General features: G+C 48.9%; 3 protein-coding genes and 1 pseudogene across 3 annotated transcripts; 3 read left to right on the top strand and 1 right to left on the bottom strand.

Moving 5' to 3' along the window:
• Positions 1-22048: 22048 nt before the first annotated feature.
• Positions 22049-36527, top strand: ARMC12 (armadillo repeat containing 12). The gene is made up of 6 exons (XM_028510207.2): positions 22049-24413; positions 24926-25071; positions 25291-25425; positions 34251-34424; positions 34540-34611; positions 36162-36527. Exons 1-6 carry the CDS (start codon positions 24170-24172, stop codon positions 36492-36494), a joined length of 1104 nt encoding a protein of 367 aa, XP_028366008.1. The 5' UTR covers positions 22049-24169; the 3' UTR covers positions 36495-36527.
• Positions 36528-36600: 73 nt separating this feature from the next.
• On the top strand, positions 36601-37801 carry LOC118500177 (annotated as a pseudogene).
• A 9868-nt stretch (positions 37802-47669) lies between these two features.
• Positions 47670-50225, top strand: CLPSL2 (colipase like 2). The gene is made up of 3 exons (XM_028510177.2): positions 47670-47998; positions 48731-48853; positions 50015-50225. Exons 1-3 carry the CDS (start codon positions 47915-47917, stop codon positions 50108-50110), a joined length of 303 nt encoding a protein of 100 aa, XP_028365978.1. The 5' UTR covers positions 47670-47914; the 3' UTR covers positions 50111-50225.
• Positions 50226-65164: 14939 nt separating this feature from the next.
• Positions 65165-67479, bottom strand: CLPS (colipase). The gene is made up of 3 exons (XM_028511079.2): positions 67044-67479; positions 65891-66013; positions 65165-65424 (listed from the first exon to the last, which is right to left on the bottom strand). Exons 1-3 carry the CDS (start codon positions 67125-67127, stop codon positions 65293-65295), a joined length of 339 nt encoding a protein of 112 aa, XP_028366880.1. The 5' UTR covers positions 67128-67479; the 3' UTR covers positions 65165-65292.
• Positions 67480-70051: the final 2572 nt, after the last annotated feature.

Consider the following 70051-nt stretch of genomic DNA (forward strand, 5'->3'; position numbering starts at 1 on the left):
ACAACTTACTGGCTCCCCACAGAGAATGAATGATGAGGCAGAGAAAGGATACTTGCAGGCACATAGCAGTCACAGGTCCACAGGAATTCTGAAATTCAGCTGGACACATGTCATCAATTCCTTGGTTACGTCCCAGGTCTTAAAGTAGTTGAATTTCTTACACAGCAACTAGCTTCCCCCAGAGACAAAATATGGAAGGAAGCTGCTTCTCAAGCCTTGAACTAGACCTAGCACAACATCACTTCCAGCACATTCTGTAGGGTAAAGTGGATCACAGAGCCAGCCCAGAGTCAAGAGTACATAGGACAAAACAGCCATAGCTGTGGTTGATGGGGTGAGAGGGGGATCATCAAAGTGTAGTCCACCACAGGGGTGGTTTATCAGAGTCTCTAACTTTGGTGGCCATGAACTCCAGTTTTGTACTCCTCATCCCAAAAAGCTTTCAAAAAGCACAGCTCAGACTCTCCAATAACTCAGATTGGCAAAAGCCCTCAGGCAAATCTGCCCCAAGTACTAGATTCGCTTCCCTGGTAGGGCTGCCAGATTGAATAAATAAAAAATACAGGATATCCAGTTAAATTTGAATTTCAAATAAACAACAAATTATTTTTTAGTATCAGTACATCTTAAGTATTGCATGGGTAACCTTATGCTAAAAAACAGTGTGTTGTTGATCTGAAATTCCAATTTGACTGGGAGTCCTGTATTTGACTAATCTCTCTGGACTCTTACCTTTTCCTGTATCATGGTCCAGTAATTACTATCTTGTTAGATTTTTGATGCTTTTAAGATTTAAAAATATTTGTCTAGGGCCCTGGCCGATGTGGCTTAGTTGGTTGGGTGTCATCCTGCAAACTGAAAGGTCACAGGTTGGATTCCTGGTCAGGGCACATGCCTGGGTTGCAGGTCCAGTCCCTGGTCAAGGTGACTGCAAGAGGCAACTGATCAATGTTTCTCTCTCACATCAATGTTTCTCTCTCTCTTTTTCCCTCCCTCCCCCTCTCTCTGGAATCAACAAAAGAAAAAAATTTAAAAATATATAGATGTGTGTGTATATATATACATAATATGTATATATAATACATATGTGTGTGTTATATATACACAAATATGTGTATATATAATACATAGGTGTGTGTACACACACACACATACACACACACATACATATGGGATTTTTCTGGAAAAAGTCCAACCATTGTTGACATAGCGAGAACAGTTTATATGACATTAATATAACATGGCAGTCAAGGGGAGTGGACTGGAATGTGCATGAGTGAACAGTGACAACTTCACTGTACTAGTCAGTGAGGGTGGTAGATACCACTGAATGACATGTGTACTGTGTGACTGTCATGTTCAAAATGACTGAACAAGTAGAGCAATGAATCTGCATTAAATTTTTCGTTAAGCTTGAACATTCTGCCACAGAAACTATTCAGATGATTTAGAAGGTCACAGCTATGGGCAACTGGTGATTGGCAGCTTCATCACAACATGCCCACTCATGCACCACATCTTGTGCAGAGTTTTTTGGTGAAACATCAAATCACCCAGGTGACTCAGTCCCCCTACAGTCCAGATTTGGTGCCCTGTGACTTCTGGTTTTTCCCAAAACTAATATCACCTTTGAAAGGGAGGAGATTTCAGACTATAGATGAGATTCAGGAAAATACAACAGGGTAGCTGATGGCAATCGGGAGAACAGTGTGAGGTCCCAAGGTGCCTGCCTACTTTGAAGGGGACTGAGGTGTCATTGTCCTATGTACAGTGTTTCTTGTGTCTTGTATCTTCTTCAATAAATGTTTCTGTTTTTCATAATACATGACTGATACCTTCTGGACAGACCTTTTATATTTGTCTCTAACAGGAAGATTGGTCAAAATTCTAAATGGCCTTTTTATGCTGAGGAAATTCCCTTATTATGAGTCTTGTCCCTCAACCTGGAAGTCAGAAGTCAAATTCTCAGCCTCTCTTGCAGCTATAACACAGACATGTAACCTAGCTTTACCAATCGCACACCCAAAGGAGACTTCAATTTGGAAGTGCAGGATGTGAGGCTTGGTGAGAGACTCCCACTTTTCACTGGACAAGTGGCTATAAATAATTCCATTTTTAAAATGAGGCAAATCTATGTATTAGTCATCCCCTAATATCCATTCTCCTCTCCTACTCTGATTTTTGAGTTGGGTATATGGTTACCTGAAATAAAGAATGCTTCCCAGCCTCCTTTACAGCCAGATGTGTCCCTGTGTTCTGGTCAATAGGAGCTCAGCAAAAATGTCATAGAAAATGTCCTTAATAGGAGGAAGAATGTTCCTCATTTTCCTTCCCTCTTTCTGTTGGCTAGATGCAGATGTAATGGTTGGTGCTCAGAAAGTCATATCGCACTATGAGGTTGACGCCCCATGTTGAGGACAGCATAGTAAAACATAGAAGGAATCTGGGTCCCTGTCAATTGTAGAGTCTTAGTTTCACCTGGCTATTTACCTCTGGACTTCATTAATGAAAGAGAAACCAATATCTAATTTTGCAAGACACTGATATTTTGAATTTTCTGTCACTCACAGCTGAACCTAATCTTAACAGATACACATAATGATGTGGAATGATTTCTAAAGATTAATTGTTAAATTTTTTAAAAAAAGGAAGATACAGCCTTGGCTGGTGTGGCTCAGTGGATTGAATACCAGCCTGTGAACCAAAAGGTCACAGGTTCAATTCCCAGTCAGGTCATATACCTGGGTTGTGGGCTAGGTCCCCAGTTGGAGGTATGCGAGAGGCAACCAATAGATGTTCTTCTCTCTCTCTTTCTCCCTTCCTTCCCCTCTTTCTAAAAATATATAAATAAAATCTATTTTAAAAAGTAAGTACAGAGCAATGTATACAGTCTGGTACTATTTGGGGGGAAATGCAGATAGGTATATATCTATGTTTGTATATGAGCAGCCTTGTCTGGAAGAACATAATGTTTGAAATTTTCCCATGTACAAATATTACTTACTCAAAAGCTAAATTTAAAAATAATCAAAAATTGCCCTGGCCAGTGTGGCTCAGTCAGTTAGAGTGTCGTCCCATAACTGAAAGGTTGCAGGTTCAACTCCCAGTTGGAGCACATGCCTGGGTTGCAGCCAGGCCCCTGGTTGGGGGCATGTGAAAGGCAACTGATTGATGTTTCTCTCCCTCTTTTTCTCCCTCCCTTCTGCTCTGCCTAAAAATAAATAGATAGATAGATAGATAGATAAATAAAATATTTTTAAAAATAAATAAAGTAACAGCAGATTAGGGACAGTTCACACCAGGTGGGTACTGATTGCAAAAAAGGAACATGGAAACTTCTAGAGTGAAGGAAATGATGCATACCGTGTTAGAGATTACACAGGCAAACACAGTTGTCAAAACTCATCAAACTGTAAAAATAATCCTTTCTTAACTGCACACTTGGTTTTTTCCCTCCATCCCTAAGCCCCAGAGTGAATTAAACCTGTAACCCAGAACTTCCAGCTTTTGAAGCTCACTCCATCCCCTCAGCCCCCACACAGAAACGTTTGTCTCCGTTTTAGAGAAAACAGAGGTCCGGCATGGCCACGTCAGCAGGACAGCTCCCCCTGAGGTCTCAGAGGATTTCTGAGCACCGCTCAGAGCCCCAGTGAGTTTCTTTCCTCTGCGGACCAATGCCTGAAATTCACGAGACCTAGTAGCACCCTTTTAGCTTTGGGAGCCTGGGAAGGGCGATGGCACCAACCTTGCTGGCTCGAAGAATGAGGAGTAACCCTTGCAGGGCGAGCGTTCCATTCCACAAATGGCCTCGGTGGGGTCTGGGCCACCGAGCTGAGTGACACCCAGGCCCTGATGCCACTGAAGCATTCACAGTCTCAGTTCAGTAGGTCTAAGACCAAGCCTGGAACTTGTTCAAAACACAGACTCCCGAGCTCCCAGGAGATTCTTAAATGGGTGGGGTGTTGTTAACAAACTCCCAGGTGCCTCATGCAAACCATCTTTGAGTAACAGCGGTTGGGCCAGAAGGAATAGTGAAGCCGTTTAGAATAAGTAAAGGCCGAAATTGTTCCACATTTGATGAATGAACCCCAAACAGGATGAACACAAGGGAGATCTCGCCATGGCACATCATAATCAAATTGTTAACTCAGGTTTAAGCAATCTAAGAGCAGACAGGGTCAGGGGACCTTAGAAGAAAGCCCCAGAAGTGGGTAAGAAGGGCAGGAAAGGGGGAAAGTGAACCTGATAGTTCAAAGTGAATCCTCAAGGCCCTCGAGGTTTGCTGAGGAGCAGCCAGTTGGGCCTGCCACTGGGCAAGGGCCCAGGCTCTGTTTTGTAAGCTAATCCCCTCTCCACCTGCCCCTTTGCTGTGAGGAGCCAGATTTGTATCTCACTCCACAGTTCTCGGAGATCTTTGGGCTCTCTTTGCATAGCTGGATGGTGCTGTCACCCTGTCGTGCAAACAACCAACAGGTACAGTATTTCCCAAGCCTGGCTTCATGCAGGACTGTGTGCTGACCGCCCCCGGGGAGACAAGGGCCACCAGCACAGCACCTACTCTCTGGGGACTAAGCTCTGGTGTCAGGAACCCGGCTGACCCCGGAGAACTGAAGTTGGCTGTGTGCCCCATGCGCTCCCAGAAGGATTTACTTGGGTTTCACTGCAGCTTTGCTTTCCTGTCCAGGCCCCATGGGCTCAAAGCAAAATTAATCTTATCCCAAGAAACTGGTATATCAGCCTACAGAAGGGGCAGAGGCAAAAAGGTCTGGGGGAGGGGGACTGACTGGGGACATCTGGCAGCTGCGGAGGATATTGCTCAGGTCAACAGGAGCCACACTAGTGAGGAGAACCTGGGACTTGAGAGAGATGGCGGCAAAGGCCAAATCCAGTGGCCTAGACTGGAGATAACCCAGTGAAATTTTGTATCATTTCAAAGACTTTGACTGTATCAGCTGATTTCTACAGGGCACTTATTGGAAGCTGGGTCTTGTTCTAAATGCTTTAAGTGCCTTAACTAATTTAATCTTCAACAACAACCCCAGGAAATTGTGCCAGTGACCTGCCAGTCCCACAAGTGGCAGAGCCGTGGCTTGTCCTGTAAGCCGCACCACCTTTCGGAAGTGAGCGTAGGAAGATTGAAGCTGTTGGCTGGTTGGGTGACAAGTCAAACGTGTTGACTGGAGGGTCAGTAAACTCTCCTGCCCTGGGGATTCTCGTTTGAGCTTTCCCCAGATTTAAATGATCAATTTGCATATAGGATAGCAGAAAATGAAAAATCAGCCCCTTGTCCAAAAACATGCAGCCACCTAGGGTGGAAGTGCAGGTGATTTCCAGCCGTTCCACTCTACTGTGTGGTGGCTACCTGCCCGGCCTCACCACCCATCACATCCTCTCTTTCTTTCCTGCCTAGTCTGCCCTTTCTGCTACCAAACCTTGGGGGCAAGTTCTCTGGACTTTCCTCCCTTCTCCCATCTCTCCAGTTACCAAATCTTTCAAGGCTCATCCCAAACCTCACCTTTTCCAGAAAGCCCTCACAGACACCCGTTTGGAACGACTCTGCCCCTGGCCTGTGCGCTGAGATGGGGTGTTCTTTCAGCATCAGCAACAATTTATCCTGCATAGGTCACTTCTTAGTGGGTCTTTCTCCCTGGTGGCACACCCACAGGGATGACTCAGTACATAGCTGACACCTGCCCCAGCCCTGGTCATGGAAACCAAGCCATTAGAGGATCCTGAACACCTCTGGTCATTGATGTGAAAAACTTAAGCTTGGAGAGCCATATACATCCCAAGTAAAAAACAATAGGGTAAAAGGAAAATGTTATGTATGGGAGTTTAGTCTCAAAATCTATTTTCTTTAAAATTTTCTATGTGGTATATATTTATGATATGATCATATATATATATTGCATATATATACATATACATATGGAATGTGTGTATACACACACACACACACACGCACACACACTGCCGTCAGAATGGTGCCCAGAATAGTGCCTGGTACGTGCAAGTCAAAATGTTGGCTTTGTCAGCATTATTATAAATGTCTTCTAACAGAGACCAAGAAGAACCCCCTCAATCTGGAAAGATGAGGAGGTCCTTCATAGGTCAAGGAGGAGATGGACACTACAGGCAACAGAAACAGCGTGCACGAAGGCTCAGAGGTGTATGCCAACATGGCCGTGGGGGACCAGAGAGCGGGGACATCATGTGCAGCCGGGGCGGCAGAGAGGGGCAGGGGCTGTGCCTGCAGTGCACAGGGGGTGGCTGTGCCATGTCAGGCACCTGGACTTTCTCCTGATGGAGAGGGGAGCAGCGAAGACTTCTAAGTTACACATCAGCTGTGTGTTGGAGGCAGATGGCTCTGGCGGCAGTGTGAGGGATGGTATCCACTAGGAGGTAGGACCCCCCCATTTAAAAGCCCTGGGAGGGAGGTGGTGAGCCCTGAAAGGAGAGAATGGATGGGAGGAATGGAACAATAATAGCCCATGGGATGGGGGACTGTTTGGACAGAGCAGGAGAGGGCAGATCTGGGGTGGCCCCCAGCTTTTTGCCCTGGGACTCCATGTGATGTTAGTAGCCAGTATAGGACATTCAGCCGGAGCACCAGGGAGGCGGTGGTGTCTGATGCTCTGGGAGGGGAGGGCAGAGCTGATCACTTCAGCGTGGGGCCTGTTGTTAAGTTCCAGCCCCGGGGGTTCTTCTGCCTGTGTGGTATTCCCCAGGCCCCCACCCGATACGCATGCACGCACACTCTTAGAAAACAGTTACTATGTCTTACTCATTTCTGTAGCCACCCCCTCAACCTTCCCACCCACCCCAGCACCACCCCAGGCACAGACACTGTGCGTGGGGCTGCAGCTGAACTGGGATAAAGGGAATCCAAGCTTGCGGTCAGCCCAACCCTGCAGATCAGATGCTTGTGTCACAAACACACCCGCTCCTCCTCACCTGTGCTACCCTGGAGGAATCCAAGAGAAGCCCCCCCTACATTTGAAGCCCAGCCGCCCAAGGCCCTGCTGTCTGCCCCAGAGCTGCCACATCAACCTGGGCACTAGGCCTTCTTTGCAGTCTTCCCCCTCCCTTCCCACAGGGATAGAACTGGGGCCTGAGGCCTCTGTAGGCAGGGAAGACGGAAGCAGTGAAGTGACGAGTATGGCAGTGAAAGCCAAGAGAAGTGCAGCCTCACATTTACTGGCCCCTCGAGCAAGTGATGGCTCTTTGGAGATGTTTGTTCCCACCCCCATTCCTATCAGCCCCTAAGCAAGGTGCTGCCTGGGAGTGAACTCATAGCCCTCAGAGTTCCCTCTGCTTCCCAAAGGCTGAGGGTGAGGAAAATTAATACAGAAGACCCCAGTTTGATATAAATGCAGAGGCAGCCAGACCCCAGCAGCAGAGCACTCTCCTCATCCCACGTGCCCTGGAGCTCCTCGGCTCAGCAGGTATGTGCTCGGCTCACCTGAGAAAGGAGGATGTATATATGTGAGTGCCTGTGTGTGTGTGTGCATTTGAGCATGTACACTCAAGCAAGTGTGGGTGTGACTGTATGTGTGCCCACGTGTGCATGTGTGATGCATTGTACATGTGCACAATGCTTGTGGGGGGAGGGGAGGACTAGGGTAGCATTAGGGCACACTTTTGCAAATTTGCCTGTCCCTTAGTGGGCTTGTAGGTAGGAGTGGATTTGCGTGTGGTTGAGGGAGCAGGAGACGTACGTTTGCTGTGAGAGGGGTTTCAGCTTAGGTGTTTGTGAATGAGGGTGGGACAGATGAGGTGGGGCAGCCAGCCCTCCGGCTGAGGCCCTGTCTGTTCATCTCATCCTTCCTGAGGTCACTGCCCAGCATGGCTGCCTTTTCCAAAAGTGCCCCAGTTTGATACCCTGGGCTGGTCGGGGCTGCCCAGCAGGAAGGCACAATCTCTTAGAGGCCCTAAAGAAGAGTGAGCCCCGTCTCTGAAAATCGGAAGGGGCACGTGCAAGTAGGCGGGAGCAAGAATTCAATTCTTCCAACAGTGGCTGACAGAACAGATACCTTCCCCATGGGAGGCCCTGCCCCAGCGTAGGAGGGTCACAAAATGAGGGAGGCTCCGTCGGTCCCGGTCATGGAGACTTATGTGACCACTCGGTGAATCCTCAGAACTGTGGGGGTCTCAGTGGGCAGCATTGGAATTAGGTCAGAAGTGACTGGGAGCATGTCAGAGGAAGGAAGTGGGAAGGAAAGGGCAGGGCACTCCAGGTGCAGGGATAATCAGAGCAAAGGCACTGAGGCAGGACACTGGGGAAAGTTAGAGCTAAAGGAGCCTTAACGCTCCTCTGGAGGTGGCCTTCCTCCCATACATAGGAGAGAACCAAGACCCAGAGAGAGGAAATGTTTCTAAGACCCAGAAGCAGAAATGAGGTCTGCTGACTTCCAGGTCAGCACTCCCTGTCTCTCCAGAAAGCCTGTGGGGGAGGCCAAGGAGTCAGGCTGCTGATTTTCCTTCCTCTGCTTTCTTATCTCCAGTCAGGGAGGGCTGAGTCAAGAGTCTCTGTTCTCGGCCTCCCTCTGCCAGCAGCTAGCTGTGTGATACTGAACAAGTCATCTCACCTCTCTGAGCCCCTCATCTCCAATGTGAAGGGGCTATATGGCCTGGCCTCACCCATGGGTGCCACCTTTGCCTCCACAGTGAGCTAAAACTTATCTTAATCACCCAGCTACCCGCAGCACCCAGTAGAAGCTACAACTCGACATGGTGCTCAAATAAGTGTTGTTAAATGAAGGGGAAAACGATGTGCTCTGTGACGACTCTGTCCGCCTCCCTACTTTGACAGCCTTAGCCTCTCCCCTGCCCAGAGAGGACAGGGGATGCAGAGGCCCAGAATTATAGACCCCGAAAGGGACGGTAGGAAAGAGAAATGACCTGACTACACAGAGCCCCTGACTTCTGCCTGTGTCGGGGTGGATGGCCCAGAGAGTGCTCTTCCCCACAGCCTTGGCCGTGACCGCTGGCTGCTGGGGTGCGGGGACTGGAGAAGGGGCACAAGCTGTAGCAGAACATGGGGGCAGCTGGACCCAGGAGGAGCCCTGGCGTGCCTCTCTCTGGCTCCTGTTCTCTCTCTGGCTTCTGTCTCTCTGTCCAAGAAGTGTCCCAAGCCTTCCGGCCTCAATCCTGAGGAATCAGGTGGGCTCTGGAACCTCCTGTTTCCTGAGCCTTCCTTAGTTTTTCTTGCATTCGAATAACTCCTTTTTCCATGTCTCCTTTTCATGTGAAAAATGTTATTGCCTGAAATGTTCAAAATCTTGATCTAGGTGATGGTTAACGTGGTTACAGATATGTGTAAAAATTCACTAAGCTGTACACTTAGGGTTTGCGCATTTTCCTGTGTATAGATTACCTCAATGAAGTACCGGTAGCATCTCAAAGACACACACACACAGAGCAATGTGTAGAACAGACCTGCTCAGCCTGTGCAAACTCAGGACACCTGGTGCCCCATAGTCCTCGGCGTGGCTGTAACCAACCCTTAGGCCCCGACCCCCACAGGCCAGGCATCTTGACTCTGGACACCATGCTCCTCTTTTTTATTTTTAAAAATATGTTTATTGATTTTAGAGAGAGAGGAAGGGAAAAGAGAGAGAAAAATGTGGATGTGAGAGAGAGACATCGATTGCCTCCCTTAAACACCCACTGGGGATCAAACTGGCCACCCATGCCTGTGCCCTGACCAGGGATCGAACTGCAATCTTTCGGTGTACAGGTGGATGCTCCAGTAAGGGCCACACCAGCAAGGGCCACCATGCTCCTCTTGCTCCCCAGATTTATGGGAACACAGAGACCAGGTATGGGGCGGAGCCCACAGAACCTGGAATTTCCCAGTAGTGCTTTACTGGAGCTCCCAGAGGTCTGGTGAGTTGAAGGAAGAAAATGTACCCGTTCCCCTTTCTGGGAGGGAGGTTTCTGTACCGGCCTCTCCAGGCCGGGTCTTGGCTGCGTAGGGAGTTGGGGGGTGTCCCCAGTGAAAGTCCAGGAGATAGGTGCCTTCCTTGCACCCCTGCTAAAAATACCCCCAGGCAGAGCTTCTGCCACTGAGCAGCAGGAAGGACAGAATGGTGCTTCCACTTTAAACCTAGAAGCAGCGCAGCAGTTGGGGTTGAGGTAAGGGTGGGAGAGGGAGGCTAGGGACCTCAGAACCCTGTTGGTACTCCCCCTGCCCGCCCGCAGCTGGCGGAGTGAGTGTGTGTGGTGACAGGGTGTCAGCAGGGAGCTGGGGAAGGCTGGGGACGAGTGGCGAGGAATCTCTGTCCTGCCAACTGGAGTGGACAGGCTTCGAGAACAGGAGTCCCATACTCCCTGTCCCACCTCCTCTGAGAAGTGCTCTGTCCCAGCAGTCCCTGCCAGGCTCCCTCTGTGGTCCCTGCCCTCCGGCAGTGTGGCCTCCTGCCCTTGGGGGTTCCTGGCACACACAGGGCTGAGGATTGTCACTTCGTAGTCTCTGGCTCCGGCTCTTCTGCTCTGCCCAGAGAAGGGGAGCAGTGCGGCCCAGTGGCAAGGCATTTCACTGGAGAGGAGGTGTGTCAGTGTGGGATCCCAGGGAGGAGAGGGGGCTGAGTGAAGGGAAGAGGCCCTCCTAGCTGCCCTCTCCAGCTCTCTGTCCCCCCACAGCTCCCTGGCCCCTCTCAGGCATTGGAGGCCTGGAGTGGGGGAGCACCAGTCAGCAGCTGCCCCTAACTTTCCGAGACCACAATAAAGAACCACCACAAACTCAGCGTGTGCCATGTTCCACCACTCTTCTGACCCTTATGTGGGTTATCTCATGCAATCCTCTCAGCAAGCAAGCCTGTGATGTTGGAGATACCACTCTCCCTGTGGTGATGAAGTGCTCACCCCAAGATCCCACCAGTATTCTATGTCAGAGACAGGGCCTGAAGTCATGATTTGGGACAAAGAATGTCCATGATGACTGTCCAGAGAACAATGAGACAGAATTTTGGAAACTGGACCTTCCTGAATAATTTAGAACACATGGTTGCTATCCTTGATACTTTGGTAGAAAAAAAGAGCAGTGGCTTTAGAGCCCAAATTTGTACGACCAGTTACTGTTTTGGCCAAGGACTTTAACCATTCTGAGCCTCAGTTTCCATCTCTATAAAATGGGTACAATGATCCTTGCACGGGATTGCTGAGAAGTAATGAATAACCCAGCATTTTTTTTCTAAACTTAGAAAACAGCAACCCCTTCCTGCCTCAGGGCCTTTGCATGTGCTGGAACCCCAAGCCCCCAGATGTTCACATAATGGTTTATTCTTGTTTAGGTTTCAGCTCTAACACAATTTTCCTGAGAGAAGCCTTCCCTGACTACCCAGCCCGCCCCAGTACTCTTAATTGTATCACTCTGTTTTATTTTCTTTGCACTTAGCACAATCTGAAATTGTCGTGCTAATTTATTTGTTTTGTTTCTTTATTTGTGGCCTATCTTGCCTCCCCAATTGCTAAGCATGTGGGTTTCTTGAGACCTGGGACCTCTGTGGAGTTCAATAGACTGTTCCCCATGCTCAGAACAGCTCCTGGCAAAATCAGAGCTGCTACATATTTATGAATGAGTAAATAAATGTGCCTTGGAAACAGCATTATATTTAAGTGTCTGACTCTCCCACAGGCCTCGTCGAGCCAAAGGGCAGTAAATATAGGTTAATGGGGGCTCAAGAGGAAGCTTTGGGCCTGGCCTACACCCAGCCCTGAAGCTCCCAAGCTGCGGGGAGCCATGAGGCTACTTGAGCTTCTGGCTGCTCCAGGATAAAGGTCAACCCTTTTGCTGGAACATGAGGTTCTGCACCATCTGGGCCTGCCTGCCTCTGGCCTCATCTCCCTGGGCTCCCCAACCTGTAGTCCGAGTCCAGGCCAGACCAAATAAGCCAAACCACCTGCCAGAGAACACGGGGCAGCTTCACGCCGGTGTGCCTTGAAGCACACTCTTCCTTCTACCCTGGGATGCCTTGCACCCTCCTCGGTCTGCCTGGCCAGCTCCTCAGTCAGACTTGAAGACTGGTCTCTTCAGAGGAGCCCTCCCTGACTCCTCTGGCCACACCCAGTCCCCAACTTCCCAGGACATTATAATGATCTGTCTTTGTACATCTTCCCAAGTAGCCCAGTGATCTCTTTAGAGCAACAACCAGCTTTTGTGCTCCTAGTTTGAAGCACAATGCTTAATGCATACAGTAGGTGCTTAATAGGTACTCTAGCAGAGCTGTTGGACTTTGGGTTCCCAGGTATTACTATAATTCCTGGAGCACAGAGTAGATGCTCTTTCAGAGCCCGCTGGACACATGAAGCTGAGCAATTTGTCACTGGCAGAAGCTGGAGGAGAGGTGACGAGCAGGGTTAGGGTAGGAATAGAAGATGCTTCTGGGGAAACAAGACAACGTCAGAGGGAAGAAGGCAGAGGGGACCTTAGGAAATGTCCCAGGAGAATGGACATACAAAAAGCAAAAATAAAGAGCAAACTCAGATGGATGGAGGCATATAAACAGGGCTCTCACTGAGCAAGGAGAGAGAAAGAGAAAAGGAAGAATAAAAGAGGAAGAAAGAACTGGGTTCGAGAGGACAAAATGTGCCCATGAGAGCCGCAGAGGACAGGAAGCCAGGGGACAGAACAGGCCAGCGACCCACGGGAGATCCTGTGCCCTTGCTTCAGCCCCTGGGGGTAGATAAGAGCGGCACAGACAATGTGGTGCTGTGGTTACTTCCCAGGGTAACAGCACTGGATGAAAGGCCACATGTCACCAGGTTTTGGGACTTCTTGGGAAACTGTTCCTCTTTTAGCTCAGGAGAGGCCCTGTGTTATGAAACAGAGCGCCCCAGGCATCACAGTCACAAACCTAGTTTCTTGCCTTTGGGTGATCAACTTTGCTGCTCTTGCCTCGGCCTTCCCATCCGGAGAGTAGGAAGCATTCTCCTTACTTCATAGGAACGTTAAGATCATACTGAGATAGGCATGTAAATAAAATGTGCACAAATGTCAAGGATTGACACACGGTGGTGATTTCTCCCAAAGCCCTGCTGTGAATGGGTCCTAAGAGAGGCCATGCCACCGAGTCACCGGTGCCACAGACAGATCTGAGTTCAGAGCCCTGGAACCCAGGCTCGGCCCCTGGTTTGGGATCCTAGTACCAGGTCAGTACACTCAGGCACAGTCTGTTCCCAGGTGAGGGGGTGAGCGGCGGCAGGCGGGACAGCCCGCTGCAAGACACCTGCAGCTGCCAGCAGGCCTGAACATCCAGCTGAACGACTGGGTGTTCTCTGAGGCCTTCACATTGCAGCCTGTTCGACAGGCTGATTACGCTTTTCTGCGTAATCACACTGCAAGTTATGCAAGCGCTCCAAGGAGACAGCGTTCCTGGAATTATTTGAAGGGAGAAGGGTATGAGGCTCTGACGCTTGAGACATGGAGGATTTACAACTCAGGTACCTGTTCTAAGCAATCTAGCAGCCCATTTAGAAGTGCTGGCTTTGATGTCACACACAGCTGAATGTGAACACTAGCTAGCTCTCACTTCTCTGAGCCTCAGTTTCCTTCTCTGTCAAAGGGCGCTAATGATAGAACCCACTTCCCAGGGCTGTTTCCATGCTTGTGTAAATAAAGCCCTGAGCTCAATGCTTGGTCCCTGGTGGGCAATCCATAGTAGCGATTATGTGAAAAATATCACACACTCCTGGGGGAGGAAGGCCAGATCATAAACAAATCAATCTGTGAATATCTAAGTCACTTTGAGTAGATTAAACTAGTCACAACTCAGAATGCCACCAAATGTCAAATCCCACTTTGCAGCATCTATTAGGAAGGTGTGGCTCCTGGGTTAGGGAGTGGGGTCCCCCTCAACCTCCCCATTCCCCTCCTCTGCTGTGTTCTCTGTCACTGATAGGGAGGATGGTGGATTAGTGGGTCTGACAAACTTTCGCGGGGAGCGGGACAACCTAAATAGAGCCTTCAGCTCACTAGCCAAGAATATTGCTGAGGGCTCAGGGATCAAAGAGTGGTGGATCAACCTTAAAGGCCCACAACAGAACCTTCAGACCCAGCTTGGAGAGTCCATGGCCTTGGAGGCAGTTTCCGGGCTGGGTGATGGGAGAGAGAAAGGGAACCACGGCTTCACCCTTCTAGAGTCCAATTTCTCTCCTCCAGGGCTTTCTGTGTATCCAACCCCCCACCTCCTGTAAGAGTTCAGAACCTAAGTAACACCCATTGTGGGCTGGGGGTGGGAGTCAGGTTGAAGGTGGGCAGATGAGAACAGGAGTGATTGACAGCAGGATGCCAGGGCTGAAGAAGGAAGTATAACTTTAAAGTGGCCTGTGTAGGACTGGACAGAGGCCATATGAAACATACGGTACATTCCGGCCCCAGTGTAACAAACTGTACCAGCCTTTTTGAGAGCTGGGAGCTCTGGGGAGGGGAGAGAAGAGAGCAGAGGTTCCTTAGAGGTTGGCTCAGCTTCCTCCTCCCCCACTTCTCCCAGAGCTCACACCGCTGGGAAAGTCCCGATGTTACTTTTGCAACCACAGGAAACCTACTATCCCTGCTCACACTCTGTACTCAGTGTTCTCAGCAGCTCCAGACTGAGAGGCAGCAATGAGCGGGGGAGGTGGGGAGGGGTAGTGGTGCAGGCAGCCACAGCAGCCCTGGTAACATCAGGGGAGGTAGCAGGTATCACAGGGACTCAGAGTCACTGTCTATAAGTGCTGAAATGGAGGTACAGAGGACAGGGAGGTGTAGGGAAGGAAGTGCCTTGCCCAAGGTCACACAGACAGTTGTTCAGCGGGGTGGGACCAGAGTGCATCCACAGCTGGGCAGCCCTCTTGGGTGTAGTGTGTAGGAGTGGCAGGCCAGGGAACAGGCAGTGCCCAGGAACTGAGGGTGGGGAGCCCGGATCAGAGGCTGCCTCTAAGCTCTGGTTAGCTTTTGGCAGGTCTGTCTTGGGCACTGTCCCCTCCACCCTTTCCAAACCTACTCCCCTCCTTAAATCTTAGAGATAATGCATGTAAAGTGCCTAGCGTGGATCCTGGTTTGTGATGTCAGCCATAATGAGTCACCTCCACGCCTCCTCTCTCCTTCTCCACAAACACAGGTCAAGGCCTAGAACCTCCTGGATCTTTCTCCCATATCACCACCTCCTTCCCACTGAGTCCCTATAGCTCTTACAAACATTTGGCTTGGGTTATTATTTAACCTCACATGCTGTGTGTTTGTCTCTTCAACTGGCCTGCAAACTGCCCAAGGGCGAGACATCATATCAATACACCCAATATTTATTAAACTTCAACTCCAGGGCCAAGCTGGGCCTGTGGGGGATGAGCTGAGTGATGGGGGAGGCCTCAAAGAAGCAGACTTTGTTTCTGCCTCAAGGACTTTCTAATCTGGTTAGAAGGACAGGATTAGTAAACAGATCACTAGAATGTGAGACAGACCACACGCTGTGCCGTAAGAAAGATACAAATCCAGTGATGGGCATTCAGAGGGGAGAGAAATCAGAGTTGGCTGGTGCTGTTCCAAGCAGGCACCAGCTTGAGCTGGAGCTTGAGAGATGGGTGGACATGGAGGACAGGCTCTCCTGGCATGGTGACCGGCACAGCCAACTGTGAGGTGGGAAGGAAGGAGAAGAAAGGACTTCAGGAATTGTGCCCTACTTACTTACTTACTTACTTAATTTATATGTATTTATTGGATTTGAGAGAGGGAGGCAGGGAAGGAGGGAGAGAGAAACAATTTGTTGCTCCGTCCATTTCTGCATTCATTGGTTACTTCTTCTACATGCCCTGTGGGGAATCAAACTGGAAACTCTGGTGTATTAGGAAGATGCCCTAAGCAACTGAGCTATCTGGCCAGGGCTGTGTTCTAAATTTTAAAATATAAAGACCAATTTAATTTTATTTAAAGTCTTCCATACAGTAGGTGCTCAATATGCAAGTCCGTGGTTTGGAGGCAGAGGAACCTTCAGGAGTAGCTCTCAGTGACATCTTTCTGCAGAACGAAGGGTAAGGAGAAAACGCGACTCCGAATAAATACGGCTTTTGGGGCTGGACAAAACGGGGTCTGGCTCCAGTTTGGGGTCGTCTTCCTCCACCCCACTGTCTCCCACTCATTAGTGTCTGGGCTCTTCCTACTCCTGGCGTCCTGCCAGGGGTTTCCCAAGCTATCCAAAAGGGCTGGGCTTGCTTTGCCAGCCTCTGGGAGTCCCTGGAATCCTCAGGCTGGTGTGAAGAATGGATCGAAAAGGGAGCCAAGGAGCTGGGCTCCTTTGGGGGATCGCTTGAATTGGGCCCCTCTACCCGGTTTCCGTTGTCACGTGACTGCATCCCAGGCCTCCCAAGGCTCCCAAGTCTGGGGCTGGAGCGTTCCCAGCTATCCTCCAGCAGACTCCTGGGCTCAGCGCTGGTGCAGCCTGAGCGGCGCCTTCTCCTTGGTAGAGCTACACCACCTGTCCTCCTGCCCCATTCCCACCCCCAGCTGTGATACTCCGGGCCCCACACACGCCTGGGGTTCTACTCCAGGGCTCAAGGATGCACAGGTCTGGGTGCTTTAAGGCTGGTGACCACGCAGGGCAGTGTTGGCTACTTGGCCAGGGTGCGCGTCCCTGGGGCCCCTGTCTGGCCCAGGCCCCGGCGCGTTCACAGGCTGCGGCGGGGAGGTTCCGCGCCCAGCGCAAGCCGCAAGCACAAACAGAGCGAGGAGGCTGGTGTGAGCGCCTGGGCCCCGTGCCAGCGCGCCGGGGCTGGAACACAATGTACCGAGCGGGCGTGCGAGCTGGGAGCGAGAACAGCCTGACTCAGCAGCTGGGTAAGTGGGTGTGCTCGCTCACCAGATAAACCGCTTTTGCAGCCTGCGGTCAGCGAGGACTGACTCTCAAGCGGGAGGGGCGAACTCACGGCTGGCTCCGGTTCGGCTCCCACCCCAGCCTGCCGCTCACTCAGGACCTCCACGTGGCCGTTGGCGCATCGCTCTGGCACCTCGCCCCTGCGATACAGCTGTTTACAGGCCCCAGCCTGAGCAGAGCAGGCTCTGTCCACCACCCAGGGGCACTCTTCACGCCACCAGCAGGTGTGGCCAGGCATACAGCTGCTAGATACATGTCTAATTTCCTCCAAATCCCACCACTCTGGGAAGCCTCTGGACGATGGAACTCTTCATGGCTTATGGAGGTAGAAATTCGTTCTAGGGCAGTGAGAAGAAGAGGAAGAAGATGCTGGGAGAAATGGGATATGGGCCAAAAAGATCTCCCCCATCTCTGTTCTCAGCTGACCTAGAGTTCAGAGTCCCTTCCTGTCCGTACCCCTCAAAACCACTAGGCTCCTGAAGATTTCCTCAGAGGGAGGGAGAAACAGGTGGAAGGTGCTTTGAAGCTTGAGATCCTGCTTTTCTGCCTTACCCACCCTCCTACCCAAAGCCACAGCAAAGGCCTGCAAATACTGCCACCCAGCCACAAAGCTTCTCCCTTCTCCTCTGGGCCTGCTGTACTCTGTGGTTTGGTGGGGTCATTGTGAGGATGAGAGCCAGTACCTCAGCTAGCAGCCCAGAGTAGTACTCTTCCTGGGGGGCAGGGACCTGCCCCATGCCCCAGCCAACTGGGGTGTCTGCAAGGTACCCCAGAGGACATGCTGTGCCTGGAGTGTGCCAGGGCAGACAGGGAGGGGCTCCGTCTGCTCCCGAGTTCCAGGAAAGGTCCTGGCAGTCAGCACAGGCCTGGGCTCCAGGGCCGACGAGGGTGGGGCTGGGGGAGGGACCCTAGTCTGCTGAAGTGCCTCACCTGGGCCTCATACCCCCAGGCCCCATCTGATGACATCTCTGGCACCCTCTGTAGCCAAAGGTGAGGAGATGCATGCCAAGAGAGGCCTGGGCCCTGGACCATCTTTGCACACTGACAGGCATACTTCCCACACATCTGCTTACCCAGCCAACACTCACAGAAGCTCCTAGTCAGGAGGCATCTTTGTTGTCGTTGACCTCAAACTTCTACCTGATCTATGAAATCTCTCCATAATAGCCGAAGTCATAGATTGTTCTGAAGCTGTTTGCACACCTATAGTAACAGGGATACTCTCTCACAGTGCAGCCCACTGTCCTTCTAGACTTCTCTAAGCCCAGTCACAGATGGGACCCAGCCCTCACATGGCTTAGAAGTGACTGAATTTAGGTTCCTCACACCAGCTCCTCCCTGTTGCCCACCATGGCCCTCTTATCCCTCCAAATTTCCATGATGGTGGATTAATTTTTAACAGTTTTCCCTCTTTCACTGTCCTATATCTGATCTTTTACCAAATTCTTCCCTTTGCTGCTTTTATTACAAGATGCATTGTGTTTCTGTCACCCTTTCTTCTCCAACCCCATAGATTCCACCTTGGGCCCAAATTCCTACAGCAGCTGCTACACTGTCCTTTTTAGTCCAGTTTTTTTCTTCCTCCTACACACCCTGTGGAATAAGCTTTCTCAAATACTGTTTATTGTGTATGTTATCAATTTTGGACTCCTCATTCAGCACACTGGGTACACCAACTTCTAACCTGCATGTCCCATTTGAAGGCACCCAGGTTCGTTCATGCTGTGCCCAGGCCACAGAGCCCAGCACAGGGCTGCTGCGGTGCAGGAGGGTGGCAAACCATCTACCTGTCCAGTTGCTCTTTTCTCATGGTAAGAGTTCTTTCTCCAGACTTGGTCTCCCCGGTCCATGAAACCTGTTAGCTTCCTGATGCTCACTCAGGCCCTTTGATTTTGAGAAGCAACTATTTTTCTTTCCCCAAAATCTTCAGAAAGGGGTGGGGAAGGGAGAGGCCGACATCCAAGTTTGAGCCAGACTTCGAATGCAGCTGCCTGGTGGGAGCATCTGCTCCAGGGAGAAACACAACCAAGGAGTATGGAAGGCAGAAAGGAGAGTGCATGCAACCAGTGTCTTTGGGTTTACAGAGGGATCTTGCCATTAGAGATTCCAGCCTGTCTTGCTCTAGGTTCCTGGTCCCTGCCCTTGTTCTCTTTCTCGGCAGCACATCATACACGCACACCCCAATCACCACCTCATAACCCAGCTCAAAATCTACCTCCTTCAAGAAGGAAGTAGACTCCCACCCCACTTTGATCCTTTTGTCATCAATTTCCCTCTGAACCTTATGAGCTGTCTTCAATCTGTGCTATATTTCATTGTTTGGTTATAATCTGTAGTACTTTCAGTCCCATACATTATAAACTCCTTTATGGCAGGGACAGTTTCTTTATTTAAAATCTGTTTTGAGAAGGAAGCACTATTTTTGAGAAGGAAGCACTATTTTTGAGAAGGAAGCATCTATTTTGAGATGGGGCACTCAGGCTTTGGAGGCCATATAAACTTGGGTCTGTATCCTGGTTCCAACACTTAGCTGTTTGGCTTTGGGCAAGTCTCTTAACCTCTCTGAGCCGGTTCCTTCATCTGTAAAAGGCACTAGTGATGTTTGCAGAACGAGGGGCAAAGATTACAGAGACTACCATGTGCCAAGAAAGTGTCTGTTGCATAGTGAGAAGACAATAGCTTGTCTTGCCTTTACTGCACGGTTGGAGACTTCCCTGAATTCAGGGATAAGGTTCCTTAACTAACAGGACCCCCCCCCCCCAAAACACACACACACTGAAACACTTTTAAGCACAAAAATGGACATTAATTGCACCAGTACTACAGACGTAACCCCGGGACTTGTGACTACCTTACCCCTACAAACTCAATAACCAGGAGGGCAGGGTTTGGATGGAGCAATGCAGTCACCCAGTGCCTAAGCGTGGCACCAAGCCTAGTTGAACTTCAATGAACGTTTGTTGAATGAAACAGCGAGTGAATAAGAAGAGATTGAAAAGCCCGCCCCCGCCTCTTCCTAATCCCACCCCAGTCCCAAGGCCTCTGGCAGCCTACTTTCTCAAAGGTCTCTCTCCTTCTCCAGCCACTCCGCCCCGCCTCCCCCTGGTTGCCTTGACAACAGTGACGTATCCGTGAGGGGCGTCTCATCTCTCCATCCTCTGCGGGAGCCTGGGGCCCCTTATCCCAACCAGGGGAAAAGGTTGAGGCTGGTGCCCTCCACCTTCTCGCCTGCCCCGGCCTACAGCTAACTACGCCCACCTGGCCGCCCCGCTGGAGCACGTGGCTCCCTGGAGTGCGGGTTCCTACCCCTGGCCCCTCCGCAGCCCTGAACTAGAGGGGGCCAGGAGCTTGTCGCCTTCAGGCCCGGGGAGCCCTCTCCATCCCTTCACCCCCGACCAGCCAGTGAACACCCAGAACAGGAGCCCAGCGCTCAGCCCAGGCCCACCCTGGTCCCGGCAGACCTCGGGCTCCTGGGGGATAGGCAGGAAGGGTGTGCCCCCAGGGGCGGCCGCGCGCCGCGGAGCGCGGGAAAGAGTTAAACAAGGTGCCGGCGGCGGGAGTGGGGGAGGAGAGCGAAGGGAAAGTGAGAGCGGGGGCGCGGGGGAGGGGTGGTGTGGGGAACCAGCGCGAAAGAACATCCTGTGCCCGCCGCCGGATGCGCGCGGGAGGGGGGACGGTGGACGGGGAGAGAGGGCGAGAGGGAGGCCCCGGGCCGGGAACGGCGCGGCCTCCACCCCCGCCCAGTCCTCCCGCTCCTCTGAGGGCGCCGCCCCTCCGCTCCCCGCGCCTCCGCCGCGTTCCTCCCGATCGCTAGGCCTTCGCGGCAGTAACGAGCCACTGAGAGGCCTCTGTGTCGGGCTCCTGGGCGGGGATAAGCGTTAGCTGGGGAGGAGACGGACTCGGAGAGTGAGGGGCCCGCGGCGACGCACGGCCCCCCATCCTTTCATCTCTCCGCTTCTGGCTTTCTGCGGGGAAGCTCGCGCGAGTTGAGTGTCTTCTCTGCACCGAGTAAGAACACATTCATTCCTGACTACGGCACTTCCCGGTAGTGGTAGGTATTAATAGACCCGTGTTCCCGAGGAGGAAATTGAGTCCCCGATTGTGGAATTTGCCCAGACTCAAGCCGGTCTGACTCCAAAGGCTTTGCATTAATCTAATTTTCCCTTAGCTGTACAAAGAGGCGTTGGGCCTCTGCAGAGTCACCCTCCTTAGTGACCTAGAATTGTCTTGCACCATAGGCCCCCCGCACTGCATTAGGTTTCTTAAATTTCTCTAACCCGAAATTGTTCAAAGCAGGAGGTGAAATGGGTTACAGGAGTTGAGAGTAATTAGCCTGAAGAAGACCAGGGCGAGAGGTTAAGTGGAAGGGACTGAATGACGGGCCTTTCAGTCCTCACTGAGGGCCATGTGCTCACAGCCTTCCCACGCTCAACGTTTTTGAACAGGTCAAACCTGATTATAATAGTAATTATCATCACAGTCAATATTTGGTGAGCTCTGGGCACTGTTCGATATACTTATTCCCCACAAACAACCTCCCAGTTAGGTACAGAAGTAGGTATTATTATTCCCATTTTACCGGTGAGGGAAATGCAGCATGAAGAAATCACAAAGCTAAGTCAGTGACGGAGCTGGTTTTGAACCTGGCAGTCTGGCTGGAGTCCACACTCTCATGGGACTAAACTGCACCTAACTAACTAAACACGATCAAACATCAGCCATGAAGGTAGAAAGCTAGTGCAGATGGCACAGAGGCTGTGCTAGGGTAGCCCATGCCCTTTTGCCTTCGTGAATGTAGGTAGGGGACTTGGGGGCTGGCTGTATGTATGTGGAATCTCAGAATTCTCTTTTACCAGTGGTTTCAGATTTCTGGATTTGACAGAAAAGCCAAAATAAGAAAACAAAAGCCAAGTTTCCACAAAGAGTTGCAGCTTTCATTTATGCTCTCTAAGGACATTCAAAACATAACTATCATCTATTACCATAATTTTTTAAAAGCAAGTATATTTTAATTCTTCTCAAACTAAGAAAGACATCATCTGAATCAAAAGCCATCATTCCACCCTGGCTGGTGTGGCTCAGTGGATTGAGTGTGGGCTGCGAACCAAGAGGTCACCGGTTCGATTCCCAGTCAGGGCACATGCCTGGGTTGCAGGTCAGGTTCCCAGTAGGGAGAGTGTGAGAGGCAACCACACACTGATATTTCTCTCCCTCTCTTTCTCCTTCTCTTCCTCTCTCTCTAAAAATAAATAAATAAAAATCTAAAAAAAACCCAAACCAACAACTGCCAAACTATCTTCCAGTGTAGCTGTATCATAAAAAAGCCATCATTCCCAAGAAAGAACAGCTATGGACTTTACAGCAGCAAATAGACATTCCTCTGTCTTTTTCGTTGTGCTGTGGGCCAGTGAAAAGCACAATGGGGATGCCACTGCCTCTAATCCCTTTGACTTGTTTGAGGACAGAACCAAACATGAGCTATAGGTGTAGCAAGAAGGAGCTGGATAGAGCGAAGAAAGACATCTCCTTTGGAGGCCTTTAAAGAACACGTGGGCACCATGTTTGCTTAGGATGTGAGGGTTGCAGAATCAATTCCATGGATTGGTGAGACCAGTAGCTCTGGGTCACACCTCAGAAAAGGGCAGGGATCTTGTTCTGAAAGATCTTTTCACAGATCTACCAGGGTAGGTAACCTTGGCACTAAAAACAGTGCTCATCAGGCAGGTGTTCCCTTCCTGGAGTTCGTGGATGGTGATAGTTGGTCCTATGGCCTCAAGGAGGCCTGCAGGGGCCTCTTTTCCATGCAGGGAGCCCATGTAGGGGTAGGCTACGTGGGGCTGCATGGAGCAGTAGGAGTGACTCGAGGAGGACCAAGGCTGGCAGAGAGCAAAGAAGAGAATGGCTACGTAAGAGTGTTGCATGTAGCTGGGTATGATGGCGAAGGCTCTGGGTGGACCAGCCTGGCTAGCTGCATCATCCTTGCGGAGGCTATTTTCCTATTTCTTCACGTCCTTCAAGGCCTGGGGCGGCCCAGGACCCAGAGCTTCTAACAGAAGCTCACAGCCAGGCAGGTGAAGCCTGTTCTGGTACAGCCATGCTCAGTGCTGGCTCTGGGCATGAGCCTGGCTTGGGGCCTGTCACCTGGTTCTGTACCAGAAGGTGAAGTCAGCAGATGTGGGGACATGGGGTGAAGGAGGAGGAGAGAAGGGTCTGGTCTCACCTGCCCCATCCTAGTGGGGAAGATCAAGGCCTCCCAAGGTGGGCTCTCATCTTCTAGGTTGGTGGCATCTTCTGAGTCCAGAGGAGGCCTCAAGCCTCTTCCTGCTCTGTGGTGGTAGTAGTAGGGGTGGATAAGGGCAGGGGGTTTGGAACATGGAACTCACAAAGTTAGGCCCCCATGGTTTAAAGGCACAGACCTACTCAAATTTTAACCCTGGGGTTTCAGAATGGTAGGTCTGGATCTCCTCAGGTTACAAATGCAGAAACTGAGACCCAGGCAAAGGCAGTCCCTTCCTCCTTTGCGGTCACACTGGTTAAATGGTCCTGGGGCCCCTGCATCCAGATTCTCTGTCACTGTTCTGCTTTTAAATCCTCAAAGAACAACAGAAGTCATGACCCAAGCACCTGCTAAGTGCAGGATTGTGCTGGATGTTAGAGTGCAGACAACTGCCCTTGAGAGTTTTTGGTCACTTAGGTATATTTATTTAACGTAAATAAATACACGTCATAGGAGGACATGCAGATGCTGGAAGATGATGGGTTTGCCTCAAGACGCTGCAGAACTTTATAAGGTGTGTCCCTCTTCTCAGGGGGGCCCTACCTGCAGAAGCACCTGAGGCTCCGCAGTGGATCTGTGGTGAAGAGAACGAAGACAGGAGGGGCAGGGAAGTGAGGGAACTGGAGTTGCCAGTGGGCACACCCCAAACACCCCTCTCAGAAACTTTCAAAGGCCCAGCCCAGAAATTGGGCCTCTGCTGCCCTCTAATGGAAGAAGGGCAGCCTCCAGAGCCACCCGCGGGGGCCCCACCAACCTGACTCCCTTGAAGAAGAGGGGATGTGGAGACACTTCCTGCCCTAGACTGTTCAGACCCGAAGTCTCTTGACCTTCATCTCCTACAGCCTCTAAGTTAAACTTGCCTTCGAAGCATCTCTTTCTGTTCTGTTTCCCGACTACCCTCTATCCCACCATTTCTCCCATTTCCTTTGTTGCCTGGGTTCCGATTCTGGGACTCTGGTTTCTGGCCCCGCCAGAGTTCTGGTTCCGGAAGGCCCTTACCCAGTGCCTCGGGCCTCGCTCCCACCTGGGTGCAAGCACTGAGGACATGGGCAAGAGCGTCCAGCAGTGCCTGAAGCAACTGGACATCCGCAAAAGTGTAGTGGGCCTGGCCACTGGTGCTGGGGCCATCTACCTGCTCTACAAGGCCATCAGAGCTGGCATAAAATGCCAGCCGCCCCTCTGCACTGCCTCACCCATCTGCATCGCCCGTGAGTGTCCGGGCCCTGGGGAGAGGGCTCAGCCCCAAGAGCCACCTGCTCCCGAGGCCTCCAGTATGGGAGAGCCCAAAGGTGACTCCTTCAAGTTCCTCCTTCCCTTTTCTCTTTTCCATCTTCCTTAAACCCACCCTAGCTCAGGGTGCCTGGGTAGTGGATAGCACCTCAGGGGCCCCTGGGACTCATCTGGCAGGCCTTCATAATCTACGTTCACTCTGGCTTCCAGGATGCCACTGTGAGAATTGAAAAAGCACTCTTTCTGTAAGACTTCTCATTGCCATCTGCTGGAATATCATTGCCGTATACTAATTATGATGAAATACTACACTGTACTGCATATGCCAGGAAATTGTTATAGTAAATATTAAAAACCAAATGTTCATTATATGAATGATACAGCATTAGGTATGATGCCTTGTGCAGAACACACCTTGTTCAACTGGACATGGTGGTCCTGCATGTGGCTAGACACCTCTTCAGAAAAGGCAAGACAGCTTTGTCCCCGGCTCCTTCTCCCCCTCTTCCCAACCCTATTCTTTCATCACTTCTGAGTCCACAGCCTGAGCGGGGCTGGGTTGGCTGTCTAGGCCTGGCAATCGAGCGAGAGCGGCACGGGCGGGACTCAGGTGAGCTCCGGAGGCTTCTCAACTCTTTGGAGTACAAACAGGATGAGTACGCCAAGAGCATGATCCTGCACAGCATCACCCGCTGCGTGTACTTGCTGGAGGCAGAGGTGAGGGAAGGGAAGTAGGAGGGCCCGCCTAGTCAGCCTGGCCCCTGGGGGCTACAGCTGCCCCCTGCCCCCTTATCTGGCCAGGCTGTGTCCTGAGACCTTTCTCTCTGGCTGATGTTGGTGGGAGGATTGTGCTGACAGACCCTGGTGACCCATGGGGAGGGGGGCCTGGGCCTAGGATAGGCACTTCTGCCTCTTCCTCTCTCCCGCATCCCCTAGGCCTCTGCTTGTACCACTGATGACATCGTGCTGGTGGGCACCATGCTGGATGACAAGGACAACAGTGTCAAAATCCAAGCTCTGAACACACTTAAAGCTTTCTCTGGCATCAGAAAATTCAGGCTCAAAATTCAGGTGAGCCTGGGGCGAGGGGTAGGGTGAAGTACCCAGACGCCTGCCGTCTGTGGGTCCTTTAACGGTCATAGGGTAAGGGGTCCCATTCCGGAAGTTTATCTGGGTCTGAGTTCATAATCCAGAAATAGCTTTTTTCTTAGAAATAAGTGTGAAAATGGAGTATCTCTGACTCCCAAACAGTGGAATGGCCCCTGAGGTCCTTTCTGACAGCAACAAACTCTGTGATGCCAACTGGGTGTTCCACAATTCAATGCTGACACTACCTAGAGCTAACGCAGACCCCAGGGTGGGGCCTCAGTCCCACTAGACCCCCCCCTCCCATTCCAGCTGCTAGTCACAAGTCCCCGTGCTTCTGACTGACCGGCGATAAATTTGGAGGTTCTCATGACCCCCTTTTTCAGGTTTGATAATTCACTAGAATGACTCTTGGAACTCAAGAAAATGCTATTTACATTTACTGGTTTATTATAAAAGATACAACTGAGGAGCAGCCGCCAGTGGAAGAGATGCATGAGGCAGAGCACGGGGGAAGGGTCAGAGATTCCGTGCCTTCTCCTGTCACACTTCCCTCCCAGCACCTCTGCGTGCTCAACCCAGAGGTTCTCGGAACTCTGTTCCTTGGGAGTATTTCTGGAGGTGTCATTGTGTAGGCATGATTGATTCATCATTGGCCATTGGAGACTGAACTCAATCTCTAGTCCCTCTTTTCTCCCCAGAGGTCAGGGATGGGGCTAAAAGTCTCAACTCTCTAATCATGGCTTGGTCTTTCTGGCCACCAGCCTCCATCCAGAAGCTATCTAGGGTTGTGCCACAAGTCACCCCATTAGCATAGACCCAAGGGTGATGGAAAGAGACTCTTGTGAATAACAACCAACCTTTCAGTCAGGAAATTGCAAGGATTTTAGGAGCTCTGTGTCTAGAACCAGGCATCAAGAGCAGCATGGTATCATACCACAGCCCTCAGGCGGTGCTGGTGAGAGGCTGGTGTCTGGGCTTCTGCCACCTTCCCTGCCACCACGTAGAGGCAGAGCCCACCAGATGTCAGTTCTCCAGCTTCCTGCTAGCAGGCCTCCACCTTACCTGTTTCCATACCCATCCTTTCCTGCTGGAGCCAAGAAAACATGGCTCTTTCCTGCCTGTGGTCAATGTTAGTCTCCGTCTTGGATCCCATCCTATCCTTGAGGGCCTCTCCCGGTCATCCTGTCTGCCTGGTGTGGCTGCTCCTGCTCCTCGTCATTGTATTCAGCATGCTCTAGTCCTTCCCATCTTAAAAAAGCACATCTAAAAAAGAATCTCTTCCTTGACCTCCAAACTTCTAACAAATGGTCTCCCTCTCCCAAATTGAAAATAAGTGAAGTATTTAAAACTTAACACTATATGTGTACAGTAGAAAGAATAACAATAGAACAAAACATGAATGACCAGAACCCAGACTAAGAACTAGAACAAGACCAATAGTTTAGATGCCCTTCCCCAACCCCAGCCCCTGCCCCTACCAGAGGCAGTCATGTCCCTGCATTTTGTTCATCATTCCCTTGATTTCCTTGTAGTTTGTACCATGTCTGCATGGATAATCTTACATTGTAGCAGGGCAAAGCAGACAATCAATGAACAGATGAAATATGGTTTGGAATGTTTAAGCTTCCTGTATCTGGGAGTATGAAGTTTGTATAGTGTGGTTTGCCTTTTCTCCCTCAACATTGAAAGATTCAACCTTATTGCTGTGGGTAGCTCTATTTCCTTCTTTCTCACTTTTATTTATCCATTTGCCCACGGGTAAGCATTTGAGTAGTTTGCATTTTGTGCCATGAACATTGTATATGCATCTCACTCAGGGACATGGGAGACTTCCTCCAGGAAGGCCTGTGTGCAGGAGTGCAATGGCTGGGTGAAAAGGTGTGCCTAGCTTTCCAAGACGGGTTGTATCCGTGTACACCCTCCACGAGCCCTGATGAGTGTTTCCGTGGCACCATTTCCTTCCCTACCCTTGCCATTTCCACACTTCAATTTTTTGGCATCAAACTCTTTGTGGGGGGAAGGTCTCTAGGTCTTCACTTCCTTGCTCCCTCTCCATCCCAGCCCTCTCAGTTTCCCAAAGGCTATATAACTCTCAAGCTTATCAGAATTGCCTGGAGAGCTGGTTAGAAATGAAGGTTTCGGGGCCCATACCCACAGTGCAGTTCAACAGGGAGCTGTGTTTTTCACAAGCCCCTGGGCATCACTGTTCCTTCTCTCCCCAGGGTCCATATCCTGAGGACCTGAACCCTGTTTTTCCTCTCTCCCTGTGAAGACAGCCACCCTCTGGCCTCAGTTTTTATCTAGATCTGCTCTCCTACATCTCTGTCCACAGCTTGGGGGCTCCCCTGACCTCCAGGCCCATGGCCAGCTGCTCCATTTAGACAGCCCTTTAACCCAACACATTCAAAACAGAGCTTGTCCCCATTCCCTAAGTCAGATCTCTCCAGAGGGATCTGATTCCATCACCCACATGCTTGGTCTTGAGGCTCTCTACCTCCTCACCCCAACTCCAGCCATTTATACTGTATGTTTCACACTCTCCCACTCCTGACCTTTGTACCTGCTCTTCTCTCTGCCTGAAACCCCTTCCTAGACTTGCTAACTCCTACTGTCCATCAAATCTTAGGAAACAGCCAGGGGTATGGGCAGGGAGAAGCAGGGTTCTAGTGGGAATGCTGTGGACCTCACTCTAGGATTCTTGTCTCCCTTTTATGTGGCGCACAAAGGTACAGCTTGTGAGGTTACCTGTCTTGGGTAATACCTCTAGGTCCAAGTATCTTGCATCTCTGAGACCAAGATCCTTTTATCCATTCAACAAATGTCTACTGAGCACGCACACTGCACCAAGGCACTGTGCCAGGCACCGGAGATGTAGCAGTGAGCAGAACAGGAAAGATCCCTGTACCAGTGGAACTTCCGTTCTAGCGGGCAAGGCAAGGCAGGCAACACACAAATAAGTAAACTATGACAAGTGCTATGGAGAAAAATATAATCAAGAAGGTTGGTAAGGAAGGCTGGGATGGAGGTGGTGTTGTAGTTTCATTAGGACCTAGGGCTTGATGAAGAGTTTGTAGAAATGACACCACAAAGCATGTTCTATAAAATAAATGTATATCCCTGGCCAGTGTAGCTCAATGGGTTGAACTCTGGCCTGCAAACCAAAGGGTCGCTAGTTTGATTCCCAGTTAGGACACATGCCTGGGTTGCGGGCCAGGTACTGAGTAGGGGGCACGTGACAGGCAACCACACATTGATGTTTCTCTCCTTCCCATTCTTACCCCCTTCCCCTTTCTCTATAAATAAATAAATAAATATCTTTAAAAGATAGTAACTTCTCATTTCAAAAATATAAGAAATATATATAAATTGGACTTTATCAAAATCAAAAGCAATTGCTTTATAAAAGACACTGTTCAGAGGATGCAAAAATAAGCTACATACTGGGAAAAAATATTTGCAAACCATATATCCAACAAAGGACTCATATCTAGATTATATGATGAGCTTTCAAAACTCAATATTAAAATACATAATCCAATTAGAAAATGGGCAGAGGACGTGGAGATATTTCACTGAAGAAGACATACAGATAGCAAATAGGCACATGAAAATACAACGCTAAATACTGGTGAACATGTTGAGAAACTGGATTTCTCAAACATTGCTGATGGGAATGCAAAATAGTTTGGCAGTTTCTTAAAAAATCTAACTATACAAAAAATGTATAGCTATACATTTACCATACAAACCAGCATTTATCTTTAAGATAAATCCTGGGCATTTATCCTAAAGAAATGAAAACTTGAATTTGCACAAGAACCTGTATATAATTGTTAATAGAAGCTTCATTTGTGATAGTTGAAAATGAAACAACCAAAATGTGTCTCATTAGGTAAATGGTTGATAAGCTGGTAGTTCATACCCTGAAACACTACTCAGTAATAAAAAGGAATGAACTATTGATGTATTCAACAACTTGGGTGAATTTCAAGAGCATTATACTGAGTGAAAAAAATCTCAGACAGTCACAAAGTATGGTACCATTTCTACACCATTCTCTAAATGTCAAAATTATAAGACAAAAGGCAGATTAGTGGTTGCCAGTGGTTAGGGCTGATCCGGTGGGGAGGAGTGGGACTATAAGGGGTCCCACAAGGAGGACCTTTGTGGTGATGCAACAGTTCTGGTGGAATCTGTGAAGGTTGCAGTGGTGGTTACATGAATGTACACGTGTGATAAAATGACATAGAATTATACACACACATTGTACCTACACCAGTTGCCTAGTATTGTATTCAATATTGTATTATACGGAAGACGTGGCCATTGAAGGAAACTGGGTGAAAAGCACGCAAGCCCTCTCTGTACTATTTTTGCAACTTCCTGTGAATTCATAACTATTGTAAAATAAAAAGTTTAAAAGTAAAAAGTATTAACATGTGACAGAGGCATGGAGAAAAAAAGATAGGGGACAAGAAAGACTGGGATGTAGTGGTGTGGCAGTTTTAGAGGAGGTGGACAGGGAAGGCCTCACTTGGGTGATGTTAAAGTCCTGAAGGAGGTAAGAGTGAGCTATGAGTAAGGAGTGAGAGCATTCCAAGTAGAAGGAACAGCCAATGCAAAAACCCCAAAATAAGTGTGTACCTGGCACATTCCAGGAATAGCTAAGAGGCCATTGTGATGGGAACCGTGGAAGCAAAGGAGAGAATAGATAAGGCCAAAGTAATAATGGGGGAAGAGGGGAAGATTATATTGGATTGGGATTCACTGTAAGAACTTCAGCTTTTAACCTCAATGAACTAGGGACTCTTTTGAAAATTTATTTTATTTGTTTATTTTAATTTTATTTTTTTAAGATTTTATGTATTTATTTTTAGAGAGGGAATGGAGGGAGAAAGAGAGAGAGAGAGAGAGAGAAACATCAATGTGCGGTTGCTGGGGGTCATGGCCTGCAACCCAGGTATGTACCCTGACTGGGAATTGAACCTGCGACACTTTGGTTCACAGCCCGAGCTCAATCCACTGAGCTATGCCAGCCAGGGCTATTTGTTTATTTTTAGAGAGGGGAAGGAAAAGAGAAGGAGAGGAAGAGAAACCTCAATTTGTTTCCTCTCATATGTGCCCCACCTGGGGACCAAACTGTAACCCAGGCATCTGCCCTGACCAGGAATTGAACCAGCAATCTTTTGTTTTGTGGGATGATGACCGACCAACTGAGCCACACTGGTCAGGGCTGAACTAGGGACTCTTGAACAGACGAGTGGCATGTCTAACAAGTCTCCTGTTCTGAAAACAAATACGGGGTTGGAGTGGTGGAAGCAGGGGGACAGGAGGCTATTGCAGAATCAGATGAGAGAACAGTGGCTTGCAACAGGGCGGTAGAAGGTGGGTGATAAAAAGTGGCTTAATTGTTGATAGATATTTAAAATTTATTGTATTTTTAAGTTATATTTTATTTATTGTTCTATTACAGTTGTCCCAATTTTTACCCCTTTGCCCCCCTCCACCCAGCCCCCTCTCACTCCCTCAGGCAATCCCCACACAGTTGTCCATGTCCATGAGTCATGAATATATGTTCTTTGGCCACTCTGTCCCCTATGCTGTACTTTACATCTCCATGACTATTCTGTAACTACCAATTTATACTTCTTAATCCCCTCACCTGTTTTGCCCATCCTTCTGACTCCCATCCTATCTGGCAATCATCAAAACTTTCTTGATATCTATGATTCTGTTTCTGTTCTGCTTGTTAGCTTATTTTGTATTTTAGATTCAATTGTTGATAGATATGTACATTTTGTTGTTCATATTTTTTATCTTCTTTTTCTTAAATAAATCCCTTTAGCATTTCACATAATAATGGTTTGGTGATGATTAACTCCTTTAGGTTTTTCTTGTCTGGGAAGCTCTTTATCTGCCCTTTGATTCTAAATGATAGCTTTGCTGGGTAGAGAAATCTTGGTTGTATGTCCTTGCTTTTCATCACTTTGAATATTTCTTGCCAATCCCTTCTAGCCTGCAAAATTTATTTTGAAAAATCAGCTGACAGTCTTATGGGAACTCCCTTCTAGGTAACTAACTGCTTTTCTCTTGCTGCTTTTAAGATTCTCTCTTTCTCTTTAACATTCGGCATTTTAATTACAATGTGTCTTGGTGTGGGCCTCTTTGGGTTCATCTTGATTGGGACTCTCTGTGCTTCCTGGACTTGTATGTCTGTTTCCTTCACCAAGTTAGGGGTGTTTACTGTCATTATTTTTTCAAGTAGTTCTTCAATTTCTTACTCTCTCTCTTTGCCTTCCGGAACCCCCATGATGTGAATGTTGCCATGCTTGTGGTTGTCCCAGAGGCTTCTTACACTATCCTCATTTTTTTTAATTCTTTTTATTTCTAATAGAAAGAATAAAAAATTCTATCCTCCCCACCAAATCAGCCCTATCCACTGGCCATTCTGATTGGGTGTTTTTGCTTTCTTATATTCCAAGTCACTGATTTGATACTCAGCTTCATCCACTCTACTGTTGATTTCCTGTAAACTGTTCTTCATTTCAGTTAGTATATCCCTCATTTTTGACTGGTTCTTTTTAATGGTTTCCATATCATTTTTTATGCTGTTGAAGTTCTCTCTGAGTCCATCTCTTCTTCCCCTGACTTCCTTGATCATCCTTATAACCAGTGTTTTGAACTCAGCACCTAGTAGCTTGTTTGTCTCCATTTTGTTTATTTCTTTTTCCAGACTTATGTTCTGTTCTTTCATTTGGGCCATGTTTCTTTGTCTCCTCATTTTGGCAGCCTGCCTGTGTTTGTTTCTATGTAATAGGTAGAACTGCTATGTCTCCCAGGTTTAGAAGTGTGACCTAATGTAGTTGTCCTGTAGCCCCAGTGCAACAGTCTCCCCTATCACCCAGCTGGGTACTTGAAGTGTGCCCTTTATGCAGGCTGACTACCCCCTTTTCTTGTAGTTGAGCCTTGATTACTGTTGACAGGTCAATGAGAGTGATTTACCCTGCCTGATCAGCTGGAAGGATTGGCTGTGACTACTGACCACCAACCTCTGACTACTCTGGAGGCTCAACTGTGCAAGGGCCCACTCCACAGAGCAGGACTTACTTCAGCAGAGCTGTGGTGCCCACTGAGTTCACCCCTTGAGTGTGTCGCTTGTGGAGTGGTTGGGTAGAACTCCAATGTAGTCTGTAGCCTTCTACTGGGTATGCAGGCTCTGGAGCTTTTCGGGAGGTGCAGGCCAGGGTCAGCTACTGTCTGCCTTCTGTCCAGGGCCACCTGGCATAAGCTACAAAGCAATCTGTAGATAGCTGCTATTGTGCTAGGCTTGGAGGTGCCCCAGCCAGGCCAAGCTCTGAACCAAGGCCAGCTACTGGTGGGCCTGGGTCCACTTAGCAAGAGGTATAGAGTTGCTGAGGCCAGATGCTACTTGTTTGAGAGGATTTAGGAAAATCTGAAGCATGAGTCAAGACAAATCATTCATATGGAAAAGCCACTGGAAACATCTTGGGTGGGCCCAAATGTTGGGTGCATTGAAGCTTCAAGGAATCATCAGGGTGTGGCAAATAGTGTGAGCCATGTTGATAGAGTTTCACATATTGTACCCTCCTGCCAGCTAAGTGGCTCTGTGCAGGGACAGGTTCAGAGAAAGTACAATGGCCTCTGCCAACAGTTCTGTCTGGAAGGAAGTTGTCCCCCAGCTCTTCCCCTGATGGCAGATACTACAGTTCCTTGAAAGGCCTCTGGTGCCTTTCAAGCTGCTGCCCTAATGTTGGAGCTCAGAGGGAGGGAGTGAGTCTGAGCAAGTCCATGCATGGGCCCTTTAAGAGGAACTGTCTGGGAGTCTAGCAGTTGCTGTCTTCCACAACCTAAATTCTCACTGGTTTTTACAGCCAGAAGTTATGGAGACTTATCTTCCTGGCACTGGAACCCTGGGCTGGGGGCCTGTTGTGGGACTGGGAACCCTCACTCCTGAGATATCCCTCCCAACTTTTATCCACCACACGTGAGTGTGGGGCCAGCCCATTCTGCGTCTCTGCCCCTCCTACCAGTCTCGATGTGGTTTCTTCTTTAATTCTATAGTTATAGGACTTCCATTCATCTTGATTTCTAATGGTTCTGAATGATGGTGGTTCTGTAGTTTAGTTGTAATGTTGAGTGGTTATGTGAGGAAGCGAGCTGCATTTACCTAGGCTTCCATCTTTGCTTTCTCCTGTTGATAGATTTTGAAGTCACAGCCAAAAGGATTTTCTAAAGGATTGGGAAAAGGCTGTGTGAAAGAAAGTAGTTAAGGAGGACTATAGATATGTGGCTAGATTTCTGGAAGGAAGGCATAACAGACAGCTGAGACAGGGAAGGTGGTGGAAGTAGCAGGTTTGAGGTTGGCAGTGTGTTAATTCTGAGAGGTCTATCCAGCATTTTGGGAAAGAGGTGGAATTGGCGCCTGAATATATAACAAGTTCAGGGAGAGGTCTGGAACAAACTTGAAAGGCATTAGCATATGGATAATACTTAACACTCAGCCTGGATGGTATCACTAAGGGGGTGATGAAGATAGAGAAGATGGGTTGGGCAGAAGAACCAGGAAAGAAGTCTGTGAAAGAGAGGCCAAGTAAAGAAAGAATTTCAAGAATATAGGAATGGTTAACTAGGTAAAATCGTGTTGGGCATTTAAGTTAGAGGGAATTGTCTATTGAGTTCGACTCAGGCATCATGGGCAGGGACAGGAAGTGTGAAGGCAGAGGCTGGGGTAGTGTTGGAGATCATGATATAGATGCAGACTCTTCTTTTCTCTCCCCCCTCCCCAGGAACAGTTCATCAAGGTCCTGGAACTGATATCCACCATCTGGGACTCAGACTTGCATGTTGCAGGCCTCAGACTCCTCAACAACCTTCCACTGCCGGACTTTGTGCACCCACAGCTGCGACGGGTGATGCCTGCCTTGATGGAGATTCTTCAGTCGGACTATATCCTGGCACAGGTGCCTCAAGACCGTGTCCCAGGCCCTGCTCTCCTGACCAGCCCTGGCACAGCATCTAGAGGGAGGAGGCCCAGACTCACCTGCCTTCTCATGCTTTACTATTTCCTTTATTTAGGTACAAGCTATACGGCTGCTGAGCTACCTGGCACAGAAGAATGACCTTCTGTATGATATTCTCAACTGCCAGGTGAGAAAGAAAGTGATGAGGGGCTGCTGGACACCAACTCAGATACTGGGGAAGGAAGAATTGTGGATTCTCCAGACAGATTTAGCCCTGACAGGATAGTCTTGTTCCTCTTCCTGCCTCTGCACTAGATACATTGAAAACCACTCTCTCTTCTGTTATCCCAGTAGAATCAGAATCAATTTTGTTGGGCCCTGGCTGGTGTGGCTCAGTGGACCGAGTGCCGGCCTGCAAACCAAAGGGTTGCTGGTTCGATTCCCAATTAGGGCACATGCCTTGGTTGCAGGCCAGGTCCCTGGTTGGAGGGAGACATGTGAGAGGCAACCACACATTGCTATTTATCTCCCTCTCTTTATCCCTCCCTTCCCCTCTCTTTAAAACTAAATAAAAAAGAGTTTTGTTGGGAGGGGAATCTTCTTTGAAGGACTTTCTAAACTCAGAGAATCAGGAACACAGGTGACAAAACAAAAGTTAATGTAGTTATTTTAATATCAGGGAAAAATTAGTAATAACAAAACACTATTAGGGATAGATAAGGTCACTATATAATAATTGATCTTTCAGAAGGATAAATCAACTCTAAACTTATATGAACCTGATAATATAATCTCAAAATATAGATGGCAAAACTTGATAGGCTTATAAGGAAAAATTTTTCTCTTTTTTTCACATTTTATTGAGGCATAACTAACAGATAATATCATAAGATATTTACAGTATACATTGCAGTGATCTGACACATGTGTACATTGTGAAGGATTCCCGCCATCTAGTCAATTACCACACCCATCACCTCACATCTTTATTTTGGGATCATGAAAACATTTAAGTTCTAATCTCTTAGCAAACTATATATTTCAATTATATAGTACAGTATTATCCACTAAAGTCACCATTTTTTACATTAAATATATCTCCCGCCCCCATCCCCTGGCAACCATTTTTCCTGGTTTCTATGAGTTTGACTTTTCTTTCTTTTAAATTCCACATAAAAATAAAAGTGATACCAGGTAGTATTTGTCTTTCCCTGTCTGGCTTATCTCATTTAACATGTCTTCAAGGCCCATCCATGTTGTTACAAATGGCAGGATTTCCTTCTTTCTCACAGTTGAATAATTATAAGGAAAAATGGACATGTCCACCACCTCAGTGGAAGAGTTGGAAGATTTTAACTACTCTTCCAGCAATTAATAGATAAAAACCTAAAAGTAGTTAAAGGTATACTTACTGGTAATAATTCAAATAAGCTTGAGCCATTAGATATACCCAGAACATTCTCCCTCAAACACACAAAATATTGATCAAAATTAACCACACATTAAAGTTTGTCACAACGTATTTCCTAGAATCAATCTCATTACCAAATTACTCATGTTTTATGACCACAATGTAGTTATGTTAGAGAATAATAATGAAAAGAAAACAAAAAAAATCCCATGCAGCTGAATCTGAAACTTAAGTATATAAGGGAGCTGAGGCAATAGGAAGATGAAGGGAGAACCTTGGGGCTTGCCTTGGATTTCATTCCCACCCTCGCTCCATCCCCATCACAGGTCCACTCCAACTTCCTGAACCTGTTCCAGGCCACACAGCCGGGGAGTCTGCTGTTCGAAGTCCTAGTGTTTGCGGAGCGGCTGAGTGAGGGCCGGAACACACCGCATTACCGCGCCGTGAAATGGCATTACAATGAGCAGTCTCTGCACGAAGCCCTCTTCGGGGACGAGTCACGACTGGCAGACCGGCTGCTGGCCCTGGTCATCCACCCCGAGGAGGAGGTTCAGATCCAAGCCTGCAAGGTCATAGTCAGCCTGCAGTACCCCCAGGACATGCGCATGCAGCCCTCCTCCTGCCGGACCACTCATTCCTACTTTAATAATGGGGAATAAAATTAAGGAGAGCCAATAAATGAGTGTGGGAGAGGAGCCTGAGGGGCAGTGTCTATTCAGGCCTTCCAGGGCTGGGGAGAGACTTCATCCAGCATAACCCCTGTGCTAGAGCATGGGAGAGCTGGGCACACCCCCCAAAACACACCCCCACGGCCCCCTGTAGGGGACAGACTCCCTTCTTCTCTCACTGCCACCGTTCAAGTTGCAATGTGAAACCAAGCCTTTCAGGTAGCTTCAGGGAGAAGGCGAGTTTGGGGACCGAGGCCAAAGGTAACCAACAAAAGATAGTATAACACTGGATTACTCAGGGTGGGCTAGGCTATGTAACAAATGACTTCCAAATTTTAGCAGCCTAAAAATTGATCAAAGTTATTTCTTATTCACACTGTGTGTCCATCGGGTATGTGTGGGGGTGGAAGAAAGGCAAGCGCCTGTCTCACATCATCTTCTCCCAGGGACCCAGGCTGAGGGTGGCTCCCCACTGTGTCTCTGTGTCTCCTAGAGAAGGCAGAGGAAACGCGGCAGTGGTCACTGGCTCTTAAAAGTTCCACCAGGAGTGACGCTCACCACTTGTGCTCACATTTCTCAGGCCAAAGGGGATAGGGGAGATCAGTCTTACCATGTGTCCAAAGGAGAATTGAAACTTCTTGGTGACAGCATTGATGACAGAGGACTGCAGGTGTACTGGGGAAGAGGGAGAGCTCTGGAGTCAGACTCTCGGGTTCAAATCCCAGCTCTGTCACTAGCTGTGTGACCTTGGGCAAGTCGTTGATCCTACTGGAGCCTCAGTACCCTCACCTGTAAAAATGAATATAACCTCTTTCCTCGGCCACTGCAGAGTTGTGCAGAGGCAGAGGCTTGGGTGTGTTCAAGGTTCTGCTCCACCCACAACCCACCGCCATGGCCCAGGAAGGCATTGCTGCTGGAGGAGTAATGCGCACTCACACTGCTTTACAAGAGGTGCTGAAGACCGCCTCCTCCACCATGGCGTAGCATGCGGAATTTGCAAAGCTGCCAAAGCCTTAGACAAGTGCCAGTCCCACCTTTGTGTGCTTGCATCCAACTGTGCTGAGCCTAAATATATCAAGTTGGTGGAGGCCCTTTTGCTGAACACCAAGTCCAACTAATTCAGTTTGATGATGACAAGAAGCCAGGGGAATGGGGAGGCCTCTGTGAAATCAGCAGAGAGGAAAACCCCGCAGAGTGGCTGCCTTAACCACCATGTGGTGGCTAAGGACTATGGCAAAGAAACTCAGGCCAAGGGTGTCGTCGAGGATTACTTTAAATGGAAGAAATAAATGAATAGGCTAGGCTTTTGTTTCCTCAAAAAAAAAAAAAAAAAGTATTGTAATTGTCCTTATCCCGTGAATCTCTGCGGAGGATTCTGTGGAGATTATCTGAGTTGAAGGAACATAAGTCGTGACACTCCGCCTGAAGAGGGTATTCATCAAAGACTGGGTCTGAGGAGCTGGAGCTAGCAAAGCACCATTGAGAAAATGAAGGATGAGCAGAGGGAAGGTCCTTGGGGGGCATCGAGCCAATGTTTCTCTAGTGTCTTTGGGTTACAGGCACGAGGGAGTTCCAGGCCCTCTATGGAGAACCTTGAAATGCAGCTGGAACCAGAGAGATGTGTCATACAAAACCATGCCGTGATGTCTCCAGAAAGAAGGAGACAAACTGATATGGTCACCCTTCCTCAGGTTTTCCCACTCACTGCATTTCCCACAGTTCATTCATTGTGTTATCTGTGATCCTGAGCTGGCAAACATACCAACAGCACTAGTAGTGGTTGCTAATGGCTTAAGAAAACATTATGGGAGAAAACCCTAGAATCGGAGCTATTCAAGTCTGCTACTACTTGACTAAGGAGGCGGAACGTGTGGACCCAGTCATAGAACCCCAGTGTTCCTCAGCAGCAGGATTTGAAAACCAGCATGTAGTCCAAGGCCAAGTCTGGCATTTTGCTGAAGGAAAACAAGCCCGCATAAGAAAGCCTGCATAAGAAAGCCCGCATATGGCTTGCTCAAGGTTCTATGACTGGTCTGGGGAAGAAATAGGATTGGAACCATTTAGTCTTGGGCTTTTTGCCCAAGGATTTTCACAATCCTTGGCCCACGCCCCATGAGGGTGGACCATGCCTTCTGTGCCAGAGTCTGTGGCAGCTGGGAAATACCTCAGTGCTGCTGGCTTTTAGGGGCCAGGTTAGGGCTGAACTACTTGTGGATATCTGTCCCTGACCTAGGACCTCATCACTTGGGAGGTGGGGGTGTGGTGGGTGGAGGGTTAATGATGAAGATGGGCTGGTCAGAGAGAGCCAGTTCCTACTAAGGGATGGTCCTCATCACCATCTCCCAAAGACTGACTTGTCGCCTCTGCGTGGGCAGTCACATCGAACCTGCATCATCAGCCCTCATCTCGCTCCTCCCTGATACTTGGGTACACTGCCGTCACCCCACTGGAACTGTCAAAAGCCACCAACACCCTGCCCACTCCTCAACCAGCTCCCTGTGTTCCCATGTCACCAGCTCAGTAGGGGACATCGCCTTCAACGGCTCCTCCCCACCACACCCCACCAGGCATTCTGAATATCTCTCATCTGCCCAGTTCTGCAATTTCCACTGCTGCTTCCCTGTTCCCTACATCAGGACTCTTGGGTGGGCATTTCCCTGCTTCCGCTCTCCATCCCCTCCAGCCTTGCACACTCCAGGATACTCTTAGAACCCCACATTGCATCATCCTCAAAACCCTTCAAGAGTTCCCCAGTGTCACAGTGAACTTTTTCTCAGCCCCAAAGCTAAGTCACATGACCTTTAAGGACAAGTATAACTGTACTTATATCCAAAACAGGTTGAGTTTTGTTCTTGGAGATGTGGTCACTGCACCCCTTTTATCATGTAGCCACTAATGTAGCTTTGTATTTAAAGTCCTCCACAATCTGGTCACCTTGCCTGCTTCCAGCCTAGCATGTCAAGTCTGTCTCTAACCAAACTGGAGTGAACTAGCCTAGCCTCTGAGTTTTTGATACAAACTTCTCCCCGCCAACAGTGCCCTTCTCTCTCCTCTGCACTGGGCTGCTCCTCAGTCGTCTCCTGCAGCCGAGAGCCTTCTTTAGCAATGCCAGCCTTTGCCACTTCTCAGGCAACTCCTTCATTTGTCATTTGGCAAATTAAAGCTCGAATCTTATCAAACTTATTCATTTTGCAGTGAGTCATATCTGACTGCTTCAAAGCCTTGCAGGCAGACCTTGCTCTGGGTAGGCGGGTGACAACAACTGGCTGGCGGTAATGACAGGAGAGTTGGAAGCAGACAATGAGATGGGGAGGAGGCAATGGCTCTTTGCTGCTGTGTCACAAATTATGACAAAACTTAGCATATTGAGCCCAGACAAAAAACCAAAACTGAACCTGTTTGTCACCACCAAACCAATATTGCAAGACATGTTAGAGACTTCTTTAAGAAGAATTTAAAAAATATGAATAAGAAAATATTGCAAAGAATAAAATTCTCACTGACAAAGACAAACATTATATAAAGCAGTGGATCAACCAACACTAAAGCTAGTATTAGTACAAAGGTTAAGAGGCAAAAGTAGGAAGATTATGTGTAATTACAACAGTAAATTAAGGGATACACACTAACACACACAAAAGAAGTAAAAAATTATGTAAAAATATAAGTGTGGAAGAGGTGAGTAAAAATGGTAGTGATTTTGGAATGTGCTTGAAGTTAAGTGTGAAAACATAGTAACCAAAAATCTACAAGAAATAAAGAGCATGGAATCCAAACACAATGCTACAGAAAGTCAATATACAAGAGAAGAGAGCAACAGGATAAGAACAGAGAACTACAAAATCAATCAGAGGACAATAAACAAAATGGCAACAACTAATTACTTTATATCAATAATTACTATCAATAATTACTTTAAATGTAAATGCTCCAATCAAAAGACAAATGGATAAAGCAGTTTTGGCACATATATACAATGGAATATTACTTAGCCATAAAAAGAATGAAATCTTACCATTTGTGACAACATGAATGAACCTGGAGGATACCATGTTAAGTGAAATAAATCAGACAGAGATAGACAAATACCATATGATTTCATTATATGTGGAATCTGAAAAACATAGAAATGAACAAACAAAACAGAAACAAACTCAGATACAGAGGACAAACTGGCAGTTGCCAGATGGAAGGGGGTTGAGAGGCTGGGTGAAAAAGGGGAAGGGATTAAGAAATACAAACTGGTAGTTACAAAGTAGTCACAAGGATGTAAAGTACAGCATAGGGAATATTGTCAATAATATTATAAAAACTGTATATGAGAAAAACTGTATGGTGTTAGGTAGGTACAAGTCTTATTGGGGGATTGCTTTGTAAGTTATATAAAAGTCTAACCAGTATGCTATACATCGGAAACTAATATACTGAACATCAACTGTAATTGAAAAAAACTTTTAAAAAACTTAGTATATCAACTTGGGCCCAATTAAGAGAAGGAAACTGTACAGTCATTTGGACAGGGAAATTCTACAACAGGGGATTGGAGTAACAAAGAATTGGTTGGTAAGAAGTATGTGAAGGCATGGGAGCAGGCCCTGCCTCCAGGACTGAACCTGAGAGTAGGGTCCCCAAAGACAAGACAGCACCCCACTCCACCACGGCTCAAATCCAGACCTTGTTGAGGAGAACACTGCCTGTGGCTCACTAGGTGACAGAAAAGTCACTGTGGTGTCATGCATGTGGACCTTGCTGGAAATCTGCTCTCTAGGATGCCAGGGAAAGCACTTTCTGGGGAGGTGTCACAACAAAGGCACTCTACTCCAAGACTGTAGAAGCACAGAGGTGGCCACCAGCTGGGAGCTGCTGGCCTCCACCTACTGCGGGAGCCCACTGCCGAAGACCCTGAGTGCTGCAGCAGTCTCGTGCTGGAGAAGCCTCATGTACAGCACGTACTGGGGGCTGGAGAAACTGCAAAAGCTGCAGGAGGTGGAGGCATTTTGCTTATATCATGCCCTACGACAGTGCCAGGACAATCGACTAGCCACTGGGAGTTGCTGGCCACTCCAGGAACTGGGCACCAGCAAGGCTGTTTGTCCTGCTGGAGCCTGCCGATACAAAAACATTTTCTTCTTGCGATATTCCTCCAGCTCCCCCTGTTTTAGCAATTTAAAACAGCAATAAGCATTTGTTCTCTTTCACAGGAATTCAGGAGCATCTTGGTTGGATGGTTCTGATTCAGTCCAGCTGCGGCTACAGTCAAACCTTCAGCCACGGCTGCATCATCTGAAGTCTTGACTGGGGCTGGTGGAGCCATTTCCAAGATGACTCACTTATGCATCTGGCAAGTTGGTGCTGGCTGTTAGTAGGAGGCCTCGGATTCTCTACATACAGGAGTCTCCACAAGAATGTCTGATAGTCCTCATGACTTAGCAGCTCGCTTCCCCTAGGGTGAATCATCCGAGAGAGATCAGGGCAAAAGCTGCAATGCCTTTTCTGGCCTAACTTCAGAAATCACACATTATCTCTCCACCACATTCTATTCATTAGAAGTGATTCTCCACAGATGAGAGGAGAGAGAAGGAAGCATTTCCAGGTTGGTAAACCAGTTGAACTTGATCAAAAGGGAAATCAATCAGAGTTTCCCTCTGATGGAATTCTGGTAGGGGCTGGGGTGCTGGTAGATGATATTGGGCTATCCAGGCTGCCAATTACTCTGATAACTAATTTCCTGAAGAAGCTGCGTGAGAGTCAGGCCATGCAAACCCCAACAGGCGGCTTCCAGCAGGACCCCAAACCACACACATGCATGCATGCATGCATGCGCACACACACACAGCATAGACTGCTAGGCTGTAGCCCATGCCTGATTTTTGTCTGGGCACAGTGGGCACGTGGCTGCCTAGAATAGACACTACATTTCCCAGCTTTTCTCACAGCTAGGAATGGCCTTGTAACCATGGCTGGCCAATGGAATGGAAGAGTCCTTAAGGGGAGGAGTCAGGCCCTTTATTCCTCCATCCTCCATTCCAGTGCCTGAAGTACAAACAGGGTAAGAAATCTTGGAGCATGCTTGTGAAGACAATACTTGTAAATACCAGAGCAACAGAATTAGAGCACCCTGGACCGCTGAGGCTGTGGAGCTGCCATAGAGATCTGACTTACTTAGAATGTTACATGGAAGAGAAATAAACTATCTTACAGCAAGTCATTTATTCTGTGGTTCCTTTTACTGCAGCTAAGTCTATCTGTAGATCCTACAGCCTTGTCTTAGTAAATGAGATTCCACCATTAGTGATTCATTTGTTTTATAATTTATTTATCGTACAAATAATATTTATTGAGCTTTGAGTGCTCTTGTTATATCCTCTTAAATAAGAGCTGGTAGGTAAGCACATAACTGGGTACCAGGAAGGGGAAGGAATCTGGTCCATCAAAGGACTCAGAAAGGGGAGGTGAGTTCATCTATAAGCCCATCCTTCCCAGAAACATCTCCTGCCTTGGTTTCCACAAATGGCAGTTATCGTCTTCTGTTGATGAAGCAACTGCTTTTAGGAAGGGAGGTTGTGATGACCATAGAAGTCACAAAGGGGATGAGGAAGTTCAAGTTACCAGTAACTGAAAGAGGACACATCTCTGTATCAGTATTTCCTGGTCCATGGGCATCTGGTCAGTGAGGCTGATGATAGCACAGACCAGGGGGAGCATTCTCCCTGGGTTGTTGTTAGGAGGGAGTGACAAAGGAGTGGGTGAGTGAAAGCTCCCCTTCCAGAGTGTGCAGGGCAGTCTGCGATGCGGTGCAGTTGGTAAGGGAGAAGGCACTCAGGCATGGGACTTCCCCAGCAAATTCCCGCAGAAGGGAAAAAGCCCTGACCAGTGGGAATGCAGTTAAAAAGAAAAAAACTGAACATGTTAAATATACAAGAAAGAGAAACACTGAACTAAGAAGCATGGGTTGGCATTCAAAGAGATCTTCAGCTCTAAAAACTGAAAGTTTTCAGACAGGAGGTAGACAGCTCCCTTCAGCCCATCCAGGTAACCCATGCTACTCCCAGACATTTGTCCCTTTGGTGGCTGCTGTGGGTGGCTGGTTCAACTTCTGCTCCACCTCCCCTGGGGGAGCCTTCCTGAACATCAGGGCAGGAAAGCTGAACACTAGGCTATGGCACAGAGGGTTCCATATGCGGTTTAGATATTGTTGGTCACAGGTGCTGCCTAAGACCTAACCTGAATGGAGTTAAGGCGGGCAGAGGCATCTGTGTGGGAGGCAGTCTTTTTTCTGGGCCAGGGCCAATATAACACACACAGGCAATAATTTTTGATGGCAGCTTTCTGACCCTGAGAACGCAGCTGAGGGGGTAGTCCGGGAGCAGACAGTCGCAATGACTCCACCTTCCTGATGGTGGCGGAGGCAGTAGCTTCCCCAGCAGCTCAGCTCTGCAGTGATTTGGGGGTTTCATTCTTGGAGGTTCAGAGTGATTCCCACTCCTTCAGCCCTTCCAGTGACTTTGTTAGTCCCCAGTTATCTGGATTGAATCCCTTTCTGCTTCAGATAGGTTCAATGGGGCCTACTATCTGCAACTGAACCCTGATGACGAAGTGCCTGACATAGAGCAGGCGTCATTAAAGGCTCGTTGAATGAATGGGTGGGCACTGCAGACTGCCAAGATGTCTGCAGTGACTTGGGCAGTCAGAACAGTTGGGCTCGTCCTGGCTGGTGTGGCTCAGTCTGCTGGGTGTCGTCCCCACAAAGTGAAAGGTCACCAGTTCGATTCCTGGTCAGGGAACATACCTGGGTTTCGGGTTTGGTCCCTGGTCGAGGCGTGTAAGAGAAGCAACTGATCGATGTTTCTCTTCCTTCCTTCTCCACTATCTAAAAATAAATAAATAAACTTTTTTAAAAAGGATGTAATTTCAGAACAAAGAATCATTCTTTAAGTTAAATACATTTACCTTTGACCCAAAACCCCCAGATTACCCTTATTTTTTCATTTTGCTGTAGACCGGTGAGAGTATTATCACAAAAGTCACGAGAGAGACGCAAGAGAGAAAAAGAGACACTTCAGTGTTGGCGCAGGGAAGGCAAGTAGGCAGGAAGTGAGGACAGGAGGAGGCAGAGGTCTTCCAGTGAGGGGCTCCCTGCCCGGAACCGCCCCCATTCTCCTCGTATAAGACTAGCGTGGCCAGATCGGGGCCAAACCAACAGGCAGAGCTGTGGCCACACTCAGAGGTCAGGTGGCTCAGTGACCACTGCACTGACCCTAGAGACCCTGGTGATCTGACTTCCACCCCCTCCCAGTGCAGTGTCTTGGGCTCATGCTCATGTCCAGCGCACTTGGGAGACAGGCTGCTGGTAAAGGAGAAAGAGCACAGGACTCAGAGTCAGGAGCTCACGGTTTATGCCTGGCTCCTCCGAGTCACTTGGGGAAGGTCCTTCCTTCTCTGGGCCTCAGTTTCCTCATCTTACAATGAAGATTCTGAACCAGTCTCGAGGACAACTGCAGCTTTCTGTCAAAAATAATTTTTAAAGCCACACACAAAGTAGTTTGCATAGAATTTTAAGGACTCCACCACCCTATCAGGGCCTTCAATAAACTTTCCAGAAGTCCCCGGACACCGGATCAAGGACCCCAACCTGCCAATCGGAACATAGCTGCTGGCCTTTGCCTCCATATCTTCCCCTTTACTGAGCATCGACAGTACTTTCCAATCACCTAACACTCGCAGTGGCAGGGCCAACTAGCTCAGGGAAGGTGTAAGCCTGTACATAGGATCGTTAGCCCCCAGGGCTCCTCACAGGTTCACAGCAGAGTTGCAAGACACAATGAACTTCATGGATGACTAACGAGCTGACCAAAGCTGCAGGGCCCTGGTCTGGAGTGAGTTTCAGACTGTGACCACAGCAGGGAGAGGACACGGGCCTGACAGGAGGCCCTTTATGGGGGACAAGGCCTTCTGGCCACCCAAGGCAGTGCGGGGGAGTGGGAAGAAAGTACGCTCAGAAGCTAGAATGCCCTGGGGTTTATATTTGGTGCTGCGACACAGTTGTGCCATTTGGGCATGTTATTCTACCTTGACCCTTTGGGTTCTTCATCTATTACATGGAGATATGAGTGATGCAGCAGAAATGATAGGATATACTGAATATTCTCAGAGTCCCTTTATGTCCCAGCCTCCCTTGCAGAAGGGTGAGGTCGTGTGACTGGTTTCGGCCAATGGTCTGTGAGTGGCAGGGCCCTGTGCCACGCCTGGCTAAGGCATTTAAGTGACTGGGTACTTCCTCTGTCTCTTCCATCTTCCACAGTGACCCCCGAGGCCAGTGTTCCAGGTGGTGTGGCTACAAGGTGGACGACAGGTCTCCTGTCCCACATGAGACTCTACATGAGTGGCAAATGAAGCATTGTTGTGCCAAGCCACTGAAACTTCAGGAGTTCTCGGTTGTGACAGCTAGTGTTAATTACCTTGACTAACACAGGGAGGGCTAATCAAGATAATGAACACAAAACTTTCTGAGACCTCGCTGGTGTGGCTCAGTGGTTGGAGCATTGTCCCGTAACTGAAGGGTTGTGGGTTCATCCCTGGTCCGGGCGGGGGCGCATGCAGCCCCTGGTCTGGACCTTTATGACCCCTGGTGTGGGCGGCACAGATCCCACATCTGGTGCAAACAAAAGCAACTGATGGTTGCTTCACTTGCATGGATGTTTCTCTATCTCCCTTCCTCTCTCCCTCTAAAAAAAAAAAAAGAAAATGTCCTCAGGTGAGGATAAAAAAACAACAGCAAGAACAACAACAACAAAACCAACCAAACAGACAAAAAACAACCTTCTTAGTAGAATGGGGGCTGTTTTCTTAGAGAAAAGACCTAAGCCCCCATATTAGTCCGCTCAGCTGCCATAGCCAAACACCAGAGACCAGGTGGCTTAAATGACAGAAACTTATTTCTCACAGTTTGGAGAAGTCCAAGATCAGGGTATCAGCAGGGCTGGGTTTTGGTGAGAGCTCTTCCGGGCTTGCAGACGGCTCCCTTCTCCCCGTGTCCTCACAGGGCAGAGAGAGAGAGAGACAACACCTCCCAAAGGCCTGTCTCCAAGTGCCATCACACGTGGATTTGCAGGGACACGATTCACTCCATAGCACCCCTAACCACACATGGCCCTCAGACCTTTTCTTAAGAGCACATTTTTAAATTCGAAAGCAGAAAAGGGTGGGTGAGGTGGGCATTTCATCCAGGGAAGCCCTGAGGAAGGCCTGCCTCCCCTACTTCCACCAATTGCTGCAGGCGCTCTCCCTTCCACCTCCTCTTCCTTCCATCCTCTCTCCTCCCCTCCATCTTGACCCCACACTTTGATAGGGGACTCAAGACTTGGAAAATTGTAACTTAAGTTAAAAATGTGTAAGTCTAGCCAGTAATGTGTATGTTAAAGCTTTTGTTTCAGAAACTATAGATAAGGCCCATCCTCGCTCCTGGGAAAACAGCCGGCCTCCCTGGGGCTCACAGAAGATTAACGCCTGGGGACATCCGGACCTTTTGTGTTCCTGGGAGAGCAGACGACCACCCGCCCCTGGAAACAGCAAACTGCCCTGAACAGGAATCCTGAAGCTTCGCTCATCTAATCCTCCCTGAATTTCAAAGCCCTCACCTGCTCCTTGTTTATCCACTCACCTCCACTTTATAAAAATTCTGGCCAGGAAAGAGAAGGAAAATGGTTTGTTAGGGTATGAACCCACCATCTTCTCAGCTCACCAGCCACCTGAATAAAGCACCCATAAAGATTCAATCACTGTCATTGTGTATTGGATTTCGTAGTGACAGGCAGCCCGAATGCTGGTGTCTTTTCCAGTTACAACTTCACAGCTAAATCCCTGGACTAGCAATCCACCCACCTGGGCTGGAAGAGGCATCTTGTCTCACCTCCTAATTCCTACAGATGACAAGACTGGCCCTGGAAAGGGCATGAGAAGCAGTGGGGGTAAGGCTGGTTTCTCCGAAGGGCAAAGGGTGAGGGGCAATCTGGTGCAGTCCCCAGACGGAGAGTCAGAATAACAAGAAGGAAGCTATTTTCATTTCAGTATGTAAATGTTGCATAATTTTTTCAAAATAAAGTTTTATTTTACAGTTTTATGTTTTTATTTGGAAGTATTGTATAATATGTGTTGAGTTCTCTGGGGTCCCTTAAATCTATAAAATCCGACCTGTCCAAGGCTTGAATCAAGATCTCAGGGGGGTGCCTTATTCCACCCCTTCCCGGAGCGCCAGAAAGGGCTTCCGCCCAGTTTTTCCCTCCCTGTTGGACAACCTGTGACCATTAACTGCCTCAGTCCCCACCTCCAGCCGGGGGCGCCGGGTCACAAGCCAAGGAAGGAGGTTTATCCCGAGCCGGGTGCGCCCCACCGGATCTCTGCAGCCCAAGGCCATGGCCACAGCCTTCGCACTCTTTGCGGGGGTCCTGCTCCCCTGCTGGGGGGACTTCCCTCAGTTTAAAGGGGGGCTGCTGAAGGTGAGTCAAAGAGCATTTCAAACCTTCCGCTGTATGGAGGGTGGTGGCGGAGGCATCCCAGTCTAGCCAGCAGGCACCGGTTGGGTCTGGAGAGAGAAGTGGCGGTGGGGTGGGAACCACCCCAGATTGGGGATTTGTTTCCAGGCTGGAAGCCTAATGTTTCCCGACAGACGTCAAAGCCCTGCTTCACCTCCCTGGTGGCTCCGCAGGTAAAAGAAAGTGGCCCTATGACCAGCAGTATTTCCCTCCCTCCCCCACCTAGCTCCCGCCCACTTGAGACTGTCTCAGCCCTGCGCCCCCCATCACACCTCCTGGACCTGCTCTAGTTTCTCCCCCTCTCCCCCCACTTCTAGGCACAATGATTCTTTTTTCTCTTTTCCAACTTTCTTCTCCCACTCCCACCTCCATCCTGCCAGACTTTCTGCCCACACTCCTATTAAAAGTGAGATTTGGGAGTGTTTGCTCCCCTAGCACAGGCCACCCTTTGGGACCCACAGAAATGAGGGCCCCTGGGAAAGGAGAAGTAGAAGGAAAACGCTAAATCTCTGCCCCCCCCCCCCCCCCCGAGTGTTGCTGGAGGAGGGGGGAGGAGCCCATGCAGTGGAGGTGGGACTTGGGGCTAGCCACCTCACGCTGTTCTTTTTGGCCTCCTGGGACCTTGACAATGCCGCGATCCTCCCCCCACCCTCCCACACCACCAGAGAGTGGGTGACTCAAAGGCTGTTCCCACAGACGAACGGGGCTCGGTGCTCCCACCATTCTGACTGCTACAGTGGCTGCTGCCTCATGAACTTGGACTACGGTGGCTCCTTCTGTGCCCCCAAAGCCAAAAGGGCCATGGTGTGCTTGCCTCAGGTGAGGCTCTGGGGTGGGGCAACCCCTTCTGGCAAGTGGGGTGGGAAAAGTTAAAAAAAAAAAACCCATATGATTGCACCTGCTTTTCCACCCTCTACTTGGGGTGCCCTTCCCCCTTCTCCACCTGGCAAACTCCTACTCATCCTGCAGTGCCAGGCGATCCCTCTGATAAGCCTTTTCTCCTTGGACTTCTCACGCCCTTGGCCCCTACCCTCAGCAGAGCATGGGTCTCCCTGATTGGCCATGCCTTCTGTCTGTGTCCGCCACAGCTTGGAGCTCTTCATGGGCAGGGCTGCAGCACATTCATCTTTGAACCTCCTACCCCTCAGCTTAGTGCCTGCACATAGCAGGTGCTCAACAAATGTTTGTTGAATGAATGAATGAATATCTCTACCCTAACAGTACTGAGCCAAAGTAGCTGGGAAAAGACCTCCACAGCAATTCCCCTTCCCTACTGCAAGGACCTCACTTCTAGAGAGGAGCAAGGCAGTGGGGTGGCAGGACCACAGCTGTGGACTTGGACCTGAGTGTAAATCCTGGCTTTTCCACCCCCTGTCTGTGTGACCTTAGGCTGGTCACTTCTGTTCTCTGGGCCTTAGTCTCCTCATCTGGAAAATGGGGCCAAGGTGCCTGCCCCCAGATTGTTGGGAGGAATGTGTGGTCCTGGCAACACTGGTGCGCTCAGCAGAGCGTGCTTTTATTGGCTGGCAGAAATGCAGGGAGCAGAATGTTGCTGCTCAGTCTCCTGTCATCTGAACCTGGGCCCATACCTTTGCAGGGAGGACATGCTTGGCCCCCACATCCCATTTGGGGAGCTGCCAATGACCTTAGGAGCCAGCAAGACCCCATCCTGGCCTGACTCTCCAGAAAAGCGGCAGGAGAGTCTTTTCACTGTGGGCACTTGATCTAATTTATTTCATTTCATTTCATAGTAACCCTAGGAGGTGGGTTCCTGTTATTCCCCCCATTTAACAGACAAGGAAACTGAGACAGAGAGGCTCATTAAGTTGCCTGGGATCATGAAGTTACAAGCTGTAGGGCTGACAGAGCCTGGGTTTGTCTCACCATCGCTTGTGCTCTTGCTCCTGCTCCCCCAGAAGGTTAAACCCCTTTCTTCCCTGCACCTTGGTGACCCCCGACTCTCATGCTCACTTCCCACAGACCAAGGGAGCCACCAACATCATATGTCCCTGCCAGCTGGGCTTGGCTTGCGTATCCAAGGACCTGAACTGTCCCCGCCGGTGCCATTTGATTTAGAGGAGGATGCAGGCTCTTAGCCGCCATCCTCCCTCCTTCTCCTGGGACCGGGGGCCTTGGGAGTCCCCACCTTGTTCAAAATCCAGCTCCTGAAACATTAAAGTCACTCTCTGGCTCTGGCCTCTGTCTGCATTTCCTGAGAAAAGGAACCTGGTACAGACTGTTTCATTGGTGTGGGTGGGATGAAGGGGCACCGGTGGGTGAATGGGGAGACTGGAGGCGTGACAGAGCTTCCCATGGGGTTTGGCCTTGTGTGCAGGCACAGTGGCCTCAGGCCAGTACTGCAGAAAGGCAATGGGGTAGGGGTGTGGGTGAGAGGAGGCTGGGTCCAGGAAGGGCCAAGTCTTGGGATGAAGGGCTGTGCAGGAGGGGCAGGGTCGAATAACGTGCCCAGGGAGTACATGTTGAGGTGCCCATGGATGCGTGTGAGGTAGGAGGGACTGAGTGGGAGTATGTGGATATTTTGCTAGGGGGCAAAGGGTAGAGCTCATAGGGAGAGCTTTATGAGAATGTGTGTGAAGTGTAAGTGCAGAAATGAAGTACAAGTACCTGTGGTTGGAAAGGGCCTGGTGCATTGACATCTCCACTCCCTCAGACATTTCATTTTATGGATAAAGAAACTGAGGCACAGAGAGCTACACGTGCAAGGCCGCCTCACGGGGGTATCAGTGAGGACTCTTTCTGGTGCAAGTATATAAAAAAAAAAGGCAAGGGTACTTGACTCGAAGTTCCAACAAACCAGCAGCAGCATTTGCTGCAGCTCCGTCTTCAGCTTCACGATGTTTCCACTGGCCAAAAAACGTGCTAGTCATCTCCCAGCTTGAAGCATTCAGCAAATAATGGCAAGGCGGGCCCACCGGAAATGGACAGCTCATTTCCATGACAAATGTGGTAGCGCTATACAGGCTAGTGGAGCCCTTTTAGTGTTGCTGCACGGACTCACATAGCAGTGCCCGCTGGGATGGAATGGAGCCGGGCGCTGCTGGCAGAGCACACAGGAATGGAGAGGTCAGTGATCATCCCTGCTGGTGTCATCAAGAATTGTCTTAAAACTAACTCGTAATTGATACCAAGTGAAAGCATAGTGTACCCATTAAAATATGGCATGGTTGAAGAAATAAAGTCCATTTGAAACCTTAAAAAAATCAAATTGGTCCAAATGATGAGGAAATTCATTGGTGGTGAGAACTAGACATCCAGAGGCAGGGCAGGCCTTGTAACTAAATGCAGGCCTGGCTGCCTGTTGCTGCAAAAGCCAATGCTTGAGAGGCAGGTGCTGATGTAAAGTGGTTTATTTTCAGGTTCTAGCAACCTGGAAGATGGGAGACTCACGTCTCAAACCCCATCTCCACTCTCAGTGCAGGCAGAAGTTTTTATAAGGAGGGGCTTGCAAAGTTCTCTACATGCAGACAAGCACAGTCTGTTCTGATAAGGCGAGTGATGGCCCAGTGCATCATCCTGGTTTAGTCATCCTGGCTCCATGGTTGAAGGCCAGCAAATCTCCCGGAGCTGGGATGCCTGAGTTTATAAGTCAGAGTTTATAACTTTTGATATTAGTTCCTAGGAAGGAACTTCATTTGATGTCTCCAGTGAAGACAAACCATCTACATATTAGTCAGAGTTAGCACTTAGAGAAACAATGTCCAAAGAATGGTGAGATGGGTTACAACTTCCCACTATTATAATTTTCCACTGCTACAGCCTCAGGTCTGGCTGACTCCAGCAGCTTCATGGCCCTCACGCTGGATTCCTTCCCAATAGCCACTAAGTTCCAGATGTCAGCTAATAAAAACAGCTAGGGTTTACTGAAAACCTAATATGCCCCAGACATAGTGCAAAGCGCTTTCTAATTGACATTAATTCATTGTTACAACAAGGTGAAAGTAGGCACTATAATTATCCTTATTTTACAAATGAGGAGCTAAGGCTCAATAACCCTTCTCAAGGGCTCACAGTAATGTCTGGGACTGGGATTTGGACCCAGGCTGTCTTGCTGTGGAGGGCAGGCATTTAACCAGAGGTCTGCCGCACATGCGCCTTCCAGAGAAAAGAAACATCCCTGTCCCAGGAGTTTTAGCAAGCATCCTAAGATTGATTGTGGTTGAAATTACTAAGTCTGCAAACTCACCCCTGAATCAGTCATTGTGACGGAATTTACTGATTGGCTTAGCCTGGGTCTTGCGTAGGGGTGGAGTCAGCACCTCCAGATAAAAGTAGAAGGGCTTTGGGGCCCTAAAGAGGCTCAACCAAGGGCAGAGGGGTTGGGTGTCTCCAGACACACTAGTGGGAAGCTCTGCCCTGGGACGTTCTTCTCCTCACATGGTTGAAGATGGCTCATCTCACCGTATCTGCTGGTCCCACATTCCAGTTAGAAAGAAGGGAAGGAAAGATTGCAAATGCTCAGCCTTCCTCAAAAGGCACAACCAAGAGCAGCTGAATTATTATCTCCTGGGAAAAACTTGGTCACATGACTTCAGATAGCTGCAAGGGAGACTGGAAAACATAGTTTTCATCTGGGTATTTGTGTGCCCAGCTAAAACTTGGGGCCCTGTTATTAAAGAACAAAGGGAGAATCTATAGTGGGAACAACTTGTGGCCACAAAAGCCCCAAGCCTTTTATTATTATTTTGATAAAGCAAGAGAAGCTTGGATGGCATGACCTAGAGCTAATGGTGTACTGTCAAGCACCTCCCTTTAAAAAAAATCCTCACCTAAGAATATGTTCATTGGTCTTAGAGAGAAAGGGACATCGATGTGAGAGAGAAACATCCATCAGCTGCCTGCTGCATACTTCCTGACCGGGGTTAGAACCTGCAACCTAGCCTGCAACCTTTGGGTGTATGGGAGGATGCTCTAGCAACCAAGCCACCCGGCCAGGGCAGGCAGCTCTCTCTTGAGCTGCACTTCTCCTGGGCTGTGCACTCTGGCTTAACCACAACATCGGGAGTTGTGGATGGAGGGGAGCATATCACAGCAACTTCCCAGCCAGCTTTGTGGTAAAGCCCAGTTGAGTCTTCGTTGGAAACGTGGTGGAATTGTTGACAGTCCCAGGAGAGCAGCTAACCACATCGGCATCCACAGTCAAGTCGAGGCTTTCTTTTCTGCAGGAGGTGAACATGGCGAAAGACTAAAGATTTAAAAAGAAAAAGAAAAATTTAAGACTTCTTTCATAGAGTGATATGTCTCCCCACCCCAAATATTGACATGGTGCCACCCTTAGGCTTAATGATGACCTTGTGGTAGGCATGACTCCTCCCCTTCAAGCCCCTGGACTAGTGAAGCACCCGAAATCCAGACTTGAGACGTGGGAGGGGACAGAGTAGGGAAAAGACAGAAGCACACGGACTCCTCCCAGCCTGGCGGGTCTGGAAGCAGGTGTGACAATCATTTGCCTGTTCGTCCTTCTCCTGCTCTGCTCTTTATCCCTGGGAACACATTTCCTAGTCTCCTTCCTCTTCTGGTTTCTAGGACTGGCTGAAGATAGACGGGGAGAAGATGGGCTACCTTCTTTTTTTTTAATTCTTACCCAAGGACTTGCTCAATTGATTTCAGAGAGAGGGGAGGGGAAGCAGAGAACCATCGATGTAAGAGAGAAACATTGATCGGTTGTCTGTCACACAAGCTCCGACTGGGGACCAAGCCCAAAACCTAGGCATGTGCCCTGACCATTTACAGGATGATGCTCTGACCAACTGAGTCACACTGGCCAGGGTGTGGGTCTCCTGCTTTAGGTGATGTCACCAACTGTCGCCTGGTCTTCTTTTGGATAGCCCCTCCCCTGCAGTCCCAGGGGCCCCAGTCACACAGCCTCATCACACCATTTCTCCGGTGACAGAGCCATTGGTGTCTTCCTGCTACTGCCATCTCTCTGCTGCCTTGACGTCCTGTTTGGTTTCCCAGCTCCTCCATCACCTCTGTGACCACTTCCGTATATTGTAATTCTCCCTGTTTCAAGTATCTATAATAGTTTCTGTCTTCCTGACTGGACAATGACTGGTAGAGAAGGAAACCTTCTGAGTGGAAGCAAAGCTGATTCTGGAACACTAGACCCTCCTTAAATGGACAGAATTTACTTGAAACAATTGTTTTGGAAAGAGAGCTGAGAATGATAGGGACTTATGAAAAGTCTTATAAATACTTTTACTTTGAAAATCTTTAAAGCCAATGAAGACTAAATACACTAAATAAAAGGTGTGCCAATGACACTTTGCATTGCATTAAATTAGACAACGTGTGCAGTCCCCTATAAATTTCCATTTGCCATGTCTAAGGAACATTTACTGATTTTGCCTGCCAAAGACTCCTGTTCTCTTGGTGACCTGGAATTTCCTGTAAGGAAACCACCCACTTCCATTCTCAGTCCATGCAGTTGAAGGGTGTTGCATTCACAACAGAAACTGAATACTCTAGACGCAGAGACTGGTTCAGTGAGCAGCCATGAATCTCCTTCCATTGCTCTGGCTTTAGGGATAGGTTTGGGGGCATGTGACCCAGTTTATCCAATCAGAGTGAAGCTTAGGATTTGTACAGGTTGCTGAAAGTAACACTTTCCCTTTCACTGGACTTGAGCATGGGAGAAAGCAGGTCTGTGGCTATTGGCAGCCATCTTATCACCATGTGGGCTCAGAATGAAGCCAACACAGAGGAGCATGGAGCTGGGTTAGAGTCTTCATTTTAGCCCCTGGAACAAGTTGTGCCTTACGCCAGATAGCTCCACCACTGGACTTTTAAGTTATATAACCCAGTAAATTCACTTATTTTTTAATCACTTTGGGTTGGATTTCTGTCACTTGTGATCAAGAAAGTCCTGGCTGATTCTCTGTCCCTTGGAGATGAGAAGCCTTTCGGGAGGCCTGCGGAAGCGCACGCATGCGTGCTGGATTTCCTCAAGAAACGGAGCTATCAACAAAATAGCAGAAGGCCGGGAGAAGGGAGTGAGTACAAAGATGAAAACTAGAGTTTAATGTTCTGTCACTAGATAGCTTTGTGACCTTAGGAAGTTTGGCAACCTCTCCGGGCCTTAGGTACCTCAGCTGAGAGACAAAATGTTCGTAATGCTGTTTGCTAATTATAATACACAATTTGACTGGATGAGAGAATCTTTTGAAATCTCTCTGACTCAGAGATATTCTGATTCTGAAGATGATGATAGCTTCTATTTATGGGGTGTCTAGTGTATGTGAAGCCCAATACCTGCTATGTGAGCATCATATGATCCTTGTGATGTAGTGTTATTATCCTGCATTTTGCAGATGGGGAAACTGAGGCTCAAAGAAGTTACCAAATCTGCCCAAGATCACACAGTCAATAAGCAACCAAGCTGGGACTGAACCCAGATCTTGCCAGAGTCCTAGCACACGGACAGACTGTTCCGATGGCAGCAAGATGAACCCAGCAAGTGGTCCAGGATGCAGCTATGGCCGGAGAGCTTCTACCCCCACCCGTCTCTTGTTCCTCCATCTCTTCAGTCTGGGAGAGTGCGGGGCCTGGGCAGTCACACCTCACCACCTACCCTCCAGGCCTTGGTCACATAGCAGAGCCGGGTGTTTAGATGGACCTTAAAAATGCCACCAACACCTCTGGGCCATGATTTGGAGGTTGCTGCTTCTGGCCCTTCTCCTCCTCCTCTCTGTGTCCTTCCTCCTCACCAGCTGCTCATTTTTAAAGGCACAGCAAACCAGGAATTTGGTAGGGAACCTGAGGGTACAGTCACCTCCTCTGCCACCATCCTAAGACCTATACTGTTTGGGGAGGGCCCATGGGCCCAGCGGCAGATGTGGGTAAAAGCCGGAAGTGGAGGGCAGCAGGGAGTGCTGGGTGGAGGATGTCTGGAAGGAAAATAAAACTCATCGTATGTACCTGGGCAGGGGAGCGGTGCCAGGGCAGAGCCAGGTGCTGCCACGCACAGGTGAATATGACATTGCACTGCCCCCACCCCACGTTCACTTCTGGTAAGAGAGACATCCATTCATTCATTTACTGAGCACCTATCATATGTGAATTATTTTTCTAGGTGCTAGGGTTAGGGCTGTAAGGAAAACACACAAAAATTCTTGCCCTTGTAGACCCGACATTCTTCTATAGGAGGCAAGTAAGTAAAATATTAATGTATATCAGGTGATAAGCACTTGGAGATGAAGGAAATAAGGAAGGGGCTTGAGGAGTGGTGGTGTGAAGAGAGGGTACAGCTTTAAAGGGGGGGCTCAGGGAGGCCTTACTAAAGGGAGCCAGGCAGGCAGATACTAGGGAAAGAGCATCCCAGGTGGAGGGAGAAGCCGGGGCAAAGGTCTAGAGGTGAGACCTTGCCCAGCAGATTCAAAGAATCACAGAGCAGTGAGAGAGAGCAGAAATATTAGGAAATGAGGTCAGGGAGATAAAAGGACAGAATATTACAATATCTTCATTTATTCAGCTGTTCTGCAACCAGTACCTACTCTGCGTGAGGACGTTAATCCTAGGGGCTAAGAAATACCACTGTGAGCAAGATAGTGAAAGACGCCTGAGGTCGTAGAGGGGGGACACAAAAAAAATTTTAACGATTTTATTTACTTTATTTTTTAGGAAAGGAGAAGGAAAGAGAGGGAGATAAACATCAATGTGTGGTTGCCTCTCACGTGCCCCTCCACTGGGGACCTGTCCTGAAACCCAGACATGTGCCTTAGACTGGGAATCAAACTGACGACCCTTTCATTTGCAGGCTAGCACTCAACCACTGAGCCACACTAGCCAGGGCTAAAAACTTTTTAAAATAAAAGAAATAAAGAAGATAAGTGCAGAGAGTCACAAGTGCTGTGAACCAGGTGAGGGGGCTGCTGTGGCCAGGAGCTCAGGAAGGCCTCAGCCTGAGGCCTTGGAGAGGCCGGCAGCCGGGCAGCATTCACAGGGCTGTTCTGGACAGAGGACCCAGCAGTGCCAGTGGCCCGGAGCTGGCCTGAGTGCATTCAGAGGTGGCTGCAGGGCTGCAGGGCTGTAGGGCATGTGTGTAAGGCGGTGGGGAAGGGGCAGCAAGTGATCCAGTGATGGGCAGCCAGCCCCGGAATGAGCAAGCACTGCAGGTCCCACAAAAAGTTTCCGTGTCTAAATGCTCTGGGATGTCCTTGGCAGTTTTGAAGTACAGAAATGGTGAGATGGGATTTACCTTTTTAAAAAATATCCTGCTAGCTGTTTTGGGAAGAACTGATGACCAGAGAAGGTTGGGGGAAGAGAGAGCATTGGATGTGGAGGTGGGGGGATCGGGTGAGTTATTGGCAAGAGTGGAACTGGGGAGACCAGGAAGAGGCTATTGCCAATCCAGTCCCCCTTTCCTGCTTTATTTTCTTCATAGCACTTAAGCACACACAATAGATATGTCATAATTGTTATAATTGTTAACTAATAATTACCTATAGTATAATTCCCAAATCTCTCTCTTTTTTTAAGAGAACTTTCATGTGTTTATTTGAGCCAAACCAATGCTATGTGCTGGGGAGTGCTATCTCAAATGGTCCCACCAAATCTTGATTTACATTAAAATCAATGGATTTTAAACTTGTGCAAATACCCTTATAACCACCACCCCGGTTAACTCACAGAGCATTCCCAGCTCCCCAGAAGGGTCCCTCCAGCTTGCCACAGGTCAATAGTCCCAAAGGGAACACTATCCTGACCTCCATTGTTGTAGATTAGTGTTGTCTGGTTTTTATTTTAACATAATTTTTTAAAATCCTGTTTTTTAAGAATTATTTTTTAAATCTTCACCTGAGGATATGTACTGACTTTAGAGACATGGGTGGGTAGGGAGTGGGAGGGGAGAGAGAGAGAGAGAAAGAAACATCAGTCGGCTGCCTCGGGCACACACGGGGAGATCTGCATCCAGAGCAACGGGTGCAAGAGCGGTTGCTGCCACTGGGAGTCCTGCCACTGTGTGTGAGTCACACGGCACCACAAAGGGGTCTGAGGGCAGCTTCTGTCACACGCAGGTGGGTGTAGGCCCTGTGCAAATGGGCCCCAGAGCTGGGCTGGGGTGGAAATGGAGACTGGCCCCCAGGCTGAGGCAGAGAAGCAGCCAAGGTCAAGGTCAAGGTCAAATTCCTGCCGTTCCCAGAAGTTCCTTGGTCTGTGTAATGAGTGTCCCTGACAGCAGGACCTGACTTGCGTATTTCCAAAGGGTTTTCAGGAACAACTATAAAGGTCACATGGACAAAACCAAGGGGGGGGGGGGTGGAATCAGAGGAGGGAGGTGGGGATGGCTGGGGTTGTGGGGGGTAGTGGGGGGTAGATGTGGACAACTGTACTTGAACAACAGTAAAATAGTTTAAAAATAAAATTTTAAAAAGTAAAAAGAAAAGAAAGAAATTGTTTAAAATTGCCTATGGCCATTGTAAGAAAATTGAAAAAAGAAGACAGCTAAATGTTGTAATGTTCCTTTTCCTTGCCTCCTGCCCCTCCTCCTCCACCCACTCCAGGTCTACCCAGAACTGTGCGTTCTTGCCCCTGGGCCCCAGGGCCTCTACCAATAGGGGAGGGGCAAGGAGGGAAGGATAATGCACCATCACTGAAATAGAAGCCTTTCAATATTTACTGCTTTGGAGGCAGGCCAACTGGGTTGAGTATGGGACAAGTTCCTGGGGCATTGGGGAAGTGGCCAGGAGATGAGGGAGGAAACGGGAAGGGATTATCTTGGGCTTGGGGTTGTTGAAAGAAGTTTGCAGCCACCAAGCCAGTGTCAACAGGAATCCCCTATCTGGGATGTGGTAAAAGGAGAAACTTCAGTCAGATGAACAGTTTGAAAACCCAGAGATGCAACTTTCAGAGGAAACCAAGGGTGCCCTTTGCTGAGACAAAGGGGAGGCCTACTTTTATAAAGTTCTCACCCTGGTCCCTGATTGGTCTATTTTTATGCAAATGAGGACTCCAAATTTGCTGTCTTATTGGTTCAAACAGTCCTAATTGGTCAGAATCACGTGTTCTGATTGGTCATTATGAAGCTGCTCTGATTGGTCAGTAAAAATGCATCGGTTGAAAAACAATTCCAGGTTGGCTCAGCTGGCAGGAACACAGTGCAGAAAGCCAGCAGTTCGGTCTGTAGCTTCTCCCTGAAATGCAGCTGGGTGAAGCCCCTGTCAGCAATGGCTGCTAGACTCTGATTATGAATTTGTGCCTAACAAACAGCCAGCAGTTTCTTCTTGGCAGGTATATTCCTTTTCAAGGTCAACAGGGTCTGTCCCCTGTTGAATAAAAGTCCTTCAGAGGAGGACTTTACCTGGCTTCAGCCCACTCCATAATAACTTCAGTTTACACTGGAGCTCTTGGTTCCCTGACCTCAAATTTCCAGAAGTGTGAAAGAAAGTATACAAAACAAACATGTGTGTGAAAAGTGAATGCTTACTGAATACTTACTAGATGCCGGGGGGCCTTACACGCATGATCTCATCTAATCCCACAAAAGCCCTCTGAAGAGTGGATGCTGTTATTGCCCTGTTCTATAGGTGGGGAGACAGAGGGCTCGGGCAGTGTCTGTGTAAGAAACACCCAAACCTGTGGAGAATTGTTGTAAGAATGTATCTGAGTCAAACTGAGGACAATCGCCAGGAAGCAAGATCTTAAATGCTCCCTAGAATGACAGTGTACAGAAGAGTGAACTAAGGAAGGTTTAAATGAAGGTGGGAGAAAGCAAAGTGGGGATTGGATTACAGTAGTGATGTTCAACCCATGTGCCACCAGAATGTTTAAAACACGCAGTACCTGACTATTTAGTCAGAGGCACTGACCTCTTTCCCCTTAGATTGTCAAGTAAAAAATGACAACAGCCAACACAACAATAGCTGTCTGGTGTGAATGCCTTATCTTGAACCATAAATACATAGGTCATGTAATAGAGTTGCCCCTTATTTTTTGTATGTATGTATATATGTATGTATGTATTTTTAGAGAGAGGAGAAGGCAGGGAGAGAGAGAGGGAGAGAAACATCGATGTGTGAGAGAAACATTGACCGATTGCCTCTGGCATACCCCCAACCTGGGACGCGGCCCAAAACCCAGGCATGCGCCCTGACTAGGAACTGAACCTGCAACCTTTTGGCTTGCAGTATGATGTCCAACCCACTGAGCCACGCCGGTCAGGGTGAGTTGCATCTTATTGGTCATTTGGCAAAATAAGGTTGCATCTGTTTGGTAAATTCTTGGTACCGAAAATCCTTATATATGAGTAATAGGCACCTGATTTTTCTAAAAAGTCACTTTGGAGCAAAAAGAGTAGGCAATTATATTTTTTTTGGTAAATCAATCAAAATTATACCTATTTTTGTCAGATTGGCAAAATATATTTTTTTGTGTGCTACAGAATTTTAGTAGTTAGTTTATGTGTGCCCTAAGATGACAAGGGTTGGAAATCACTGGATTACAGGATAGTTAACAAGATTATGTGCTCCCCTGAGGGTGGTTATACCTCCAAAGGGGTCTGGAGAAGAGGGCTGATGTTGGGAACCCTGCCTGGCTTCAGGAGCTGTAACTTCCCCATGGCTAAGGCTGAGTGAGCAATCTTTGGACCATAAGCCACTAAGGAGACAAAGCTTACCTCCCTGGCAGGAGTGGTGCCTCTGTCCCTTTCACTTCATCCTGCCTGGCTCCCAATGCTTGATCGGTAAGCCAATGATGGGTAAGATTCCTCAAGGGAGGAAGGATCTGAGATAAGCACAATCATGGGGAGCCCCCAGGGAAGGACTTGGGGGCCTATAGCAAAAGGGGTTGATGGAATCTTGCCCCTTGCCTTTGACATAGCCAGAGTTCTGTCTGTGAGAAGTCTCCTAATCTCTTGGCTGCCTTAATTCCCCTGCGTGACTTAAGCCTGAAACAATGACAGAGGGTGGTGTAGCCCTATGCTGGAAAGGGCAGATTCCCCAGAGTGATCAGGCCTAAGAAAGAATACGTAAAATCCTGTGAAACCTGCTTTGCTAAGAATGCTCTCAAGTGATAAGGGTCCAAGCAGGAAATGAGTTTGTTTCCCAAAGTTTTGTAGCCCTTTAGCGAACAGACCCTGACTCAGAATAAGCCCTTGTAGTTCTTCGTATGTTATCTATTGTTTGATCCTTACTGCCTGACAATGATTAATGAACTTTACCTGTAGGCCTGTGCAAACTGAAACCCAATAAAAGCTTGTCAAGGCAAGGGTCAGGACACTCTCTTCTTGAGAGAGTGGCTAGGCCGCTCCGAGGTGCTCTCCCCTTGAGAGAGTAGCCACACCATCCCTTTTCCTCCACAGGACTTGGTAGTCATGTGAATTTGTCTCATTTCTTATCCATAATGCCTCAGACAATGCGGGCCAGAGTCTACGTCAGGCTACTCCTGACATTTCAGAGGCATGTTAACCCAGATGCACAAGAACAGTGCTTAAGGCAAAGATAAACCTTTCATAGACCCTGGGGTAGGACTACCCACCATGATCTGCCCAGTTAGGAATGTATGAGGCTACTTTCCATTGAATCCTCCTATTTTTGCTCATAGCAACTTGCTGAAGGTCACTTAGTTTGAAAGGGATGAGTGTGACTCTTCTGGGAGACAAGGATAGACGGGAGGGGTGAGAAAGAGAGGAAAGCCCAGGAAAGAGAGTGAGAAACAAAACTGGAGCACCTGATGCACTGATGGGAAGAGAATGAGTCCAGAGTAGTTTTAGAAATTTGCAGGAGTGTTGCCCTGGCTGGTGTGGCTCAGTGGATTGGGGGTCACTCTGTAAACCAAAAGGCCGCCAGTTTGATTCTGGTCAGGGCACATGCCTAGGTTGCTGGCCAGGTCTCCAGTAGGGGGCGTGTAAGAGTCAACCAATTGTTTCTCTTGCACATCAATGTTTTGTTTCCCCTCTCTCAAGGAAGGGAGGGAGGGAGGGAGGAAGGAAGGAAGGAAGGAAGGAAGGAAGGAAGGAAGGGAGGGAGGGAAAAGTTCTGCAAAGGAAAGAGATTTTTATTCACATACACATGGGGGCGTTCACAGGAAGATGTGATTCAATGAGGCTGTTAGAATTTGGGGCTTATATACCATCCAAAGTGGGGAAGGGAGGGGGAGAAGGACACTTTGGAAAATGACTCCTTAGTAGGGCAAAGGGACGGGGGAATAGCACTTATGGGAAAACAAATGACTTTTAGAAAAGATAAATGGGCCCTGAGGAGAGTGAATGGAGGTGTGATAGCTGTGTGGCCATGCCACTGAGGCGTGGTGCTCCTCTCCAGCGATAGAACACTGGAGTTCTGTGGGAGGCTCTGCTTTGGGGTAGGTAAGGGGGTTCAGAAAAAGCCTATATTCAAGTGTCTTCACTTCATGATAATTTTTATGCCACCATGGCATATTCTGGACCACTATATGAGCCGTGCATATTCAGCTATTCCTGTGGAAAAAGGGGTAGAGGCCACAATTGCTAGAATCTAGAGAAAATGTGGGAGAGATACTTCGAGGTGTAAGACTGTGCTTCTGCCATGGTGAAAAGAGGCAATTCGCTGATGCCAAGAAGCAGCAGAGATCAGGCGTCTCTGGCAGCACTGTCCGACGGCAATGAAATGTGAGCTACATGTGTCATTTTGAATTTCCTAATAACCATAGTAAAAGGTAAAAAGAAACAGGTAGAATCGATTTTGGTAATTTATTTATAACCCAATCAAAACTGTTGTCATTTCAACATGTAAAATTATTTGAGATATTTAACTTTTTTTTTTTTTGGAAATAGGTCTTCAAAACCCAGTTTGTATTTTGCACTTCTCTCCATTCAAATGAGCCGCATGTCCAGTGATCAACACGTGGCTGGCTGACAGCTTCCATATCACACAGCACAGGCCTCCGGGGTCCAGCATTAGGAACATTTTATGGACTCAAGGCTGCAAACACCTCTGCTTCTGTTGCTGAATATCTAACAGATCTAGAAAAGTTACAGCAGTATGGAGAGTTCCAGGAAGCAGGCTATTAATGTGGAAAGTGTCAATGGCAAGGCTATAACCTCTAGGACATCTTTCTTTAAAAATTTTTTTTTATTTTTAGAGAGAGTAAAACGTAGGGAGAGAGAGGATGAGAAACATTGATGTGAGAGAGAAATATTGATCGGTTGCCTCTTACCCCACCCAGGATCTGAACCCACAACTCAGGCTTGTGCCCTGATAGGGAATTGAACCAGCGATCTTTCGATATGCAGGACGATGTCCAACCAACTGAGCCATACTGGTCAGGACCCTCTAGAACATCTTTATGAGAATTAGAAAACAGTGACTCCTCTAGGCTTAAGGCTTAGTGAGAGAAAGGTACTTTTGAACAATAGCAATAATAACCCAAGCCTCCCTTTGTCCAACAGTCTTGTACTAGCCAGGTTCAGTGTAGAAAAAGAAGCACCACTCCAGGCATTTCAAGTGGAAAAGATTTAATACAGGGGAACAGGGGTCTGGGCCACTATCTTCTGCAGAGCCCAACTCCCTACTCATTCCTGGAAACTAGGGACATTTTCCTCATGTCCCCCATGGTCTGTGACACAGTGCTGGGCACTGTGGGCACTCAGTAGTTGTGTAAAGAAGTGAGTACAGACTCCCCCTGGCCTGAATCTGGGCACCAAGGAATATGACCCACCCTTGCCTCAGGGCCTGAGATTGGTACTAGGTTAAGGTGTTGAAAACCCCTCTGGTTGAGCAGTAACTCAGGCGTGGTAACACTGTTACCAGCCATTGCCCCCATCCTTGCTAACTGAACCCCAATATTGTTTGGGTAGTGTGTGCCCAGCCCATGGACAGGGACCATGATTAGTCTAAGCCAATGATAGCAATCCCATTCCTTTGCCCAATACTTGCTTTCCCAGCCACCCTTGCAGCTAGAGGTGGTTGGGTGACCTAGTTGTAGACTTGGAGATAAGAAGAAATCTGCCTGGAAGCTTTAGGGCAAGGCAAGAAGGTATGCCATGAGAAACACTCTGCCTTCACCCCCACCCCCCCCACCCTCTTCTTCGTACTCCCTAACAGCATATAGTCAGACCTGATAAAATGTTAGGAGCTGCTGTGAAGGCATTTGCCAACCGTGAGAAGGTCAAGAGAATGGCAGATCTGCCAGCCCCTCAACAAATGCCAGCATCTTCTATCTCTAGACTTCTTGCTTCATGAGAAATATATGCCCCTATTTGTTTAAACCATAATTACTTAGGTTTTTTGTTACAGCTGAATCTAGTTCTAATTCATAAATCTAATGGTTACTCAAAGGATTCATTGGTCCCGGAACTACAGAATCCTGGGCCTGTGAGAGCACCGCAGTTACGGTTAGCTCACTCCCCGCAGCCCTGGTGTGGCTCTCCCCTGCCCTCCCCATGGGGTGGGGGCAGTGACCCTCTGCTCAGAGACCGGGCCCCCAGGTTAGATGACTCCAGAGGGTATGAAATTTTTATATTAAGCCAAAACTAAATACCCTGCAATTCCACCCAATTGTTTTGGTATGGATAATTTAGAAAGGACGGGGATTGTTAGAAAGGGGAGCAGTTAGATAGGTTTAGTGACAACTTTTTCTAATTCTGTGACATTGAGCAAGTTCCTTAATCTCTCTAAACCTTAGTCTGTATTATCTCTAAAGTGGAGACAATAGATTCTCCCAGGACCATGGTGAGGGTTTGGTGTGCAAGCACAGGGAGCCCACGGCAGTGTTAACCTTCTGACCCTTCACACGTGGGTTGTGTCTGCTGGTTGTCGCATCTGAGCACTGGGCCCAGAAAAGAGGCGTGAGCTCAGCACGGGGACAGATGTGCTTTGACGCAGGACAAAGAATATGGGTCCTTACAACTCCCCACCAAAGGGCCGTGTGTGTGCGTGTGTGTTTATGTGCACCCCATGTTTGCCTGGCTGTCCTGTCTGAGAACTCGAGGGGTGAGGAGGGCACCTCAGGAAGGTGTGATGATTGCTCCCCAGCAATGGAGAATTCTCTGCTTTACCACCTTGTCTCCGGTCTGCACAGACTCCTCTTGCCCCGCATCAGACCCATCCCTCCTTCCTCTGACCTGGGGGCGCAGAGCCTTGATGGAAGGAACATCAGGAAAGACGTCAACTCAGCAAAAACATGCAGGAGCTGGGGAAGGTTTGCAGGAGGGGCTTTAATTGCCAAGAACCCAACCAGAAACAGAGGTGCCGGTCCAGGGGAGGCCAGCAGGGGAGAGGTGGTCAGGAACTGTCCTGGGCTGGGGGCAGGGCGGGTGGTTGGTTTCACTCCTTGGAGCGTCCAGCATCTTGGCAGACGCCAAAGTTCGTGTTGGTGATGGAGCCCACGAGGGACTTGTCTGCCTCGCATTTCAGGCCCCGCTCACAGGGACACTTGTAGTAAACTCCATAGAGTGTCTGCAGAGACATGGAGCCAGGGGAGTCACAGGCTGTTGGGGGCTACTTTGGGCATCACCTGCTTTGGGCCTGACCCCAGGAACCAGCGGGCCATCTGTCTTTTCAGATGGTGCTTCTCCCCCTGGTTGCCTCCCCCAGGGGGCTTGTGGGCCTGGAGGACTCGGGTTCTGGCTCCCACTCTGGCTCATTTGTTCCTTCTAACTACATCTCTCTGGGGAGCCCCTATTTATCCATCCATGAAATGGGAACACCAACCCATCTGCCCCCACCCATCTCTGGTCAGTCGTGAGAAACCATGGGACAGGAAAGTGCTTTGAAGCCTGTTGACCTTCCTCTCTTGTCTCAAGGTCCAGGCTGACCTCTTCCCTGATCCCATCCCCAAGCCTCCAGGGCCCCCCTGCTCTGGGCTGTCCCCCAACACACACACACACACACACACACACACACACACTCCTTCTGCACCCACCTTGGCAGAGCACTCGCTGTTCTCGCTGGCCTTGGGTGCGCAGCGGGCCAGGCTCAGTCCGCTTGTCCGGTGGCAGCATTTGCTCTTGCACTGGGCGCTGTTCATGCAGAGCTCGCCCTCTTCCTGCGGGGGCAGCTGTCAGCCAGGACTCCTCCCTCACGGGGTCCCCGCTGAGAGTGTCTCCCTGTCCCCCCACCCTCATGAGAAACTGGCAGTGTGGCAAGCAGAAGCAGTCCCAGGCTGTGGGAGCAGGGCACCCGCGTCTAGCGTTGGCCGCACGGCCAGCTCCCTGGGTGACCCCGGGAAAGTCACTGGCCCACGCTCTGCTTCAGTGTTCCCCTGGAAGGTGCACATGTGCCCCAAACAGGGGCTTCAAACCTCTCTGGGTCCACACCCTTTGAGCAAGGAGCCTGTGAAAATTAAGGACCATCTCCCTAGAAAACTCCCTCCCGTCACAGAATTCTGCACATAATCTCAGGGGGATTCTGTCCCCCAGGCCCGGGCATGGGACCAATTTAAGAACCTCTGGACAGGACGGGTGGCCCCAAAGGGCTTTCCCTGGTCTGCCCTCCGAGAGGCAGTGTGGCGCAGTGGGGACAGCGTGGCTCTGGAGCTGAGCCCGTGCTCCACCCCTGCTCAATACATTCCAGCTGTGTGGCCCCAGCTGGACACTAGACGCAGGTTGCCTAACCTTCCTCTATGTCAGCTTTCCATCTGGAAACAGCGTTGATAATAGCAGTACCTGTCTCAGAGGGTCAGTGTGAGGACTGAATGAGTAAGTATTCGTGAGGTATTTAGAACTGTGTCTGGCACGCAGGAAGTGTGCACTGCAGGTCAGAGCCAGAATCACTGGGGGAGTTTTTTAAACACCGGACTCTGAGCTGGCGTTTCTAGGGGGGGCACCTAGGGCCCTGGGTTTTTAAAAGCTCCCTTAGCCAGATCAAACCACTGTGCTGAGCACATGCCCTGCTGATCAGCCTTTTCTGGGGCCCCTGGGCAGAGGCACAGGGCAGGGCACAGGCAGCAAAGGAAGAGATGCATCACCTCCCAGCCCTCTGGCAGTCCCAGGTGGGAACATCAGAGGTCAAGAACCAAGCTTAAAAAATTTCCCACAGGGGGATCCAGATGACTCCTTCCCTGAAGAGCCTCTTACCAGGTTCATAATGATTCCCCGGGGGTCAGGCACCGCATAGGCCACAGCGAGGGTGACAAGCAGAAGGACAAGGATCTTCTCCATGATGAGTGGGCACAGCTGGTGTAGGTAGTCGCCAGCAGGGCAAGTGACAGAAGACAGAGCCAGCTGGGGTGGTGGGGATATAAAGGGGGCCCTGTCCACATGTGACCCACCTTCCCCATCTCTCAGGGCCTGCTGTGATCAGAGGCCCAGCTGTGGCCACGCTGCTGGGGGAGGGGGGAGGGGAGCCTGATAAAGTGAGTGGGTGGCAACTGGGCACCTGGCGCCTTTCACATCTGGGGGGATGGTAGGGTGGTGAGAGTGCAACGTGGCTAAGAGTGTGGACTCTGGAACAGTAGCTAGGCAAGTTATCTGTTCTGAGTCTCAGTTTTCTTACCTGTCAAATAAGGATAATTTCAAGAGCTGTAAGGGTTAAGCGAATTAATATATGTTATACACAGTACATGTTAATAGAGCTTAGGACAGGGCTCTGTAAGCAGTGTGTGTTAACTGCTATTATTTTTGCTGTCACTCACCTCTTGTACCCTTGCTCCTCGGCAGGGCTGGGACTAGGGTGAGGCAAGGGAGGCACCCAGTGTGTAAGCACTATACCTCCCTAAATTTTCACCCTCAGCACCTCTCCTGTCCCACTCCAGGCTGGCCCTGCTTTTGTCCTCACTCAAACCCAGGTGTCTGGCAGTGTCAGGCTCAGGGGAGGAGGGTCGCAGCCTCCCCACTCCTCAACCTTCCCAGGCCCCCTTGGGGGACTTTAGGGCAGGCCCAGGTCCCTGTGGACCAGCCCTGCAGCCTCATGGCCAGGGCCTGTGTTCTCACTCTGGGTGGACCTCCTCCAGCCCTTGCACCGGTGGCGGGGGGAGGGGGGGATGCTGTCTCCAAGAGTAATTTCAGAGGCCCTTAGGAAGTCCTTCTCAAATGATTCTCTCTAGTTTCTTTTTTAAAATTTTACTTAATATCTGCAATTCCAGCATGTAAGAATCACCCCTTCAGTTAAGACTCACCCTGCCCTCTCCCCAAAGCCATATGTGAGCGAGAGGAGGTCTGTGAACCTCAGGTGGCCCAGGGGCTGGAGGCTGGGAAGGGTGCAGCTGCCTGGGTGTGCTCAGGTGTGGGACCCGAGCAGCCTTCCCAGGACACTGGCGTTGCAGCCAGGAACGCCCTCCTGGCCCAGGCGGTGGGAAACGGCTCCGCTGTGGAGGCCCCAGACTGGGGTGCTTCCAGCACAGCTTCCATCCAGACTTGGCTTCCAAGCTCAGCACTAACTAGGTGCATGAGCTTGGACAAGTTATTTAAATTTGTAAGCTCCCTGAGCCTGTTCCACCTACCTAAGGAGGATGAGGGCTCCGTCACTAGGTCAGGATGGAATGAGACAGTGTATGTGGTGTGACAATAAGAATGGGCCTGCCGGGTACTGTGCTAAGTGAAATCGGTCAGACGGAGAAAGACAAATACCACATGATTTCACTTCTGTGCAGAATCTAACAAAATAAAACACACAAACACACCAAACAAACAAACTCATAAATACAGAGAACAGACTGATGGTTGCCAGATGGGAGAGACGTTGAAGGACTGAGTGAAAAAAGTGAAGGGATTAAGAAGTACAAATTGGCGGTTATAAGACAGTCACAGGATGTGAAGTACAGCCCAGGGAATACGTTAGTAATATAGAAAAATCTACGTATAGTGCCAGGTGGGTATTAGACTTATCACAGGGATCACTCTGGAAGTTATGTAAATGTCTAATCACTGTGCTGTACTCCTGAAACTAATATAACATTGAATGTTGACTGGAATTGAAAAACTAAAATAACATTATAAAAGCACAGTGTATGCAGACCCCCTGGGAAAGTGACCAGCATCCAGGTACTTGGCCTGCTCCGGCCCCCCCCCCCCCAACGACACCACCAGAGGACAGAATACACAGTAAGGGAGCAGCTAAAGGAACCAGCCAGGAGTCTCTCAAAAAGAGAGAAACCTACCCAATTCTGGAGACACAGAAATACCATTGATTAAAGAACACTGTCCTCTCTCATTTTTATGGAACGCAGTGTTAAAAACCACTTTTCCCACGAGCTCATCCTGGCCCCTTCTGCTCCCTCCACTCGCTTCACCCCAACACCGCTGTGAGCGGAGCCGGAGCCGGAGCCAGAGCCGAAGCCGAAGCCGGAGCCGAAGCTGCAGGGAAGCTAATTATGGTTCAGCTCCCACAAGTCGAGACTAGAAGGCCGGGGAAGGAAGAAGGAACGGAGGAGCTATTTCTAGCTGTGAGTGAAGCTGTGAAAACGCATCAGTCCTGTCTCCAGCTGGTCACTGCCAATTTCCCAAGGAGAGAGAATGGAGTTTTTCTCATTACAAATGAAGAACATGACAAAGAGAACGATAGCAATGTTCGCGCTTCCAAAATGTGAAGTAAGAATTAAGTGCTTTCTTACTTCATAAGAAATCTCATAAGGGGTAATCACCACATCCCCAATCTAAGGAGTATTTTGCTTTGCATTTCTCTTTCAAGAAAGAACTGAGTTCTGGTTCCCACGAGCAGTCACATGGGTGTCGCTCACAGGCATGAGTGAGAAAAGCCATAGACAAGTGAATACAGATTGCACTGGCATGAGGTTCAAGGAGAGGCAGAAGTAACCTATGGTGATAAAAATCTTCAGGGTTGCATCTGGGAGGGATACTGACTGGGGGTGCCTTCTGGAGTGTCAGAACCGCTCTAAATTTGGATCTGGGGTGTTGGTAGCACACATGTAAAAATCCACCTAGCGCATGCTTCAGATTTGAGTATTTTACTGTATGTAATGTAGATACTGCACCTCAATTAAAAAACAAACAAAAATGGAGCAAAAAACTTGCCCTGGTCGAATTTTGCCACCTGGGATGCTGGGGACTGGGGTGGTGCCACGCCTCCTGTGGAGTGGGGCTGGGACGCGGTGGCTATAGACCTAGGGATGTGGCCAACTCCTCTT

This window comes from Phyllostomus discolor, chromosome 4 (assembly GCF_004126475.2).
Source record: "Phyllostomus discolor isolate MPI-MPIP mPhyDis1 chromosome 4, mPhyDis1.pri.v3, whole genome shotgun sequence".
Lineage (NCBI taxonomy): Eukaryota > Metazoa > Chordata > Mammalia > Chiroptera > Phyllostomidae > Phyllostomus > Phyllostomus discolor.

Coding starts and splice junctions, on each gene's coding strand:
- CLPSL2 (XM_028510177.2), top strand. CDS start 47,915: ATGGCCACAGCCTTCGCACTCTTTGCGGGGGTCCTGCTCCCCTGCTGG. Junction 47,999..48,730: donor TTAAAGGGGGGCTGCTGAAG/GTGAGTCAAAGA, acceptor CTGTTCCCACAG/ACGAACGGGGCTCGGTGCTC. Junction 48,854..50,014: donor CCATGGTGTGCTTGCCTCAG/GTGAGGCTCTGG, acceptor CACTTCCCACAG/ACCAAGGGAGCCACCAACAT.
- ARMC12 (XM_028510207.2), top strand. CDS start 24,170: ATGGGCAAGAGCGTCCAGCAGTGCCTGAAGCAACTGGACATCCGCAAA. Junction 25,426..34,250: donor AATTCAGGCTCAAAATTCAG/GTGAGCCTGGGG, acceptor CCCCCTCCCCAG/GAACAGTTCATCAAGGTCCT. Junction 34,612..36,161: donor ATGATATTCTCAACTGCCAG/GTGAGAAAGAAA, acceptor TCCCCATCACAG/GTCCACTCCAACTTCCTGAA.
- CLPS (XM_028511079.2), bottom strand. CDS start 67,127: ATGGAGAAGATCCTTGTCCTTCTGCTTGTCACCCTCGCTGTGGCCTAT. Junction 66,014..67,043: donor GGGGAATCATTATGAACCTG/GTAAGAGGCTCT, acceptor CTGCCCCCGCAG/GAAGAGGGCGAGCTCTGCAT. Junction 65,425..65,890: donor ACAGCGAGTGCTCTGCCAAG/GTGGGTGCAGAA, acceptor ATGTCTCTGCAG/ACACTCTATGGAGTTTACTA.